The 70,735-nt window shown below is 41.3% G+C and overlaps 4 protein-coding genes and 2 long non-coding RNA genes across 20 annotated transcripts in view; 2 read left to right on the top strand and 4 right to left on the bottom strand.

The window, feature by feature from the left end:
- The window catches only part of si:dkey-159a18.1 (sortilin), a 9,595-nt gene extending 2,603 nt beyond the window's left edge, over positions 1-6,992 (bottom strand). The window contains exons 1-15 of the mRNA XM_051392439.1: positions 6,656-6,992; positions 6,047-6,109; positions 5,794-5,870; positions 5,608-5,704; positions 4,892-5,059; positions 4,609-4,682; positions 4,283-4,329; positions 3,497-3,633; positions 3,304-3,387; positions 2,468-2,528; positions 1,147-1,299; positions 971-1,068; positions 778-877; positions 405-579; positions 86-279 (exon numbers count right to left, since the gene is read on the bottom strand). Of these exons, the coding sequence (XP_051248399.1) occupies positions 86-279; positions 405-579; positions 778-877; positions 971-1,068; positions 1,147-1,299; positions 2,468-2,528; positions 3,304-3,387; positions 3,497-3,633; positions 4,283-4,329; positions 4,609-4,682; positions 4,892-5,059; positions 5,608-5,704; positions 5,794-5,870; positions 6,047-6,109; positions 6,656-6,913 (1,786 nt within the window). The 5' untranslated portion in view covers positions 6,914-6,992. The remainder of the gene's footprint in view (positions 1-85; positions 280-404; positions 580-777; positions 878-970; positions 1,069-1,146; positions 1,300-2,467; positions 2,529-3,303; positions 3,388-3,496; positions 3,634-4,282; positions 4,330-4,608; positions 4,683-4,891; positions 5,060-5,607; positions 5,705-5,793; positions 5,871-6,046; positions 6,110-6,655) is intronic.
- Positions 6,993-9,976: 2,984 nt separating this feature from the next.
- LOC127358915 (uncharacterized) lies at positions 9,977-12,217 on the bottom strand. Its single transcript, XR_007882561.1, has 2 exons — positions 11,404-12,217; positions 9,977-10,678 (listed from the first exon to the last, which is right to left on the bottom strand). It is a non-coding gene; the product is annotated as an uncharacterized LOC127358915 (long non-coding RNA).
- A 7,808-nt stretch (positions 12,218-20,025) lies between these two features.
- Positions 20,026-37,633, top strand: impdh1b (IMP (inosine 5'-monophosphate) dehydrogenase 1b). 13 transcript variants are annotated; one of them, XM_051392452.1, is made up of 16 exons: positions 20,026-20,565; positions 26,015-26,113; positions 26,271-26,348; positions 29,589-29,637; positions 31,156-31,257; positions 31,359-31,433; positions 32,010-32,216; positions 32,326-32,413; positions 32,511-32,710; positions 32,969-33,059; positions 33,267-33,362; positions 33,848-33,991; positions 34,147-34,291; positions 34,389-34,532; positions 34,631-34,714; positions 35,418-37,633. In XM_051392452.1, the coding sequence occupies exons 1-16, from the start codon at positions 20,351-20,353 to the stop codon at positions 35,437-35,439; spliced, it is 1,839 nt and encodes a 612-aa protein (XP_051248412.1). In that variant the 5' UTR covers positions 20,026-20,350; the 3' UTR covers positions 35,440-37,633. The 13 variants fall into 13 exon arrangements, with proteins under 13 accessions (XP_051248412.1, XP_051248410.1, XP_051248413.1 ...); XM_051392450.1 differs by having other exon boundaries at positions 26,268-26,348; XM_051392457.1 differs by lacking the exon at positions 20,026-20,565 and adding an exon at positions 23,742-23,898.
- LOC127358918 (uncharacterized) lies at positions 23,923-24,750 on the bottom strand. The gene is made up of 2 exons (XR_007882566.1): positions 24,579-24,750; positions 23,923-24,054 (listed from the first exon to the last, which is right to left on the bottom strand). It is a non-coding gene; the product is annotated as an uncharacterized LOC127358918 (long non-coding RNA).
- Positions 37,634-37,705: 72 nt separating the features above from the next.
- Positions 37,706-59,814, bottom strand: prrt4b (proline rich transmembrane protein 4b). Of its 3 annotated transcripts, none has more exons than XM_051392433.1 (4): positions 59,667-59,814; positions 52,648-53,741; positions 46,829-46,969; positions 37,706-40,510 (listed from the first exon to the last, which is right to left on the bottom strand). In XM_051392433.1, exons 2-4 carry the CDS (start codon positions 53,648-53,650, stop codon positions 38,433-38,435), a joined length of 3,222 nt encoding a protein of 1,073 aa, XP_051248393.1. In that variant the 5' UTR covers positions 53,651-53,741; positions 59,667-59,814; the 3' UTR covers positions 37,706-38,432. The 3 variants fall into 3 exon arrangements, with proteins under 3 accessions (XP_051248393.1, XP_051248391.1, XP_051248394.1); XM_051392431.1 differs by having other exon boundaries at positions 59,663-59,799; XM_051392434.1 differs by lacking the exon at positions 46,829-46,969 and having other exon boundaries at positions 59,663-59,801.
- An 8,128-nt stretch (positions 59,815-67,942) lies between these two features.
- The window catches only part of LOC127358910 (uncharacterized), a 3,048-nt gene continuing 255 nt past the window's right edge, over positions 67,943-70,735 (top strand). The window contains exons 1-4 of the mRNA XM_051392472.1: positions 67,943-68,073; positions 68,387-68,668; positions 69,173-69,789; positions 70,299-70,735. The exon at positions 70,299-70,735 is cut by the window's right edge and continues 255 nt beyond it. Of these exons, the coding sequence (XP_051248432.1) occupies positions 68,643-68,668; positions 69,173-69,789; positions 70,299-70,684 (1,029 nt within the window). The 5' untranslated portion in view covers positions 67,943-68,073; positions 68,387-68,642 and the 3' untranslated portion in view covers positions 70,685-70,735. The remainder of the gene's footprint in view (positions 68,074-68,386; positions 68,669-69,172; positions 69,790-70,298) is intronic.

Raw genomic sequence — 70,735 nt, 5'->3', positions numbered from 1 at the left:
GAAAACAACTTGATGCACCAGGTGGTAACATGCCACCCAAAGGCGTGGTGAGCCCGGGGACAAATAGATGATAGTTTTGACTCACACTCTCTCGTAATGAGGCTCTGGAAATCAATGGTGACGGTCACCCACATGGGCTGGCCGTCCTCCTCAGGCCGAAAGCCCCACACGCTGACGTTCATGGCCTTGGTGCCTGGCTCGGATGCCAAGCCTGCGAAGAAGAAGGGCTGATCTGTGAAGTTATAGGACTTCCAGCATTGGCCCTCATCTGTGGAGAACCTGGTGGCGAGAAATGGTAGCAGAAGTATGGTATCATTTGCAGCAATTTAGGTGCAAAGATGCTTTAAATATAGGAAAACTCTGCCCTTAGTTGCCAAATAATACAAAAAACTTCTGCTCAGTACTTGATGGTCTTGACTTGTCCTTCGCGCTGGGCCTCCACAGCCACAATGAGAGCCCCAGAGTCCAATATGCTGTAGTGGTGGGGACCCCTCAGCGTCCCCCTCCAGTTATAACCCCCGTCTGAGGAGACAAACACATCTGGGTGCTGTGACGAAGACAGAGAGTCACCCACAGTACCTGGAGAAGAGAGGAGATCATCTTTACATTAGATTTAAGACAAGGGATTACAACTTAAACACATTTATGGCAATATAAGTGAATCAGAAAACGGCTCAGAGATGTTTAGAGTTGCAAAAGGGTACCCGATATAGCTAAAGTTTGACATTATTTGTTCTTGCATTGAAAATACACATGGGTACATATGTGTTTAATTACCATGGGCGATAACCAGACCAATAGCAGTTGGCTCAGACAGGGCCAGCATGGGAACGATGCGGTTGTTGCGACTGTGCTCTCCATGGATATGAAGGTTGCACTGATGAAAACACACACACATAATATTTTATTTTGACTAACATGTAGAATATAATGTTAATGTGCAGACAGTGATCTTCTACATGTAACACACTTTTGTTACTTGCTCTCCACAGTCCACATTTTTAGGTTTGTTGAGTTGTCTCCATGTCCCTCCTCTGTTGAAGGAGATTACGGATCTTATGCGGCCATCTGCAACAAAACACATAGTTTAGTCTAAAGTATTTCATCGGCGGTTGGAAGGCATGACAGACAAGCTGGAAACCGTACCCTCGTCTAGTTTGTTGGTGAGGTAGACTCCACGCAGTGACGTTATGTTTGTGAAATCGCTCTTTCTCTGCCCATCGAACAGGTGACGCTCCAGTGATTTGGAGAATAAGATACCACGGTCATCTGACGTGTACATGGTCCCAAAGAAGGTGTCTGTGGTGAAACAGAAAGAAAGAAAAAAAGAGAATTTTTAGTGTCTCACTGCAGTAAGACACATATTTACTCTTCTAATGCCTGAGATCAAAGTTGCCTTTTACAGTAATGGAAATACATTGTTGAAAATGAATGTAAGGGAGTTCTTGCAGCCTATTTCAGGATCAAGTCGTCAGTATGATCATTGGTGGTGTCTTATTCGTCTTCGTTGCAAACCACAGTACTTCCTGGTTAAAAGAGGATGTTGTTTCTTGTGATTCACTTTCTACTAAAACTGATTTGTCTTTTTTGTCTTTTTTTTCCTCATCTGCCGGTGCCACAATAAAAGTAAATGCAAATGTTTTAGTCACCATCCGCATAGTTTTCTTACCAAAAACAAACCAAGCCACTGGCACAAGTAGTAAAATGATGAGTAGTAACGTGTATCACCTTCAGCCGCACAATAATAACCAGTCATCATCAATCATATTCTAGCTGTGTGAAGCTCACACATGTGTCAGCTAAAGCCATGAAGGACAAGCTCAGCTGAGGGAGGGTGATGGACGTGGTTTACATTTCCAGCGTCTCTGGGTGTGTGTGTGTGTGTGTGTGTGTGTGTGTGTGTGTGTGTGTGCTTGTGTTACACCCTGATCCCAAGATATGTTTGTCAGCTTTTGCAGTGTAAACTAAATCTCCTTCCCTCCAGCCAACAAAAGATAAAGCCCCTCTCCCCCATATCTCCCCTATTTATCTCAGCAGTACAAAAGTCCCATCAGCTAAGCCATGCAGCCCTAACTGGAGCACTTGCCAGGGAAAGAAGCATAATAATAACGCAAAACCAAAATCGACGTAAATGAGAGAGAGGCTGAATGAGAAGGAAACCATTAGCTGGGGGGGAGGGAGAAAGCGAGAGAAAGAAAAGGACAAAGACTGGGCAGCTGGACTTGCATGCACAAACACACACTCTGTATGATGGAATGATTTGTCAGCAGCACCAAGAACTTGAGAAACCAGTCTGGCCTTTACCGTTGAGCTTTTCCATTACAACAAAAGGGGCTGAGAGAGCTTTAAATTCTGCCACGTTGTTCTCACAACATTTGCCAATAATGTGTCATGCATGTTTTTAAGGTAGCTTTCTTTACAGTAGGTGTGTGAGAATCGTGCCTGTGTGTGTTTTTTTGTCTGTTACCTCCTGGGTTGTCCACATGCATGAAGAGCATATCTTCATCCCCATCCAGGATGGAGTAGAACTGTAAAAAAACAAAACACACACACACGTATCGAGGGAGAGAGAGAGAGAGAGAGAGAGAGAGAGAGAGAGAGAGAAAGGGAAGACATGTGGGTAAGAAAATCTGAAATTGCAATAAAAAAAACCTTTGTGATGACAAATTTAATCTGTGCCATAAACCTTGTCTAATCGCCGTGAGAGAGAATGTGTGTTTGTGCTGTAAACAACATATTGTGGGTTGAAGTGTGTGTGGATGTTTCACCAGAAAGAACATGATGAAAAAGGAAAATGATGCCATCGATGTCTGAGGCAAACCAACTTCCATATGGTACACGTGGTAATGTCCTACCAGAAAAAGCATTTGTGTGTGTGTTTGTGGGGGGGGGGGTGTTGTAACTGAAGTGGACAGGAGAGTTGAAAACTTTCCCAACTCCAAGTCTGACTCAAAGTGTGAGAGAAACATGTAAGAAGTGAGATAATTATTTCCATATGTGCCAATAAAATAGTGACTGAAAATCAGTCAGTAACTTTCTGACTATGTTTTTGTTACTCATCAATACCAAAAGTGAAGAGTTGACTGACTAAACTGACTGTTAACAGATTCATCCATGTGCCTGATATAAAGGAATTTGAACTTAAATCCAAGTTAAGAAAGCTAACCAAGCTCCGAGTTGGAGACTGGTGTCTCATTTTTGTGACCACAACCAATAGAAATGATAGACAAAATGACAAAGCTATAATAAACAAGATCTCCTTTTCATTGAACATCTCTCTGACAGTATTTTAATGTTTCTCACCTGCTCAGTGGAGGCAGAAGGGAGCAGGGCTCGACTGAAGGTGTTTCCTTGGTCTGATGAGAAATACATGACACGAGGGGATCTCTGGGAGCAAAATAACAAGGCATAGTTTTGTTAACACTCAGCGGTCTTTTATGTGATTTGACTATTATTACGAATCTGTTGTGTTACCTACACTATTCATACATCTTACCGGATCTTCCATCACAGAAAAGAAGAGAAAGGCTCCTATGTAGCCAAAGCTGTAGATGTCCTCGTGGATGGTGGTGAAGGTCTTCCCCAGGTCCTTCGTCCTCTTCAGCACTAAATCCCCCCTCTCATCAGCCTCAACTATGACGACAAGAATGACTCATCACACGGATCCATTGTTAACGAGCTTGGTGTGATAAGAGCATTTCCAAAAACAAAGATCTGGCAAGGGACTTCGGAGACAACATCACTTTCAGTTTCCCCTATCATTTTCACAGGCTGAGCAATGGGAAGTACCTTCGTACTTTTTTTGTGGAGGAGGCTTATCCTTATCTGGACAGAGGGTCTAAGAATAGATAGTGTCATATGCAATAAAGATTATAAAGCCTTCTGCGGCCAACAAGTTTGTCTTCCTTTGAGCCTATTTTGATAAACCAAGCTTTTATTAGATTTTATATTGTGTGTACAGTACAGTAAAGTCATCTATTGTTTTATTATATGTTTAGAATTTGAGCTTCCTGAGTGCAGAAAAGGATTTCCTCTCATGATGAGAGTAGATGTGATTGCCCTTTACTTTGAGTTTTTGAGTCAAAAACCTTTTTAAAATACAAAACTAAAACTAAAACTAAAACTAAAACAACAAACCAGACAACAACACAATATTACAGACAAACATTTGTATTACAGTCTGCCAGGGGATTGTGGTTTGTATTGTGAGTCATTTAGGTCAAGTCACATCTTTTTTTTTGCTCTCTGGCAAAATGAAAGTGCATTTCTTACAGCCTCTTACCTGTGTCTACTTGACTGCAGCTGAAGAACATATTATTGCCAGCCCCCCTGATGGAAAGAGGAAGTTAAAAATGTGTCACAAACACCAAAAATGTCACAACAGTTTCCATAGCTACTGTCATTACAGAATACCCTTCTTCCCCAGAACAAAACATACTGCACATTAAAAGCAATTTGCAAAATATTCAAGTAAAATTGTAAGATTGCGTCATGATGTTTTAGCATATTCGTCAATATTCCTACTTTACAAAGTATAATTAATCTAATGTGCTTTCTTTTAGGCACACTGGGATACAGTGTGAGGTTTTGTTTCCTGTTTATCCTCACCATGAGAAAGAATGCACTCCATCATGAACTTTTGTCCACTTGGCGCCAAAGTCCAGAGAGAGCCATAGACTGCCCTGCAAGTCAGGAAGAAATAGAGGAATGTTTACCTTTACTTTAAGGTGTGTGCTTGATCTGTGTTTGCGTGGACATAATGCCACACATGTTTTAGCCAAGGATATTACACACAGCAAGGGAGACCACTGTGACCTTGAGATAAAAACTAAAAAAGAAAGAGAAACAGCATTTAAAGGGCAGAAAGAAAGTGGACAGCCGTGCGACTCACTTCAATGCTGAGGGCCACGAGGTAGTCAGGGTTGAGGAAGTGGTATGTGATTGGCTGAGCCAAGTGGAAGGGCAGTTGGATGAACTTGAATGTTGCACCGGCATCCGTGGAGGTGAAGATGACCCCACCTCGGTGTTCCACCACCGGTATGTCTGCTGTCAATATCACCTGTCATTTAAAATTGATTATAAGGCGACCACAGATTAAAAGTTAAAGATAGATTATTATTAAGCAGAAGTTACCAAGAAGAAAATATATCACAATCACATTCAACGGCACGTTTTAGTCCTTTTTTTCAAATGGCAAATTGATTTTTTTTTTTCTGGATCTCTGCAGAATTCCCAACCCAAAAAACTGTATGTCAAATCTGCCCCATTCACATATATTCCTAATTTCATTGAAAATTATGTATAACAAGTTGACAAACATGAGTAAAAAGAGCTGATAATGTGTACAAAAGTGAACCTCTGGTTAGATCTGATCTGTTGCTGGTGTCAAAATGTCTACAATGCATTTCTGTGGGTGAACATGTCAGCCACAAGTCTGTGAGGACAAGTAAAGATGTGGCACGAGTTGATTAGACAGCAGAGTGTCAGATGTCTTCACACTTTTGTGAGGCAACATCACACACTCCTCCCAGCGGAAGGAACATTCCCCAACCGAAACTTAAACTACTCACGAACTTCACGCAGTAGGCGCCCCGACTGTTAACTTACAGAGCTCCCTGGTCCAACACTGACTCCAAACTCCTCCCTTATGAAGGTGTTGTTGATCCGATGGGAAATGTCATGGAAGGATTTACCATAATCCGTACTGATGAGAGAGGAGAGCTTTTACTGTATGTTGGGTGGGATGGATGTGCTGCTCTGCAAGTTCTTGTTACATATCAGATATTAACTCACCTTCGATAAAGTCGTGAGGAGCCTCCTTCAAAGAAAGAATCTATTGGGGCACTAAATGTCGACAGCACCAGGACGACCTAGGAATGCAGCAATGTTGAAACTTTGACACATTTAAACCCCAGTGATGAGGGTCTGTATTAGTTAGTAACATTTTTCTATGTTTTAAATGTGAGGAGGCTTAAGGCAGATTGTTTGAAAATGATATATTTCAATTAAAACAGTTGTGGTACTGTTGTAATACTGAGGTACTCACTCCTGTGCCATCGCCCACCCATGTGAGAATCACATGGGAGCCATCGTCACCGTTGAACCCTGTCTAGGAGAAAGAGAGAACATATACTCACACATTATGACAGTAGCCTTTAAAGTAAAAAGAAATACATTAAACTAACTAGATAAACTGCATTTATTCAAGACATTTCTATTTCCTGCAATGGTCAAATAACACGGCTTGCAAAATGGGGTTAATGGTCGGATAGATATGATGTTTAAAGGTTGAGTTCCACAGATGTAATTAGATAAGATGCACAAACATCCTTTAGAATCATATTCATGCTTAAAACTTTCTGGTGTCACAATTCCACTCGTTTCTATTACAGTTTTACTTGTTAACTGTGTGGAAAGATAGATATGCTGAAACGTTAAAAAAAAAAAAAAAAAAAAAAAAAGCCAAAAAATAGATATTATGTCCTGTCTTAGAAACAAGTTTATCTGTGTTTCAAATTAATTTTTCATGTTTAGTAAAACTCATAACTGCAAGAATGTAAAGCTCATATGACTCATATGATGGACATTGCACCTGCCTATTCAACAAACCCTTCCCAGCTCCAGAACAACGTCACTTAACTCAAACACACCTCACCTCATGTGTATTGTCATCCAGAACCGTGTGCTCGGCGGGGGTGAGGGGGGTCTTGCAGGAGGTGAAGGGAGGACCGTGAGAGGGCCTGGGGGTGCCGGAGGAGCCGCTGATGTCCCTCCTGGGGCGTGCGCGCGCTTGGCCCTGGCTCTCATCCTGCTGAGTCCGATGGAAAGTCACCGTCCTCCCCCCGCGGCTGCTGCCTTCAGCACCCAGGAGAAGGACGCAGAGCCCACTTAGGACCACAAGTCTCCAGATCATATCCGATGCGAAAATAAAGGGGACCTCACTATAAAGTGCCAGTGACCGAGATGACTGCCTCTACTGACTCGATTATTAGTGTTGCGCTGTAAAGGCAAGTGGGGGTGGGACGTGCTTGGACGGGTCATTAACATAAAAAGTGCTGTGTGAAGTGGTGCGTCCTCCGCCAGCAGGTGTTTGTACCCGCATCCAGGTGACCTGAGCTGCTGGGAGGATTTACATTTCAAGTGTATTTGATGGAAACGCACCTTGTGGCCAGTTGCAACCAATACAAGAGTTATTTTCAAAAATATTGGAATTTTGGAGAGACAGAGAAAAAATGCGTAACAGCCGGAATAGAGAAGTTCTTGCGAGTTGGAGTGGAGTGGAGGGGGCGTGAATGCAGCGTAACAGAAAGGTTTTACACCCTTTTTTTATTTGTAGTGTGCACAACTGAACGCAAGGTCTCACTCTCAGGTGCCAAAGCGCCTCATGGATTTGCGCTTTTACGCACGACAAAATGATGGCTATTCCTTCAGTGCAGTTGTAATATCTTTCAGATCAGTGTCTGAAAGTAAAACAAACAAGTAGCTACGTGTGTTTGGAGCTCACAAACACATCCCAGGACGCATAAGACAGAGCTATGAGCTGTGACAGGGATGAAGCAGAGCTGTGTTGCCGCGGGCTGATCTGGAATTCCACCTAACTTTCTGATGATGTCTTGATTATTTCTTTGTACTTCAACAGTTGTTCGGACATGTGAGCCACAATACAGTACAAGGTAGTGTAAGAGATATTAACCTATTCAAAGTCTTCATGAAAGCAGGAGGAGGTTGAAGAGGACAACACAGCAAGCAAAAGTTATATGTCTGATCCTTTAAACTGGAATAAAGTTGCTTTGTCCTCCAGCTCATGTTAATACATTACATTTTGTCTATTTTAATCTCATCCAGATGTGTAATTTAAAAAAAAATTAAAGACAAAAGTACATAATTATAGTCTTTTTGTTATATGGGTTACATGCTGGTTAGAAGAAAGGAAACGAGAAGTGGACCAAAAGGCTACTTTGTGAGTGAATACATTATGTCCAAACAAAATGGCCTTGTGACTCACCTCAGATTAGATGACTATACTGTGTGGTTGTGCCTACGTGCAGATATCACCACCACTGTAACCTCTGATCGTGATGGTAGTTTTGTTTTTCAGTAGTTTTTATTTTCATTTTAATTCAGTTTAGTTTCTGTGCAGTGGGTTTTCACATTTCTTGTTGTTTAAAATGTTCCTTTTTAGTTTAGTTTGTGTTAGTTTTAATATTAGTTTCAGTTTTTTATTATAATAATAAAAATAATAATTGGTCAAGGGCAAGATTTACGAAGTTCACATTATATATTACAATACAAACACGATAGACTCCCACTGATAACATCCCAGACTCTGGAATAAATATATGCACCAATGCCTCCTTATGCTTGTTGTGTAATTGGCAAAGTCACAAAGGCTAAAATGCCATTTCCTGTACATTTCTATTTTATTTTGAAGTTGTTATTTCTATTTCGGTTAACTAAAATGTTTTTTCACACCTAGTTTTTAGTTCAGTTTTAGTTATTCAAAATGTGGCTTTCCAAAAATAGGTAAGGAAAATCCTTGTGTGGGTCATACTGGATCTACAGATATGAAAGGCACAAGCAACACTGTCATCCTGCCAATAGGGGGCTTTAAATTGGAAAAGGCTGATGCTCTGATCTATTAGACTGGGACCAAAATGGGTCCCATTAGTTATTTCTTTAGAACAAATTTAAATGTAAAGTCAGTCGTATGGAACAGATGAGTGGAAATGTACTGCTCTTGTGTCGTAAAAACAAAGGAAATGGAACAAAAAGCACAATGCGAGGTGTGTGGGCAGAGGACGTCGGTAACAGACTGGCTGCTGCTCAGGGTGTTATGCATCAGGCACACAGAGCCCAGGTGTGTCCCTTGACTACTGCCCTGCAGCCTTGGAGACAGACAACAGAGCAACAAACGGTCAAACCAAGCAGACAGACTTTCTATAAAAGGCACTGACAAATTTACACGTTGCTTAGTTAAAGGAGACATGAAGCAACATCAGCATTCATTTGTGTCATGTTCCAGGCCGTGCGACGACAGACGGGACAATTACAAATCATTTGCTGATTTGATCTGTGCAGCCGAAAGATTCACAGCTACAATGTAGTGTCTTCAGTGATTGCTTCATCGTCCAAAGATTTGGCACACACACAACTGTAAGGAACCAGGTCAGGTTACAGTTCAGTTCAGTACACATCGGGCTTGTTTCTAGTTTAACAAGCTTTTAACAGGAAATGTCATATTGTGTATCAAGGCTGCGTTCCCAGTGGGGGGAACCGCACCACCACAACCCACGGAGTTAAGTCTGTGTCAGTGATGATTCAGATAGTTCAGCTTAAATTTGTGAAACATCTATAAAAGACACCCCACCCGGTGATCATTAGCTATGATCATATTCATTGTTCACAAGTAATCAAGTCCAGACTGTATCTAAAGGGCTCCCATTGCGCAACCAGCCATGTTGTGGTTTCTTGTCAACGAGAGAGCGCGGGCTGTGTTGAGACCCATTACTTGCGTAGTCTTGCGAATACCTTCGCAGAAAACATTGCATGTGATATCGGTTTAATCAATACAAATAAAACTTGACCCAACATGACTAGGCTACTGTGTGTTTTTCACACTTCAGTAGTGTACGTAGGGTATGAAAAGATTATCTTTACCAAGTTCTTACTTGTTTTATCTGAGCATTTGTTTGTCTTAAATTGAACATACCTTCAGGGTGAATTCAAGGGAAATCAAAGGGTTGACAGGGGGGGTTAACATATTGCAAAATATATTTGTTTTCATCCACTGTATGGGGATAGTGGCAATAATGCTAAGCTCTATTGTATCAGCCTTTAAGTTCCTAAGTAGTTGCTGAAATGGTTTCAGGGTTTTTCCATACATTTCAACATTAGATATTGTGAGTCAACCTGGGTTCCATCAGCAGTCAGCCCACAGTATGACTTCTGTTTCTTAGAAAATGCTGCAGTATACTCATTGCAACACGTAATTCATTTTATTAAAAAAACACAACAACCTCAAAATCCACATTTTTCCTGACAAAAGCCAAAACATTCCTAAGTTTTAGTGCAAATCAGTGTTCAGTAGTGCGGTTACAGTTACACGTCAGATTTGTAGTTGCCTTTAACACAAGCTAGCTGCTACAGTGTTTAACAGCAGATGGTACACAGAAGAGCAAAACAGAGACGTGCTGCAGGGATTATGCATCCATATCAACAAACTAGTCTAGGGCGAGACATAAAAAAAAAAAAAAAGGAGAAGAACACGTCCAGCAAGTTAGCCATCACCATGATGTTGATACTCGGCAGTAGAAACAGCACAATCATTCAGGTTCACTGTCCGTCAGTCCATTAGCCACACAATGTCCAGCGTGTCCATCCAGCAGCCACGCTTAGAAAAATGGGACCCACTTTCCACATGAGTTCCCCCCCCCATCTCATGAGCCGATGTTTTTAGTCACAGATGATCTCTGGTGGTCGCCTGAGGAGACTCCCCCCTTTGTCTCTGTCCGGTGGTCCAGCTCCAAAATGTAGTGAATGTCCTCCTGGACGTACATCAGACCACCAAAGGAGTCCGCTAATCCAAAGAGGACAGCAAGGACACTCAGCGCCGTGCCAATAAAGTATATCTTCAGGACTGCTGCCACCATGGCTCCTGTGGTATAAAAAGGACAAGTGGCTGTAAAAGAAAAAAGAACAATCAGTTAGAAAGATGAATGGCGAGCAGGGTATTATGTCATTATACATTGATGAGTGGTGATTTTTGGAGATATTTGTACATGCACAAATACATTTTGGACAGTTTTAAAACCCATATATCACAATATGTCAGTACACAGTGCCTGTCAGTACAGGACTTTGTGGTGAATGAAGTAGAAAGGACATGTGTATTGAGAAATCTTATCTACTAGGAAGCTACAGTTAACAGGAAGGACCGAGCAATCGGTGCATTTACAGGCAGTTGGAAATACAGCTTTTGAATGATTAGAAACCCAAAACGAACCTTACTTGACTTTTATTTTTCTTTTTAAATCAAGATGCCAGAATTGCTTTTAGTTTGCGAGGAGTAGAAAACTGTGTGTAAGTGATGCGTGCGACTTTCTCCAATCTTCATCTGGCCCTCCTCCAAAACAACCAGCCACTCCAACAACCACAGTTAGTCTTTTTCTTTTTTATTTATTTTTTTTTAAACTCAGCCAACTTCTGCATTTTTAACCGTGTTGACAAATTCGACTTAAAAAAAAATGCGAGCGCTTTAAAACAAGAAGAAGAAAAAGAAGAACTTGAAGGCACCGGATCCGAGCACATGGTGTTTGGAAACGACAGAAACACCGAAAAAAACAAAACTTGAATGTTTCATTCTTTTCACCCCAAATACTGAAACACGGCTGCGGTGGAGCTTACCAACTCGGCCGATGTGCGATGTCTCCTTTCTTGTCTTTCGCTCCAGTTATCTGCGGAGGCTGGTGGAGACGCTTCCAACCGACAGATCCTTAGGCAAATCCCAATAGGTTGTCTCGGTCACTTATTAGATTTTCCCCCCTTTCGTGTAAACTCAGTTCATCCCACTGGCTGCTGCACTCGCACTGCTGACTGCCTGCCTCTCTCTCCGGGCTGTGTGTGAGCTGCAGACTACTTTATTATGCGCAGTGACATCATTATGAGTGGCAGGCAATTTCCTGATTCTTCAAACAGTGTGTGGCCTGAAGGAGGGTTCAGGGATTTCCATTTGGTTGTTATGCTCGTTATGATTAGTATGAGGGTTTCACAGATTTATATTGGTCTTTGTTACAAATGAGGGCTTATTTTGTGCCCTTGTTTTTATTTTTCTTCCACCTAACCAACCGCCTTTCCCCCAGATGAATCAGATCAGATCTTTAAAATGATTTAATTATTATTACTCAATTGTATTTTACTTACCAAAAGCCTGTTTACAGGGCATGTTTTACTGCTATAAATATGATGGTTTAATTAGGTCTAAAAGGAGTCAATTTGAATTATATAAGGTCTAACCTGTAACATGTAGAATGTCAATACAATCCAATTTGAAGTGAAATAACCCGAAACTTGAGTACAGCCATGCCAGTCACTCTGTGAGGCTGTACAGCTGCTTTGGGCCCGTGCTAACTTGCTGCATGCTTTCACGATGATGTTTAACAAGTTGGTTTAATACCTGCCATGTTCACCATCATAGTTCAGCTTATGTTAGCAAGTTGACATTTACTAATTGGCACAGCTGAGGCTGATGGGAATGTCGTTTGTTTAGTCATAAACCACATTTTTGGTCAAATTAACATTCAGATCTGAAAACACTGGATGGAAAGTTAAAGGTTTATATTTTTTTACACATCAAAGTCTACTAATGTATATGTGGAAAATAATTATAAAAGGCTTTTGTGTTTCCTTGATAAGGTTTGCAACAGGCTTTGAGGTATATGTTCTCTCCTTTTGTGTATCAGAGGTGTTACCCAGTCAGCAGTTTCATAATCCCCACCCTATGAAAAAGCCAGTGCGCTTGCATACAAAACACCCTGTTCAAGGCCCCTGCCCCATGAACGTTTTGTATGGGCTGATCGTAATAGACGGGTCTGAAGACTACAAGTTTGAAAATTAAAAAAATCTGGAGGATGTGGAGTTAGAAAGCTTACCAGACCTCTGTACACTGCACTTCCTCTCAGCTTGAGGCCAGCAGCTCAAGACTACATTAACCACTGCTAGCACAACGCACACGGATCTCTGACAGAACTGTCTGCGGTCGATTTGCATTGTGGGTTTTGAACAAGAATGACGCATGCATGGAATAAATAAGATATCTGTGTTTGTGGTTTAACGAATAATGTAAGTAAGTACGTAAGTATAGCTTTATTTATATAGCACCTTTTTAACACAGAGGTGCTTTACAAACAACAAACATACACATGGGTATTACATATAAATATGTACATGCATAACCATACCCAATCAAACATACATAGGGAGCATGTAAATACAAACATGAGGAAGATAAAACAAGAGGGAAGGATAAATTAAAAGAGAGACGACGGAGGAGAAAACAAACAAGCGGCTCTATATAAAGGCTTGTCTGTGGAGGAGGGTTTTGAGGAGCCGCTTAAAACAGTCCACAGATTCAGTGAATCTGAGTGATTGGGGAAGACTATTCCAAAATGTTGGGGCTAAAACAGCAAAGGCACGGTCACCTTTAGTTTTGCAGTTGGAGCGGGGAATGGATAAAAGGATGAAATTTGAGGAGCGGAGTGGCCGAGAAGTGGAATGAGGAACAAGAAGATCTGAAATGTAACTGGGGGGCAAGGTCATGAAGTGCTTTATATGTGATCAGTAAGATCAGAAAATGTGGGACCGACGGCTGTTTCTGGTTAAAAGTCTGGCGGCTGCATTTTGGACAAACTGTAAACAATTTAACGAAGCTTGACTGTTACAGTAATCTAGACGGGAGAAAATGAAGCTGTGAATTAATTGTTCAAGATCACTGTAGGACAAGAAACTTTAGATTTTTGCAATATTTTTTTACATACACGAATGTCTGAGCAATGATATGTCCAATAGTTGTTAAGACATTTCAGCAAAAGTCACAAATGTCAACCTCATGCTGCGAGAGAGGAAGACGAGGATTTGTGAGAGGGTCTAGGCGGTGCTCTTGTGGGTTGGCCCTAATAGAAAATCTCGTCCCACAGGCAACCGCTCATTAAGACTGAGACGAAAGCTTACGAAACTTCCTTATTTTACATCAGGCCACGAGATAGTGATGTCCCCTGGGGTTTTAACGGTTAACAACACTTCAAGACGAGGAAAGGCTCACTGACTCACAGCAATAAGAGTGAGTGAGCATCACGGGGGGACAATGTATTCACCACACACACTTTGATGAGCTCACTCAGACCTGTGTAAACTTGTTTGAAGCCTTGTACTCATTTGTCAGGTTTTATAAACTGAAGGGATTTCTATTTCAGTCACATGCCAGAGCGGGGATTCCAGACTTTCATTATGGAAAATTCCCCATTCAGAAGGATGAGCAGGGCAAACTTGCAGCGCTGTTCCCACACAGTTTAATATCTCCTCGGGCTTGGAACAGTTTTTGAGGAAATTCCAGCACAGAAAGCCACTAGTACAGTTCACTGAAAGGATAATAGCCCAGATGTAGGGCCAGCCTCTAAACAAACATTTGATACGAGAGCTCTTGATTAATCAGCATTACATATTGCTGTGCGGTAAGATATAAGTCAAAAATGATGAACGTGTTGCTTCTTATTAACTCAGACAAGCAGGCACAGTTGGAAATGATGTTGCTAATTTCCTCTGTGTGTTGGTTGTTACTCCAACAATGTTCATTTCCAGAGAATTACGTCTGATTCGCAGATGTTAAAAAAAGCTCTGAGTTGTGTAAGCAGCTTTCAGAGAATGCACACTTTTCACAAACAGCCAGACACTTCTCCCACAGCCGCAACTGACAGGTAGCCAAAAGTTCAGATTACTCATCTACACACACACACACACACACACACACACACACACACACACACACACACACACACACACACACACACCCACATACACACATTAAATCCATTTGTTTTCTTTGGTTCACTGACCTGAGCTCCGGGAGAAACAATGGTATATTTCATTAGAATTGGCTAATTACTACTAAGTGAAAGGTTGACAGAGCCAGCAGGCAAAACAAACAGAGGAAGCATGAGACTGTGACTCAGAGGGAACTCAGAATCTATCCAGTTGTTGCAGGAGATCATTGAAAGTGAAGACATTAGCACATTCTGGAGATTTATATGACAAATGATATAACACAATACAATTAATCAGTGGTGGAATGTAACTAAATATTTTTACTCAGCTACAGCTCAACTTTTCTTACAGTTTCTAATTGTAATTGTTCTAACTATGAGACGGCTTTAGTTACAGCCTTGGCACATGGGGTGTCAGCTCTACCAGGTGAGCTACCAGGGTGCCCATATTTTTTAATAGTTTTGATGTTTGGACTGTTGGTTTGACAAAACAAGTATTGTGAAGGTGCCTCTGGGTAATTATGATGACATTTATCTCTATTTTTTAAGTTTTATAAATCAAACAATCAATCAGTTAATGGAGACAATAATCATTAAATGAAGTCCAACACAAAATAGTTAAAAATTACCCCCACCTCAACCAACTAAAACAGTTAAATACTGCTTTTACATTAGTGCATGAGAAATAATATTGTAGTTACATAATATATAATTTATATATATATAATATATATTTTATAATATAGTTTTGATACTTGAAGTAACATTTTCAATACAGCACTTTTACTTGTAACAGTAATTTTACAGTGTGGTATTAGTAAGTAGTAAAGAATCTGAATACTTCCTCCACCACTGCAATTAACGCAGTATTTCACACTTGCTATCTGAGGACCGGAGATAAATCTATTCTGCAAGAGTGGAGTTGACACATGCATGGCCGTACATCTGAGGCCAGTAAGAAAACTGCACCTAAAGAAATCCCTTACTCAGGAAATTATAATGGCGTTAGTGGCAATAAAACATTACACCCAGTAGATGTCAGTGTATGACAGCCGAGATCTCAGAACACAGTTTGACATGGCTTCAGGCTAGTCTTGCATTAGTTAGAGGTAAAGTACAACACACTAAACATGAATGCTATTTATATTGTATTTAGGCTCATGATATCATACTGTCTCATAACAGGGCTATTCTAGCAAATTTGGCATATAGGAAAAGCACAGCTGTTAACATCAATAACAGTAACAATGGCTCTGGTCTATTAAAGTGTCCCAGTATAACAAGACAGTGACCCAACAGCACACTACTAGGACCCTAAAACTAAAACAGCTAAATTAAATTAATTCTTCATTAATATTTACATTTGACTGTCATAGCAGTAAATAACATTAATAATAACATTAATAATGGCTGCATTCCCCCTATGCATATCAGTTTGAGGGTCCAGGTTTTGTGCATCCGGACACATAAATGGAACAGAGAACAACATTAAAGATATTAGTTTCACTTTTTCTTTTTCTGCTTTAACAAATTTAAATGTCCTCTCTGAAAAAGGTCACTATCTTAATAAAACATCCTGCACCCCACCCACGGCAATGCTGTCTTTTCCCCTCACTTTCACTTTTAGTTTGACCTTCTCACTCAAGTTTACATTCTGTTACATACCATTTTCATAACTGAACAACAACAACAATAACATCATTTTTTGACCGCATTTATAGATGTAGCATGCATGTTTAAAATGTGACTACACCTTTCAGTTCTACTAGCTTTAGGCAGCGTGGCCTCGAAACCAACCAGTGACTGATTGACAGACTGACCACAGCGGTGTAGCAGAAACAGCTGCTGGTAATCAGAGCTAATGAGCAGCTCCACAGTCACTCGAAGCACATTGACAACCATTTGTAAAAGTGTGTGTGGTGCCTGTTTGTGTTGTAGCTAAGCTAGCGGCTCAGAGAGGCTAACTGTCTGGCATGTGTTTGTGTCTGTGGGGAGACTGTTGGGTGTGTGGGATCAAGGTAAACACTGCAGTCTGTTGGTGCTTCTACAGCCGTCTAAAGCACAACTCCGAACCACTGCACCAAAATAGAAAAGTACTAAGTATAGGGTTTGCAAAAAATGACATAAACGCCTGTGAATGATGTGTCTCTATCAGTATACAGTGAAATAATAAGCGCAGACTCTCATCATTTTGGTAATAATGCCATTTTTAACAACAGCATTGATGTGTTTCATCACTGTTTGATTGTTGAATTCAGTTTACAGATCAAAAACAGAAAACTTTCTTTCCTTTGCGTAACTGTGCTGCTGGTGTGTTCTGGAACATCTGGCTTCCACCATGTAAAAGCCTGACATGCACAATACTAGGACCATGAAACTGAAGCAGCTAAATGGAATTCAGCCATCAGTAATTCCATCATACACCTGTCACCTGCTTGGGAAGAGAGTGTTTTTGTTTGCGTATTTTTCAGGTAATTTTGCAAGTTTAGTTTAGACTTTCAGCATAGTTGATATCGAGTTACAACCTCCCTGGATAGAGTTAATTTAGTTTTGTTTCATCTATCGTGTGTATGTTTAAATGGTTTGGTCAGCCAGTATGTATGTATGCCCCCCCTTGGTTGTCATTCAATTAGGTAAAAATAGTCTTTGTTGAGGTCAGTTTAAGCTGCTGTGTTTGGACTTTGAGTTGCACTTTGAGTTTAGTTCTATTTTGCTGACCTCTTTTGAGCTCAGTTTAGTTAGTAATCACTTTTCTTTGTATTTTTTCACCTTCTGGGCAAATAAAAACCTACATTTTAAACATGCTTCTTTTGTCTTGTTGTTGGTTCCTATCACATGCACTGACGCACATTTATATCAACTCTGATGTTTTTTGCACATTGCAACATATATATATATTTTAATTCTTTCTTAAAATGATGAACCTTTATCTATTTCACAGGGTACTCCAGCAGACACTCCCTGTTGCATTAGAATCGAACACTGGATCCTAATGCAACTGGACGGCGTTGCTTCATTACATTCTCCTCTCCTGTTAAACACTCAGGTCTTTTCAAAGTCCTCATCCCCGGTTTGTAACCAAGGCTGGAATACCAACCAGGCAAAGTGGGCTCAGCTTCACTGCATGTCACTGGGCTATGGTAATTTGATTAATTGCCCTGCTGAGGAAAATAGCAACAAAGATAACGCCTGTATTGCTAATTGCGTCAATAGGCTCAAAATCTAGTTTCGAGAAATGTATGATTTTAGTTTAGGTATATTGAGTTGAATCAAATTACCACAAGCACTGGGGTTCCGGTTGGTCTCTGGGAACGTAATGAAGCTGCCATGTATAGTTTGTAGTGTGTAATGGTGAATGGGTTTACACAGCGCACAGGGGGTTGGTAGGTGGTGGTCCAAATCTTTGTTTGTTTCTTTGATTTGAACACATCATCCAACTTTTTTCACAAGCTGTGTAGAACTTGGTTACTAAATTTAATCTAGATGTGTTAAATAGGTGGTGTCTTACTTAAATATTGTTACTGTTTCTCCATATACTGTAAAATTGGAAGACGCCGTATGTTGTTGTGTATTGTAAAGTCCTTTGAATATAAAAATGAGTGAAAATGACTTGAATCATCACTTTTTCCCTTTATGAAAATAATATTTTTAAAAGTATATATTTCTAAAAGCAGCAGGCACTTATCTTTTATTTTAAAAAGACTGCAGCAATTACAGTAAAATAAAATTGAAAAATAACAGCTGAACACAATTTCACATTCACTTTAGAAAGTGAAATTGTGATTACTTACAGAGTATAATGAGAGAAAAGGAGACACATTCACTTTAGTCCCTTAGTTGCACTTCTAGTGTATTGCTTAATAAGAGGCCTGTGTATCAAAGTAGTGTGACATGAAATTAATTACAAGTTCATTCGATAGATGATATCTTCAGTGGCCAGTCATTTACACACACACACACACACACACACACACACACACAAGGAGTACCCGTTTGTTGCGAAGGTTACCCTTGTGTTAAACCTTATGACTCTGATTTGTCTCAGCCAGTCAATGAGTATCCACACTGTGCACATGACGTTCATTATGGTAAATGTAATTGAATGAGAGGAAGGACTGTGCACGACCTGAGGACATGCGCATGTGAAATTAAGAATTTTTGCATGAGACACTAACCACATAATGCCATAGATACTTGATTTTTACGGTATTACAGCAGCAGAGGTCTACACTCATCTTGCCAGTCCATTCAGACTACAAATGTGTATTTTCAAAATGTATCCTAGGCACTAAAAGACCATTTGTTTTATCTTTGTTGTGTGGGTGAGGGGTTTTCTGTTACCATGTGTTAACGATGAGTTGTAAGTGGGGAACTTACTAGAGCCCCGGAGGACCAGCTAAGAGGATTTTCCATCTTAACGTCTCACCAACTGTCACAAACAGTCAGTCACCTGGAGGTGATCCCTTTGAGGAGAGTAACGGCCCACATGGGTGTATGTGTGGAGGGGAAATCCTTTCCACTGATTTATACTGTTTCACACAAAAACAAAATTCAGTACTTTGCATACACTGTACCTACATACGTCCCCCGAAAGGCATGAGTTTGCACGCTGGTGCCATAAAGGACCAATCTGAAAGGGGTGGTGTAAAAACATGCTTGCAGACCACAGGGCATTCTTTTGAAATATTCTTTCACTTAGAGCGATTATGTAACATTCTTGACACTTTGGTGCAAGCTTCACTGATCAGTGTCAAGGTACAAGCAGATGTTGTGTTAGACTGTGGGTTTAACCTTAGCCTCTGACTTTTTTAGGAAGTGCAGAGGTCAGACCTTTGCTTTTGTTAAAAGGGAATTGCTTTGTTTGGCCCCAGTTTTGCTCAATTATGGTCTGCATACTTTACTTTTCAGAAATGCTATGTTTGCTGTATGTATTTTGTTTTAGTACATGCCCCACTGAGACCAATAAAAAATAACTCACCATAGTGATGATCTTGCTGTAAAAATGGGCTGCTCTCTTTGCAGAGCTCATCTCTAGTGCTGTTCATTCTAATTCTGAAATCCTCTTTGTGAAAGCACCGTGGTGCCACTGATGGAGGGCAGGATTAACCCATACATAAAGGGGGAGCAAGACATAGGGAGCACTCAGCAGGACAGTGCCACTCACTCCATTCAACTTGTAGAGAAATGCTTAGGGCAATAACTGCTTTAGCCTACGTATAAGTACAGTACAGGGCTACATCTAGCCCTTCCATTACCCTCTGCCGTTCATGACAGAAAAATCTCCTTCACCATTTCGAAGGCATCAGCACAACAGCCTCTCCACAACAACGCTCTGCTGCTGGCATCATTTCCACGGCGACACCCTCTCAGTGGGAGAATCTCCTTGGTGACGCCCTCTATTGACACGCCTAGAGGTGGCTGGTGCCTTTTTGTAGGCAGGTGCATCCTGTGCAGGGGCAGACGGAGTAGCCTGACACTGGTCTCTTTTTTTTTTTTCTTCCGTTTTTCTCTCTGTGGGAACACCTATGAAGCTCCATATCTAGTCTTGAAGGCAGCTGGACACTGGAATTCAGAAACAAATTTTGAGTTGGCATTTGTTTACAAATTCGACCTCCTTAACTTTAACCAAACTTGGGTTATGAAGTTCATACAAATTCAGTGTTACGAGGAGCCTTCTGCTTTGACCCAAATGTAATCTTCAGCTGTTGAATGTTTTCACTTACTTTGGGAATTCTGTTTAAAAGCAAGCAACTGTTGAAAAGCTGCCCAGCAAGGCGAAAGGGCCACTGGATTCAGAGACTGACCTTGGGTGGACGATGGAGGGGTATGGGTATGAACACTTTTGTGCAGATGGAGCGAGGGAGAGCCAGCAGGTGGATTATCGGAGAATTGTCGGAGACACTCAGCCCCCTCGTACCAATGTTTCGCCTCGGGAAGGTGAACATTATGTCCGGCAAACCTCCCATGGACATGAAACTGCAGCCCAGAGATACAGTGCAACACGCATCCAGGCCGGTTTAGGCCCAGAGAGGTGAGTTGCTGGTAAATTAAATGGAGAATCAACCACCTTTAGGTATAACTCAAGCAGTAGTGAGGTTAAAATACGTCTGTTTGTTTTATTATCTTTACAGAATGTGTCAGAAATTGGTTTTGTAGCTATTTGTTGGTGTAGAATTAATTTCCTACCAGCAAGTGTGAGAGTCCAACAAAAAATGCATTAAAAGGTCAAACATTTTCCAGAATTAAAGATATAGGATCAGTCTTTGTCCTACAATTATACATGTTCAAGTGCAAAAGCAAGAGTAAAAATGTACTCTGCATTAATAGAAGAATGCCACAATAATTTCAAACCTCAGAGCCAATATCCAGTGTGAAATAAAATGACAATGTGTTGTCAGCCCTCTAGCTTTCACTGGCTGTGCCTTCATAAGGCCATGCATGTAAATTAGCTTCATGCCGTCGGGTCAGTTTACACTTCCACACACACACACACACACACACACACACACACACACACACACACACACACACACACACACACACACACACACACACTTGCATTTAGATCAGTTTGCAAATGCCTTTGAGGTTAAATCCCTTGCTCTGGATGATACACTTAACTTTTGAGTTGTTTGAAGGCCCTGTATATAATACTTTTGGCTTATGAGGAGATGCTAAAACAAACAAAAGAAAAAGGCTCATCTTAAGTTGTCAGGTGCTATTTTTAATGTGGCCCTCTGCCCCTTGTGTGTGCACCAACAATTCTGCGATGAAACATCAAGGCAGGAGCGAGCATGCTGCAGGGAGGATAAACAAGGCTGAATCAACTGCTCAGAATAGCTACAGTGCATAAAAGAACCACTGACCCCTATCTGCAATGACCCACATTTAATTTGAAACAAACACAGAGTGGGAAAACGGATCCCCCTGAGTCACCTTGGCAGACACATCTAGGAACCTAAGATTAATATAGAACTAGAGAGGAATGTGAAGCATATTGGGTTACAGGGAAGACCACATGATTCTCTAATGAATTCAATATCTGAACTGTAATGTAATCCCTGCAAGAAATAATTGATATACTGTACAACTCATACTACAATATGACCGGAAATGCCACCCCCCATGACTAGTACTAAGGTTACACAAAAAAAGACAAAACGCTGCAGGTTCAACTTAAACAAACATGTTCTTATGTCAAACATATGTGAATGACATATTGAAAGTGATGGTAAATCCCAACTCTGAATCATAATCCCTAACTTCTGACTGAGGGATGTGCAGTTGTTTTTATTACGCCTTGATCAACAGCCCTGTTACAAATTCAAGAGATTATGCAAGATTATTTAAGGTGATTGCACTTTTGGAAGAAGACTAATGGACTTAGTTGCCGGAAATTCAAGTAAAAATAGCTCCTAATGTGGTTAAAAGGACAAATTTGTCCCTCCTTTTTTAGCAGCATATATGACTAAACCTTTATTGGTAGTGAAAGATTGTATTCTGATCTTCTGCTCCATGAAGCTGTAAAAGAGGTGATAAAAGATCCTGACAGTCATATTTTTAGTTGAGAAAGCAATGGCGATTGTCTGTCATGACATCTGTTGGTGCCGCTGACAACTCGATGACAAGAGCAGCACAATGACATTCTGTCAAGTATTGCAAGTGTGCACGTGTGCGCTCTGCAATGCTGGAAAGAGACAGTGTCTGTGTGTGTGCGCAGTCTTATTCAGAAAGCAAAGTCAGTGTCCAATATTTATTTCCTGTAAGCATGATGGTGTAGTTTTGTATTATTCTTAAAAGACGATAAATAAAACATATTAAATTTCACGGTAACTAATGAAATAAGTTTTGAGAAGATGTGTGTAATTTTAACTGTTGTCATTCTCCTCAGTGACCCCGTGTATAGTTGGTAAAGCCTAAAATAGAGCTCTAGTTTCCTTGTAAACAAAATTAACAGTAGTAACAGTCGTTTTATCGCTATATCTACTTAAGAACAAAAAAGAGACAGTGAATTTGATCCATATCAAGATTTTATCTTACTTTAAATAACAATAATGAATGACATGTGAGAAGCTAGTATTTTCATTAAGTCACCCTGAGCTACGGTCTGTTACATGTGGCTCCGTAGTTCTTGCAATTGATCATGTGAATAGAAATGAGGTTGGTGCTGTCTTTTCAGCACACTTAATCCAGTTTGGATGATTTACATGTGACCACAATAAAGCACTGCTTAAATTCAGCACAACGTTTCTGTAAGTTAAGGAAAATTAAGGCATGTAAGTTTTGATTTTGGGTAGACAATCAATTCACTCATAGGCATTGTGTTCTGATGGTGTGATTTCATACTGCAAAGTCTTGCACATGTACTGTCACGGATAACCATTCAACCCTGTACATGCACCTAACTCTGGCAATAATGTTCAGCAAAAAACACATGAGGATGTCTTATAGTAAATAAAAATAATTTAAAAGGTTAAAATGTATCTCTCTCACACAGTATTTTACTCTAACTCTTTGTCTTTACAGTTTAAATCCAAATTTTACCAGGAACTAATGACTAAAGCACAGTGGTTAAGGAAGTGCTCAGATCCTTTACTAAAATTAGCAATACCACAGTATAAAAACTATACATTTAAAATGTTACTCAAGTCAATCTACCTAAGTATTATCAACAGAATGTACTTTAAGTATCAAAAGTAATATGGTCCCTGTCGGTGTTATACATTATAATATCAGACTATTATTGTATGTAAACAGCATTTTGGTGGACTTATTCTAACTACACATGCATGTACTGTTTCATAATGATAATAATTAAAGTTATATATGTGACAATGCATGCACCATATTTACATTTTAAATAAAGTGGAAGGATAAGGAAGCATTTAGAACCACTCAAGTACAGTACCAGAGTAAATGTACATAGTAAAGGTTTACTAAATTGACACAGCTAAAATAAATGATGAGAATCCTTTTAACTGTTAACAATCTACCCAGCTGGTGCACCACGCATGACCTATTGACAGTGGATTGCAAATGAACTGGTGGGCTCTGATAAACCGGTCTGCCAACATTTCAGCAGTGAGACTTCCACGTGAACTACTCCTGCAGCTGCACACTTAACCCTTGGTGGTTCCACCATTGATCCTGATTACACAGCAGCAGCAGCAGCAAGCAGCAACAACAACAAGAAGCGGGAGGTTAAACACGCCTCTGTGAGGAGAGGGGATGTGACGCCGCCGCTGCTAGTACATAACAGCAACACGCACTGTCTGCTGCGACAGGCAATCACTTCTCATTCACTTTACTGCTGAGCCCCTTCTTTTACATCTCCGAGCCACGGACGATCAGTGCATCCATCGAGGTAGAAGGAATTACTGTGCATCGCTTTGTTTTTTTTTTTTTTTTTCTTCCCTTAAAAATAAAAGCCTGACTGCTGTAGAGTCACAGCTGGAAAGTTGCTTCCCTTTGGTCAACGTGGGCATCAGCTCCATAAGGTAGCTAGCTAGCGTTGCTCTGTCTGGGGGAGGGAGGGAGAGAGATATGTTTTGAGTTTAAGGGTAGCTAGAAAGCTACATAGCTCAAAACACCCTGTTGTCGATTTAAGGGTGCCGTAGCTTGCGTTAAAGCGTTGCGAGCGTTTTCCGTATGTCAAGCCAAGCTGCTAATGCTAAATGCTAACGGTTGCTCCCCCACATGTCTGAACGTAGTCTGAACACAGCTCGTGTCTGGTTTGCCAACAAAGTTCAGTTTCATGTTCGCGTAGCTCTGTTTTAGAGGCTTGTTAACACGTCTGCACTCAGTCGGGGCAGTGCTGTGGTAGCGTTAATGGGGTATGTGCTCAACCTTCTTGTTTATGCCAGCATACATTTCGATGAGTTAACGCTGAATTGCATCGTGCTGTTAGCGGCATCATGCATCGTTAAGCCATCGCTATGGAGACACAAGTGACGATTTAAAACGAGGTAAAGCGTGTGAATTAGGTAATGTCTGTGCGTGAGGAAACATTGACTAGTGATTTACACAAGGTTTCACCTAACTTACCTGTTAATGTTTCGTTTAACATCACTGGATGCTTGTTAGGTTGAGTACCAGCCATATTGGCTAGCTGGTTGCTGTAACGGTAACGGTGTACAATATTCTGGCTAACGGTTTGGCAACAATACAGCTATTATTAACCGAGCCTCAAATTGTTAACGTGTTTATTTAGTTTAACTTGAACTCTACCATTGCTGTTTAACTTAATGCACATCACCTGACATCTCCGTTCCTGACAATGTTAGATACAGTCATATCAACCTGCGTGCACATGGGTGTTGTTGGCATGAAGCCCGACCCACGCCTGAGGTGACACCAAACTCGCTTTGAAACTCTGCCAAAATAGTGTTGCCTTTGTTCTCTAAAGACGTCACATGCGGTACAAAAAAAATGTCAGATCATAAAGTATATTAAAAGGAGCCACTCTAATATTCGGCATTCATTAAACACACAAAAATATAAAATCTCAACTTCTACTGCTGATTTATCCACTGTATTCCTCTAAAATACCTCGAGGTAATGGTAACCAATTCTATAAATGACATTTTATTGTCTTTCTAACTGTCCAAAACAGTGATGGTTAACCCACGGGCTCATGGGGTGAGAGATGTGAGGATGCTAACATACTAGCATGGCTAATGATCAGCAGGAAAGGATGCTGCGATGTCGCTTCACAGCAGAAACAATAAAGACGCGTCTGAAGTGGCATATTTAGTTAACTCCGAGTGTGCAGCAGTGCAAGCAAATCATGTTTGCTTGCTAGAAGCGACCTAATGTAGGTCACCGGGCCAGTAATTGGACTTTACCACTCAACGGGAGAGATGATGAGACATTTTGAGGACAGCGTATCGATGACTATTCGTTCACATTATATCGATATGTATTTATAGTTTTAAAATGGAAAGCGCGCAGCACTAGCTGTAATGGTTCAGCTAAATGTTAGTGGGTCACTCGGCCATATTCTGCTTCTCACTCGGCCGTGCGCGGACTGCTGCACTGTTGTCATATGCGGTCGGTTTGTGTTTTTAAATGCGAACTGTCTTAATATTTTAGTGCAGAGACAGAAAACCTGCTCCGTTTCTCTCTCCCAGAACAAAATCACAGGGTTTCTTACAGCTTGTGTTATCTCATGTCTATTAACGGTAGATTTACCTGCTGTAATGTCGATGCAGTGGTCGCAAAAGCAATTATTAAATGTGTGCAATATTGTTGCAAGGTTTATTATTGCATTATTAATGGATGGTTTGTGCACCTGCCGCGCAGGCGCACTGACCTGCCAGTGGGAAAATGTTGATGTTGCTATGGTTATGTCTTCCTGTGAGAAGGTCACTAAAGTGGATGTCTAGTGTGATTGCAGAGCATCATTTTGCTGCAGTAAACATCTGTATCTGTGTCTTGGGACGCACAGTTGATTGAAGTTGCCTGTCCTTGTCATTTGGCAGCATGGCGGATTACTTAATCAGCGGTGGCACAGGCTACGTCCCTGAAGATGGACTCTCAGCTCAGCAGCTCTTCTCGATTGGAGATGGCCTTACATACAAGTAAGTCACGTAATGAACTTTGATTTTCTGAAAATCTTAGTAAAGTAATGAAATTAATTCAAAGTAAGGTCTCCTAATTTTAAAACCTCACCTGCGCGCAATAATGGGTCAAGTGTACGTAGCAGTGCTTTGTAATGGACACATTTTGAATCAGCAGATCTGACCAACAGTGCGTTGTCTCCGATGGTCATACGGCTGAAGAGCTATGCTCTAAAGGAGATGGGTTGACTTACAAGTGAGTAAAACAGTCCTATTCAAACTGTTTTGAAACTGTGCTATTACGAATCCTCTGTCTCTCCAAATAGTGAATTCACGAGGGGGAAGCAAATGATTAAAGCAACTTTACTTCAGCTGAAACCAACCATGCCAAAATCTCAATCTGAAATCATGAAAGTGCAGGAGATAAACGAACGGCTTGTTGGAATGCTCAACCTGATCTTGGTCATGGGGTTCAAATTTGCTTCCAGCAGACATAACTGCATTATTTACTTCAACTAATCATCAAAGTGCACGACCTGTCCTGTGAATGCAGCATTCATTACAGAACAGCTCATGCCCTTTCTGACAAATACTTTGCTGTGATAAAATTACTAACTGACCACTAATTCCTCACCTCTTTCTTAACCTCACGCATCTCTGATAAGCATTCTGGTGACAAATGCTTCGTAATTGAACACATCATGCATTTTGACTGAAACTATTTTCTTTACTAATCCATCTAATCACTATCTTATTTTTGTAATCATAAATAACATGAAGCAAAGCTCTGTGCAACTCAGTTGCAGTGGTTGTTGGACACTGAGGAGCATGCCATTTTATCTTCTAAAACGCTCTTCTAAATTCATCTCAGTGCTTTACCTCTTTGCCTCAGGTCCTAACAACCACTAAAATCAATGCTTAAGATGCCCTCTCAGCGTTCCCTGAAAGACCATTAGTTAATGTCTATAAATGTCTGTACTGCATCATCGTCTGCATGACAAAACTACATTTCGATTGAAGCAATTCAAGCTTACTTGGAAGGTTTTATTGGCTGAAAATCCACCAATTATTTACTCTAAATATCGAACTCCTCCATAAGCTAATTGAATAGAAACCGTAATGGTGTCTGAGTGTGTCCCCGTGTGATTGAATAACCTCTCCACACTGTAATGAAGTGCATCACGACCAAAGGAAAGTTTTCCCACATGATGGGCCTGAATTGACATCATGTGAATTGCAGGAGGAGTTGGTTTGGATGAGGTTGGTTTGATGATGATAGAGTGTGCATCACTCTTGTCAAGCCCTTTGTCCTCCTTCTCAACCCCTTATTACTGAAGATAATAGTGTGAAAGTTTCAACTTTTGAAGCTAGATTTTATTAACAACTATTTCATTATTCACTCCTACCAATGCACTTGGCAGGTACTAGATCTAAAAACACAATAATTTCAGTTTCTTTTTATGTTTTAGCTGGAGGAGAAAGAAAGTAATCCACCCACTGAGAGTGAGATACAGACACGGGAAGACAGAAACACCTTTTTTTGTGAGAGAAAAACCGCTTCCTGCAGTATTGTGACCTTCAACCAGCTGCACAAATCATGCCCTGGGTGTAATTGCTAACACTCTTACTGTAATTAAATCTACTTTTTATCTCCATATTTCTGTCAACGCTCACTGCAATGTCCTAGAAAGTGAAGGTGTACAAGTGTTTTTGTCTGACTATAGACCGAGTTGGGTGAATGATAAGATTTCTTAGCTGTTAACTCCACATTATGAGGCAGTACAATATAGTGTTGAACTGTATTTCATACACAGACACTGTAAAATATCTCCAAAAGTAATCAAGGTTAAAAGCGTCCCTTGTGCCGCCTTCTCAGCAAACACAGACTGTACCATTTAATGACCATGAAACTTACCGTACCTTTTACAGGGTGAGTTACTTGGCAAACCCAAAGCCACTCCTGTTAAATAATAATTTAATGTGTACCACAGATGGCTGGAATAAGAGCGCACATTTCTGCTTGTTGTTGCCCTTACAACAGAGCTGCTGTAGCAAATAAACCCTGATGTCAACTGTAGTGTAATAATAGTCTGTCTGTGTCATTTTCCGTTCAAAATATATAAAATGACTCATTGAGATTCACCCTGTTAAACTTGCTGCTACATTTACAAAAGGCTGGGTGCCGTGCCCTCAGATGGTTTGATGTTTTTTGGGTGTGGGAATACTATGATGTACATTTTCCTTTTTTTTTTATATGCCCAAGCAAGGGCAACGATGGGCATCTGTAAAAGCAGGGGGAAGCAGTTGTGGCCTTTTGGTTGTACTTTGAAACACTCCTGCTTAGCATCATGCATTTGTCTACATTTAACATTCAAATGAAAACCATAATAAGCCATCACCAAGCCAGTGTTTTCCTTACAATTCAAAGCCAACATAATGAGCTCTGTAGTGCTGACTGTCAGTAGGTGCAGCCTGTGTGCTGCAGCTGAGGTTTGTGGCTGCTGGTAAATACTAGCAGATGTCTGCCGGGCTTCCTGCTTGTATCAACATTGATGATTGTGGGAGTTTGGAAAACAAGCAGGACTCCTCCCTTGAATTGTCCCATCCAGTGGGACTATTAAAAACTCTTCCTCCCTCCTATTTAGACTCTGTTATTCCCACCTGTGTTGCTCACCTGTTCCACACACTCTTGCGCGTTACTTTCCGCTCCGCTTTCCTCCATCCACAAGACACACAAAGGTTCCCTTATTGCTCCGTCTGTTCCCTGCCTGTTTTCACACCCATAAGCAAAAGCCACAAAATACATACAGATTCGGGTTTAAAAACAAACACACCATTCCTGTGTCTAGCTCTTGCTCGCCTGACGCCTACTTCTACCTCTTCATTGTGTTTATACAGGCCAAAAGCTGAAAGAGGTCAACTGTAGCTTTTTTATCAAGCACCGGACGCACCCAGCTGCTCTCAGTGTCTGTACTCAGCCACTATAGCACTTGGAAATATTCCGGGAAACATTAAGAGACATAAAAGAGTATCCAACAAGAGGTTGCAGGCGCTGACGTTGTCCTTTGTCGAAATGTTTAACAGAAGGAAATGAGTAGATCAGACTAGACAGGCTAAATAAATGTCTAACAAATATTTAATTAAGGTTCATTGAAGTTTTTCTGTTATTGATATGATCCCATCTGCTTTTACCCAGTTATTCTTTTAAAACACGATCTTGTTTACTAGTGCTCACGATGAATTGCCTTTTGAATTCACCCTGTTTACTTTGGGCTTTTCATAATGTAGGAAACATTTTCACTCTTCTGTTTTACTTGGAGAGAATTTATTACAAATATTGGCAATTCATGTTGGTTTAAACACTAGGAACTCTTCAGTGCCGTGTGTGTGTGTGTTTGTGTGTTTGTGTGTCTGTGTGTGTGTGTGTGTGTGTGTATGCTTTAAACCTGGCAGCTCTCCTAAGTTGCACTCTTTGCATTTTGTTTATGTTTTTCAGTGATTTCCTGATTTTACCGGGCTTCATCGACTTTACCTCAGACGAAGTGGTGAGTACTGATATGTGTGAAGGACGTACTTGAGAGTGCTAAAAGGCCACGGAAGGTCTGCTGTTGTTTCAGAGGATTGTTGCACTTAACTGTCACATCTGAGCTGAGGCATTTCTGGGTATTTTGAAGAACAAGCCAACCATTTCTTGAGTCTCTTACACACACACCCTCCCTATGATGATGATGATGTACGTACAACGTGGCAGTGTCAGCACACAGACCATTCTTGGCAGAGCCACTTCCTTAAACCATCAGCCTCATTACAGTGAAAGAAACCTCTCAGCTCCAGATTCAACCACATTTTATAATCGCAGCTTTTACAAAAGTAGCCTTGTTTTTGCCTGTTTTTAAACCCGTCTGCATCATTTCTTCTCTCCCTGCCGCTCAGCTATTTTTGCCCGATGTGGTCACCCACTGGCTGCTCCCTCACCCTTGTGTTTACATTTGTGTCTGGTCGGTCGCTCATCCACCTCCCTCAGCAGATGACGGGAGAGTTAATCTCGTGGGTTTAGGTGAAATCCCTCTCTTCTGGTCTGTCCATCTGAGAGGGTTTTAATTTAATTGATATCTCTAATCTCCGCCTGTTGCCTTCAGAGTTAAAGAGAGCCGTCGTTGCTGTGCGAGATGCTTGTCTGCCTCGCCATGTTGTCATGGGTTAGTTGTCTCCACCGAGTCTTGGTCCTTGCCCTAGTTTTTCACTGGATAGTGGGCCCATTCAAGCTTGAATAACACAAATGCTTCCACATTTGGCTTCAGTCACAACTTTGAAAGGAATAGTTCATGTGCCCACAGCGACTCAGTAGATTCGGCAGAAATTTGTAATATACTTTCGTGTGGCTGTGTGTGTGGCTGTGTGTGTGTGTGGCTGTTGTGGGAAATTCTTTGGGCTCGTGATGTTCTTGACCTTCTTTCCTAACTCTCAGTTGAATTTAGCAGGGTAGTGCAGTTGTGCTCTCCAAATGGAGAAGTGGTGTTAGTTGATTTCTCTGGCCTTCACCTTGAACCCCTGAGAAAAGCCTCTGTAGTTTTTGTCTGTCACAGATAAGGAGTAAAAGCTTGGACACCGTAGAGCTCATTTGCTGGTTTCCCATGTGCAAAGAATGTCGTTATTTTCACACACAGCTGAAGACAAAGAATTCTGTTTTGCTGGCTGTTGTGGGAAGATATGAAAGTTAAGCGTGGCTGTTTGAGTTGCAGTAGACTGGCTCATTTCCATTTTCAAGAGTGTCAGATTCCGGTCCCTGAGAGGAAGGACTGAGTTTTAAAAAAAACATATTTTATTGTACTTAAGAGCTCTTGTAACATACATAAATAAGTTTTAAAAGTCTGCTTAAACTGGCCTCATTGGCTTCCTGTAATTTGGGCTTATGCGTCAATGAAACCGAAAAAGGCATGAATCCCTATAAGACACAACTGTGCAGTGTATCGCATCTGTCAAGTTTTTGCTGCCCCCTGGTGGCTCATGTGCAAAATAGAATCAAACTCTTCTTTTTTCCCCCCCTTCTTTTTGTCTCTAAGGATCTGACATCAGCACTGACCAGGAAGATCACATTGAAGACCCCTCTCATCTCCTCCCCCATGGACACGGTCACAGAGTCATCCATGGCAATCGCTATGGCGGTAAGACACTGCTTCGTCAACACTGCTGAATTATTGAGTGATTTTTCATTTATTGCCTCATTTAACACCCACACATGATTCCCCTTTTTTGAATTTGGTAGCTAATGGGAGGCATCGGCATCATTCATCACAACTGCACACCAGAATTCCAAGCCAATGAGGTCCGCAAGGTTAAGGTAAAAAATCATCCTTCATACGAAACAATTTTCTGAATCTTCCTCGTGTTTTATGTTAAACTATGTGAGTATTTGGTGGTAAAGTCAAAAAGTCTAATCGGGTTTTGTTGTAGTGTTGTTGTTTTCATTGTCTTTTTGTTGTCATCACCATGGCACCCACGCATGCCCGTACACACCACGCATGTTACACACCAAAAGGAATAAAGTACTAGCCTTAACCAACCTAACTTAACTCTTACAACAGCTATACCCTTCACCTTTCTTGTCATCTTGTCCCTGTATAGGTCACGGTAATTGTCTTCCATCTTTGTTTTTCTGTGTGTGTTTTATTACTGCTGTTTTTTGTGCGTTTGATATTATTGTTTATATATTATTGTAGGTCTTGTGTGCGTGTGCGTGTGTGTGTGTGTGTGTTTGTTACTACAGTTTTTTTGTGTTTTGCATATTAATATTTTATTGTTGTATATCCTATGTGTGGTGTTTGGTTTGGCGCTACTTCTACTGCTTTGGACAAATAAAGGGATAAATAAATAATTAATAATAATTACAATTGCTTTGGTTTCTCTTGGTTTCCAGAGGTTTGAGCAGGGTTTTATCACAGACCCAGTTGTGATGAGTCCACGCCACACAGTCGGGGATGTGTTCGAGGCCAAAGTAAGACATGGCTTCTCTGGTATTCCTGTCACAGAGACGGGCAAAATGGGCAGCAAACTGGTGGGCATCGTCACCTCTAGAGATATCGACTTCCTTTCTGAGAAAGACCATGGCAAACATCTCGAGGAGGTGTGTATTTATTTTATTTTTTAAAGAAGCTGTATGTACATGAGTTTAAAAATGTTTGCATCACTCAGTTGATTATTTCTACATTTAAATTATGCTTGTCATCTTCAAGGCCATGACAAAGAGGGAGGAGTTGGTAGTGGCTCCAGCCGGTGTTACACTGAAAGAAGCCAATGATATCCTGCAGCGCAGTAAAAAAGGTGAATAACAGCTCCTGCTTGAAGGCACATATTTCTCGCAGGATTGTATTATCTCCATGTCATTTAATAACCACACTTTTACTTTCTCTGTAAACAGGCAAGCTTCCCATTGTAAATAATAATGACGAGCTGGTGGCCATTATAGCCAGGACAGATCTGAAGAAGAACAGGGACTATCCACTGGCCTCAAAAGACTCGCGTAAACAGCTGCTGTGTGGCGCTGCCATCGGCACAAGGGAGGACGACAAATACAGACTGGACCTGTTGGTGCAGGCTGGGGTGGATGTTGTCGTACTGGTGGGTTTTTTTTGATGGTTGAATTGTGGGTTGACGTATCGTATATTGTAAATGTGTGTGAAGTCTCGGACCGGAGGTAATTGCTTGAGCAGAGGTTGCGTGAAAGTGCATGAAACTGTTCCAATGATACAGGAAGCGCAGATTGTGTTAAATAATGGAACTATGGGTGAAATATGGTGGAAATGATCTGTTTAAGACTCCTGAATCCTCAGGGCCAACGCCATTGCACCTGAATCATGACTGTTTTTGCATCTCCAGGACTCCTCACAAGGGAACTCGGTGTATCAGATCAACATGATAAATTATATTAAACAGAAGTATCCAGACTTGCAGGTGGCTGGAGGAAATGGTGAGTTTGTTAAAAACACTTGAGTGTGCTGGTGGTGGTGTTGCTTTAATTAATATGTACATAGTATCAGTGGAAAGTGTTAGTCACAGGACTCTGTACACATAGCACTCCCTGGTTTTTTTTTTTGCAGCTTTATTATATTGTCAACAAAATATAATAGTTTGCTGGTATTTGCTGACCATTTTTATTCTTTTCCCTCACCTCCAGTGGTTACAGCAGCACAGGCCAAGAATCTGATCGATGCCGGTGTCGATGCTCTGAGGGTTGGCATGGGCTGCGGCTCCATCTGCATCACACAGGAAGGTACTGAATGTAGTTACAACACATTTTCATTATCCAGAAAACCAGACCATATAACTGCTGGCTTTTAAATATGGGGACAAATGTGTATTAATCTTAAACTGCAGCACATGAGGTACCACCTGTGCCTGCTCTTAATTTGGTCATGAGCTACAGTGAGAAGAAAAGGCTATCGGTTGCCAACAGTAACAAATGCCCTGAGACCACTCCTAGTTGTCATGGTGATCTGCCAAGGCCCCATTCTGGGTTGCCATGGGGACCAGCCTCTCATGCTCAGACTGGGTCACGTTCACCAACAAGAATAGGAGAGAGATGTTGCAGGGAAAGGACATGAGCCTAAAATGTATCTCGTTATCTCTTGTTAGAGTTACAATGGCTATTTCTGTTTGTCCCAAGGGTCTGATCTGACACATTGACTTTTTTGTTTTGTTTCATTGACCTGATCTGTTTCCATGGCAGTCAAATTAGATATGTTTTCTACCTTCTAGTCATGGCGTGCGGGCGGCCCCAGGGGACCTCTGTGTATAAGGTAGCAGAGTACGCCAGGCGCTTCGGCGTGCCAGTCATCGCCGATGGTGGCATTCAGACCGTGGGCCATGTGGTGAAGGCTCTGTCTCTTGGAGCATCGACAGGTGAGGTTTCAAAGATTGTGACCCACAGCACGTAGGTCTTAGGAATGAAGGTCTTATATAACAGTTATATTTCATGCAGCCTGTTAGATCTTAGATTGGGTAATATAAGAACACAGATAAGAACACAGATAATTCTTTCCTGTCTCCCACTCCAGTTATGATGGGCTCGTTGCTAGCGGCAACCACTGAGGCTCCGGGAGAGTACTTCTTCTCAGACGGCGTGCGGCTGAAAAAGTACCGTGGTATGGGCTCCCTGGACGCTATGGAGAAAAGCACCAGCAGCCAGAAACGCTATTTTAGGTACGTGGGAGGCTAAAAATAGTGAAAAGCCAAATTCCAAGAGCAGCTATTTACAAGGCTTTAATTCCATCTGACAAATATCGATGTCTTTCCACAGTGAGGGTGACAAGGTGAAGGTAGCCCAGGGTGTGTCAGGCTCGGTGCAGGACAAGGGCTCCATCCACAAGTTTGTACCTTACCTGATAGCTGGTATCCAGCATGGGTGCCAGGACATCGGGGCAAAGAGCCTTTCTGTCCTCCGGTAAGTTTTGTGTGTGTGAGAAATGACTGAATGATGTTATAATACAGATGTTAACTTTTACGTGTATTATATTTTTACTATGTTTCCATCTTTCTCAGTTCCATGATGTACTCTGGAGAGCTGAAGTTTGAAAAGAGGACCATGTCTGCACAGGTGGAGGGAGGAGTTCATGGACTCCACTCGTAAGTGCAAAAACACACAAACCTGCATTAAACCATGCACTTGTATACACAACAAAACATAAATATTAGACTTTACTTTGTCCTCTGTAGGAATCATGCACAAAGAATTATGATTCAAAGGTAAATTATTGTTAACAACCATATTATCAGAATGGCAGTATCCCGTCTTTTTGTTCCCTTCTTTCAGCATCTGAAAGCAAACGCAGGTTATTTAATCTGCCAGTCCCAAAAACAGGAATGGGAATGCTAAACAGTAGTTTCTTTGTTGACTCTCATAGATGACTTCATTATTACATTGCTAAGAAACATCTTGGCTCCAGTACTACTGTACTTCCTGTTAAGTGTTGACATTAGCACTGGAAAATAAACCTGGTTCATAGTTGTAAGGAAGTTGCCATAAAAAGGGAACAATACAGCAATAAATACTAGCATTTTCTATTATTAATGTTATTTGCTTGACTAGTTGCAAGAATAGAATATTAGCTCTATTTAAAGCGGACAAATGCTTTCTTTCCTGCTGCTCCAGTTCTTGCTTTTGTGGAACTGCAATTTAGCGTTTTCCTGCCAAATACTGTAGCAGGTAGATGCAATTTCTTGAATTAACGTGTGCTGTAGTTTGCGTAGTTGTGGCAGCAATACTCATTTTATATTGGAGCATTTTGCTGATTTCTTTCCAATTTTTTTTTTCTCTCTGCCTCCACAGTTACGAGAAGCGGCTTTACTGAATGGGGAGGCGGAGTGCAAATCAGCAGTGCACGTGACATACCCAATCTAACAGTGACCAAATATTCAATCGCCACTTCCGCTTAAATACGCACCACCCACTACACCCTCTCTGCCCTCCCCTGCATCGTATCCATCGTTACAATCTCTCTCACTCTTCGGGGAGGAAAGAGGCAACAGAGCGAAGTAAGAATCTTCAATCTTCAAAAGACACCCAACTCTCTCAACACCTGGGATTTTGCACTCAAGAAGCGGCGCGTCAGGGTCTTCGGGAATGACATACACACCTTTTTATCCGGAGTATGCAGCCGATCCCAATTTTGCATGCGTGTTTGATAGTAGTGCGAGAATGAGCTGTGTGGGTGTTCTGGCGAACTAAGGGTAGTATGTGTCAGAGTGTGTGATTTAAAGTTTAAAATGTGTGTTGGGACAAACGAAGTGAAGGCGCACTGTGTTCATGTGTCCTGTTGATACTAGTGAGTCTAAAACAGCCATGGTGCAGATCCCATCAACATCTTTTTGTTTTGGCTTTTTTTGCGATCGACGCTTACCAGCACGCTCCCCGACTGAAGCCTCTCACATCCTAGTTCTTAAACACACTAGTGCGTACATGCAGAAAACAAGAAAACAAAGAAACACTTGTCTCTATGTGCAGTGTGTCGGTATATCATGGCAATCTGTTTGTTTTTGCCTTTTTTAAGTCATCACAGGTATGAGCTATTTAATGAACAGTAGCGGCTTATTTTCAGTGCTTATTGTTTACTTCTCGTATTGTGGATCCAGAGGTGTGAGATATTGGCCATGGCGATCATCCTGTTGACTTTGTTTCCTCGAGTGTAACCTACAATCAGTAGACTCAGAGCCCGACCCACAATCTTCACCACTGTGGTCCTACGTTTCCCCTTAAAAGACATCTTGAGCCAAATAATCAGTGTCCCATCTCAGTGCATAGTGTTCACATTTTGGGCATGGAATGGTCCAAAAGCTGAAGATCAGGTATGTTTCAAATAAAAAAATAAAAAAAGAAACTAAAATTTATCAAACCAATCAAAAATTAGTTCTTAATGAGAAAAGATTCCGCTGCCCATTATTTGAATACTTTTAGATTAAACAAACTTTATATTAGACCTGTATAGTCTTGGGGGCGTTGAATTGAGCATGAAATGTTTTTGATATGCATGTTTGTTTTTTCACTAAGCCAAACATGGCTATATTTATATTCTGCTTTATTGTAATTGCATACATACTGCCAAGTGTATTTACACTTCTCCGACACTCTTCTTTTGTAACTTCAAAACCAAAATTCGCGCAACAAGTCGCTTGTTACCTTGTCACTTATTCATTCCTTCTCACAGTGTGGCATAGGTTCTCTTCGATAGGTTTATTTTATTTCTGAATTATTTGTTTCTTTTTACCAGAGATATGCCTTGAAATGGGTGGACGGACAAAGGCTGCACAGCTCAGTGAAACTGCATAAAGCTACACATCCTCTCGCCTCCTTTTTCTTACTTTGAAACAGGATCGCTGCGTTTGTCATCATTCAGCTTATGTAGGAGTAGGATTTCCTAACATTTTCGTATTGGATGTCCTTTTGGCCATTTTTTTTTTTTTTTTTTTTTAAATAAAATGTCCCAGATTGTAAAAGTTGAGTTGCTTTCTCTAATGTGCTAATGTACTTTACCCTGCACAGGGATCACTTGACTAACAAAATTCTTGCAATTGGGCTAAATTGCAAGAAAATGTACATGAAAATGTATGGAGAAATATATACCTATATTCAGTTGGAAATGATGGCTGCTTGTTTTCCATCTCCATCTAAAGAGAAAATTCAGGTTTATAAAATGTCTTATTTGTAAAGTACTGAGTCCTGTTGGTCCACCTAAAAAGCACAACTATAGTATTAAGTGAAATATTAGGTTTACAGTTTTTTTTTTTTTTTTTTTTAAGTGTTGCACTCTTTTTTCAGCTTTAGTATATTGTAATATTTTTCCGACCACAGTGGTAGCCTCTGCAACCAGCGACCAAATCAATAAGCAAGGGTTTTTTAGATGGACGGAAAAGACTCAGTATTCAATAAATCCATCAGGGTTTTTTGAGGAATATCACTTCAGATTATGTTTACAGTAAAACGCTCAACAGATAAAAGTTGCTTTTGCTGTTCAATATGGTAAAGAAGAATAAATAAATCAAACTGTGTATGGACTGCTGTCTTATTCAACATGTGTTGCAAAGTCACATTGCTGGATTTCACAAGTAAAAAAAGCCAGATGTTATAAAACAAACTTTATTAAACAATGTGTTGAGCAAAGTTATTTTTGAACTTAAATAAATTAGTAAGCCGGTCATAGAAGATGCTGTCAGTGTATGTAGAAGCACAATCCATTGGTGATAAATGTAGGAGGATAAAGGTAACATAGTGTGTGTTTTACCAGTAGAGGGCACTGCTGCACTATAACTGCAAGATCTGTGACATATTGATATGGAGAGTTTATAGTTTGACAAACTTAATTCTAATCCCATTTATTCAACATGAGATTTAATGACTGATATTCTGAGTATGAAAGGGTAGGACTTCAGTAGTATTTAATAAGTGCTTAATTCAGTCACAGTACTATCTATTGGAATGTTGGAATGCAATAAAAACATTTGTACAAATAAATTGCTGTTATCTCCACTCAGTAAAATCTTACTATTCTTTTGACTATATCAAACTTCACCATCCTTTATCAAACATGTAAAAGTTACAAATTACCTTTTGGCTTTTGACATTCTTGGCACTTAGACCCTCATAGACATTCACTAACGATCGCATAAGAGAGCTTCTCAAACTTCCAAAACCTTTATTTTGGCAGCTATAGGTATTTTATGGTGTACGCAGAAGCTACCATGCACTACCAAATTGGCTGTAAAAAACCTTGATGGTCAACTAGCCACACAAAGCAGACAGTCTCCTTAATAAGTCCTCAGTGAAACCCTTGTTTGACCAGACTGTCCTTTATAAATCAATAGTCTCACTGCAGATGCTCAAAGCATCGATTTGTCTGCAAACACTGATGAACTCCTCCTGCACTGATCGGTCTGCCTCGGACGACATGTCCAGGTCCAGGCTCTCCTGTGAGGCTGCGCCCAGTGTTTGATAGTGCCTCTGTGGGTCAGCATGACCCTGGTGGCCGGAGGACGGCATATGGCCCGTACCCCCTTGCTGGAGAAGCTGACGAGCGTGTCTCTCTGGGCTTGGGCAGAGGACCAGCGAGGAGCCACCAAGAGAGGCTCGGTAGAGGGAACAGGAAGAAGAGCTGCCCCGCCAACGTTCAGGAGATGAACAGCTGGTGGAAGAGGACAGGGATGGCGATGGTGGAGCACCTACAACAGTGTCAACTTGAGATTGGTTGAAAGGGGGCTGGGGTGGAGGGGCCATTTCCACGCAGGAAGAGGTCCGATAAAGGCCAGGGTCAGCTGAGAGAGGATCACAGAGGCCGTTGCTGGGTAGTGCACAGTGGTTGTTTATGGAAAGATCACTGCAGCGGATAGGCCTTGTAGGGCTAAAGAGGCTCATGGGAAAGAGGGCCTCACTAAAGAGTGCCTCGTCTATGCTGCGACGCAGGTTGATGGGCGAAGGTGGCCGCAGGTCTGTGGTGGAGTCACTGGTAAACGAGGATCCACCTGAAGGCTCTCCGCCTCCTCCATCCTCAGGTTTTTCTGAACCATGTAAATCCAAATCCAAGTCGAGGTCTCTGTATGCCAAGGCCCGGTTGCTATGGTAGAGGAGGTCCAGGCCATTCAGACTGCTGCCAAGCCTCTCATCCATCAGAGTGTAAAGAGGAAGGCTCTCTGTCTCTCCAAGCCCAATGGTATCAACGATGGCAAGCTTCTCCTGCTGGCTCAGGGACCACTGGTAGCTCCCAGGCAAGATGGGTGACTTGGACGCCAGTAATTCAGTCCAGCAGCTCCCTGCTGCTGGGAGGTGGTCAGAACAGTAGACCGGTTGTGCGACTACCAATGCTAAGGTGAGACAAACCCCGAGTTCACACAGTCTGCAGCTAAACTGAAAAGCCCACCAAGGCCAAGGGTGGAAGACCTCCTCTCCACCTGCAACGCCAATAGCATTGAGAATGGCAAATAACTGCAGTCCTGCACATGCTAAAGAAAACAATGCTGAAAGACAAACAGTTACAGCTGCACGGTCCCAGTCCCGGCTCTCAGCAAAGGGGCAGCGGTTATAGCGCTCAGCAGGCGTTGGGGATGTGTTATTCAGGTGGTAGATGTGCTTCGAATCTGCCCGTACATAGATGTAGAACACAAAATAGGCAGCAGACAGAAATGTGGCCAGTGCTACAAAGGCTCCACGGGAGATGAGTGAAAGAAAGAGGCAAAGGGGAGGTTTTTGCTGGTAAAACTTAAGTAATGTCACTGGTCCAAATGCAGCAGCAAAGTGCAGGAAAACCAGGCAGGCCAGGAAACAGGGTCTCTGGAAGGCTGAGTAGGAGAGCTGCATTCTTGAGCGCATGGAGAGGAGAAGGAAAACCAGACCAAAAGCTGCAGTCAAGCAGGGAAACGGTGCTTCGTAGAGCATCAGCGAGGCCTCTGTGGACGGTAGGCGGTCCTGGTGGCCGTAGGCATCGTACAGCAGCGAGAAAGATCTGGTACAACCAGCAGCTAGTAGAAACAGGCTGACCAGGGCAAAGTAGCCACATCCGGATGGACATCGCAGCGGCAAGCAGAGCAGATTGAGTGCTGAGGCTAGAGTTAGCATTGCGAAGGCACAACCAGCCCCGTAAACATGCGCCTCCCAGGCCAGGCCCCAAGCTGCCATGGCACTGTTCCAGTCGGTATACAGCGGCACCAACATGAGTGGAGCTGGGACCAGGAAGGGGTTGATCGATTGGTTTGTGGCAGTGGTGTTTTGTGTGGGCTTAACGTCTGAGGAGGTTGTAGAGTCCCAGGTGTCAGAGAGGTTGCAGATCCCCCCACGCTCTTTATTGCAGTCTGGTAGGAAGGTCACGTTGCTGTCTGTAAGACTGGACATCCAGTCTTCAGTGTACAGAGGAATATAAGGGGTTTCTGGAGGAACACCTGGAAAGAAAGTAGAAATTGAGTTGCATTAAATGTACTTCAAATAGCTGGCAGGATGAACAAGAGTAGCATCTGAATGACTAATTAAAAAGGAAAAGAAAGTTAAAAAAAATGGAAATGGCAATAGCTGTAAACATCCACTTTTATATCACTTAAAAGCATACTAATTGTCCAACTCATGACACAGAAGCATTTAATCAGTGTTCAAACTATCTGAGCCAGAAAACAAATTGGCTTAGGTCCAGGATGGTGAACGCATGTTTTCCTCCTAATGTGCTAATCCTGTTTAAAAGCTTGTAAGAAGGCAACTTCAAACTGAGCTGGGCCCAAAAGAAGAGGCAGTGGCGTGCGTGTGTTTGTGTGCAAGAGATCAGGCCACTCAGAACCATAGAGCTAGTTTCTCTTGCATTACATAAGCCATCTGGAGTTTCCATGCGAGTAGAGTTAATTATGATTGTGTTAGACATGTTTTAGCACTGCAAAGGAAATGGTTTTGGAAATGAAGGAGTGTACGTGTTTGTGTGAACATTACTGAGACGGCTGCAAAGCTCATCTGCACTGTACATGTTTATGTAGTTTGATTTCTAGAGGATGACTTAGGGACACAGCAAAAGTCACTTCTCACAGCATAATGTCTCACAGATGGGAAGAAAGACACACTCCACATCACTGAGCTTCACATCATGGACCTTGTTCTTTTCCACAAAACTTAACCGTCGCCACGCAAATGCTTTCTTTTCCACCACAGAAAAGAACATATTGAGTCTAATAATAACAGCATTAAAAAAAGAACCTTGGTCTTTTAAAGAAAAAGTAGCAGAATGCAGCAGAAGAGAAGCAGCTTCTAATTGCGCCTCTGTCATTTGTACACACTCATCAGTCATTCTGCTGCAAGCTTATCAGAGACAATCACTCCTCCAATAAAGAGCCAGGTGCTATAATGCACCACAGAGGATAAATGAGCAGGATACACCGACAGCACAGTAAATCACACAGCAGGCAGGTTCAGTGGAGTGTGCGTTCATAAACGTATTTTGCAGTCCTTTCTGTGTGAGATTACAGACTTGTGTTTTTTTGTGTAAAAATAATTCTAAATACAGCCAAAAGGCATTGCCATAGCTCTGGCCTAAAACAGTGAACAAAGGGGGTTTAAATATGTGACGTCTGGGGAATACATTACATCGGGTGGTAATGTTATGTGCCAGTTTAAGAACTTAAATGTGCAGACATCAGCACCGCAAAACCCTGAAATCTTTGCGTATAGATTGGAGATGTCTAATTCATTTCCTAAAAAAAACTAAAAGTAGAATGTGTGTGGTTTAACATTTTTGTTTTAAGTCTTTCTCATCTGTCTTTTAATGTACTTTATGGGTTGTATTCTTGTGTTTCCCATCCCACCCTGTCCTGGTCCCCTAATTCACTCCTTTCTTTATGATTTCCCTTCAACACCCGCCTTTATTTAAAAAGGGGAAACTCCCATAGGTGGGTTTGTTATTTTTAGTCTGGGACAGTTTTCTGCTCTCTTTGGCTGCCCTGATTTTTTACAAGTCTCTTCCCATGCTTTATGTTTACTGCGTCTGCTGCTCTCTGCTTGCTTTTTTTTATTTTTATTTTTTTTACCCCAATTGCATCGATCCAATGCATGGCAGCTGCTGCTTGCATTATGTTGACCACGTGTAAGTCTGCAGCTCTTGCTCTTTCGGGGAGAGTGAAATGGTTGGACAGTGTGTGTCTGCTTTTATTGGTCTAACATTACTGTGATGATGCTGAGATACAAACAGCCTTAAGCCCTCTCACTTGAATAAATGTTAATGTGTTTCTTGTACAATTTGTCTTTATATGCTCATACTGAGTGTCTACCAGTGAATTTGCATGTGTTTATACTGTTGACTCTTTTAATGCCACAGATCCTTAAGAGTGGCAGAGGATTTTCACAAGTGCTTTAGCATAAGCATTAGCACTGTCCTGCTTTCTGCCAGTTGTTGACAAAGTCTTTAGCATTTTTCCTCATTCATCTCCTGACCTCAGAGCTGAATCACTGTCCCAGGTTGTGATGAAAACGTCAAGCTCAAGGAAATATGACCCCGCTGTCAGCTGCTACTGCATTTTTTACTGTAGCACGACACAGCAGTTTTATTTCAGACATCCCGAGCTGTCTTTGGAACCTTAATCACGTCCTCAACAGGAGGAAAAACAAGGATCGATGAGTTTTTGAGAGACCTTGCTTTTGCACAGATGCACTGTTTTTTAATTAAACTGATGAATCTTTAATAACAAAAAGTGAAATGCTGTTAAAATGGCTCCCATATGCATCATTCTCATAATGAGCCTTCAGCGTAGTACTGGATTATATTAAGACCAAATATGGCCGGGAAGAGAACTAGGCAGATGTGTGAACATCAGTCAGTATATTCAGATATGCCAAACATTCACACATTGCTCCTGTTCTGCCAGGAAAGAACAAACAGTACAGCCATTAAGTCAGTTTAAACATCCCTTTCAATACAGACGTTTAATTTGCCAGGAAGGAATGCCTGAACTATAAACACACCTCAGGACACTGCGTCCTAAAGTGTCTGGGTGACATTTTTTAGATTTGAATTAGTCCAGAAACAATTTGTGACTAATGCAATGCGATGAATGACATTTATAAAATAAAAATACCAAACAAGGAAGTTGAAGACTAACTTGCGATAGACATTTTTTTCACTCTTCTTTGACTTGTTATGGACTAAAATTGATCAACCTAACAGAATAAATTCCACAGATACGCTAGTGACCCTGTACTGTAAGCTGAACGCTAATGCCAGTATGGAAACATAACCAGTGACAATGCTAACATATTAATGTTTACATGGATGGACTAATATTTACTATATGTATTATGATATATACTGTCCATGATTATGCTACATATATGGAGGTTTGGCAAGTCATATTGCATGGTCACCTTCTTAGCTGAGCATATTAGCATGGGGATGGCATATAGACGAATAAAGAATTGTGACCTGACACTTGATAAAAAGTTAAAAGGTCACCAAAGTGATAACTATTCATGCTGGGGGGACTAATGTACAATAAAACTTCAGGATGAACCATCCACTAGGCTTTTCCCTAAAGACCACAAATGTCAACCTCATGGAGATCACTGAAAGCATTTCGATTTGAACAAATTTCATGGTCATGGTCTGACATTTCCATCCCCATGCCATTCTGTGTAGCAAAGCTAATAATTATTAATGATAACAATAATCATTACTTGAAGCACTACACTGAAATAGTGACTGTTATAGTTACTGTTTAAACTCCATACTGAATCAGTACAAAATGCATCAAAGCCTTCTCACTGATACTCACGTCATGTTGAGGAAATATGAGGAGAGAAAAAAGAAGGAGCTATGTTTAATTTTGTCAAAAATAGGGCATTAAATATGCCAGTGCTCTAATAAACTTTCCCTGTGTGACTGCACTAACAATGTCACCCTATAAAAACAGACAGCAGCTCGGCTCTATGTGGGAACTGTGGCTGGAGTGTAAAACAAACACACAGCTGCAGGCATTTTGAACGTGGGGGCCACTGATAAAGTAGGTGGGGTTCAGTAGAGTGTTATGCCAATGACTCGTCTGTGCATTTGTTTACTTTACAGGGCGACGGTGATGATTTGGATTCCACCGAGTCAGGCCAAGTGGAAAATGTGACGTGCATTGAGTTAGTGCTATGTTTTGTTGCCTCACTCATGCTGATAAATGTCACATCTGAGCTGCCGGGCTGGCCGAGCAGCCTGGACAGGGTTTGGTATGTGGTGGCTACAGTACAAGGATGGATCAGAGCGCTACGTTCCACTGCATGCTGCTCGGTCATCTGACACATTCCTGTGGGAACAAGTCTCTCGTGTAGGACAGTAGACACATCTAGATAGACACAGTCTCAAGGCGAAGTGCCTGTGGACTGAGAGGTCGTTTTAACTAATACAAACTTCCCAAATTTGGGATTCGTGTTTGAGTTAACACTACCTGTAGGGGCGTAGCACAAAATTCTGCACCCTGTACACAGGCGTTCTCTATGGGCATGTCCCTGCATCCACAACTATTCATTCTAGTATCTTTATTGGCCCTCCTCACATGAGGGCCCTGTATACTTTGATTTTTGCTCCACAGTACTAGAGCCTCCACCAAAAAAAGGCAGACAGACACAAAGCAACTAGCTGGTGAACACAGTGGAGTATTTAGGAGCTTAAAAAACAGATATTTCCCTCAGGAGTCGTTAGAGACGTAAATGAGTCAATGTTGGACTTACTTTAGTCAAATGATTAATTCTGCTGGATGTGTTCATCATATCAACTTAAAAGGCGAATCACAGTGGCCAATCATCATCATTAAAGTCATCAGGATTCATCAGTTGGGAAGCATGAATTTCATGGTGATCCATTTGATGGTTATTGAGATATTTCAGTCCGGACCAAAGTGGTGGACTGTCAAACCCTAAGACAACAGGCTAAAAATCATATGTAAAGGTTTCATTTGATCAATATAGCCATATTCTACATCTTTCATAATGCTTGTAGCTATTAAATGACTTTTTATTTTTATTGCTGTGAATATTTGGTCAGATAGATTCAGTATAAGTCAAAAGAATTCGAGATCCTAGAGCTGTCTTAAGACAATTCAATTAATTATTAAAACAGAGCGAAAAGCACACAAAAACAGCAAACCTATATTACACGACATTCATTTCACATCATTTCTTGTGAGGCAGGTTTCATTTAGGTCTCAGAGGAAACACTATTAGTCCACAGGGGCTTTATATGCCTTAAATTCTTTGGGTTTTGCTATGGAATCTTGAAAGGTCTCTCCTAAGGTGCTTTAATTTGCAGAGCAGCTGAGGTAAAAGTGAAGGATTTGTCTGATGTGACACAGGGAACAACCCCTAGCGCACACACATATTTTAATTTTGCATCAGAAACTGAGAGCTCCATGTAGTTTTCATCTGATTGCCTCCCTTTCAATTTGGCTCACCTCAGAAAAAGCAATTAAGTTGGAGCTCATGGAGAAGTTGGAGTGTGCATACTGAGGAGGAGCTGTCGTGTGTTGGAAAATGTGAGAGTTTATTGGCTTCTTAAACAGTTTACTTCAGCAATAAGCCCCTGCTGTGGGTCCATTAAAGCAAAAGGGAGTCCTTGTATGATAACTTCTAATTTGTTTATGTACAGCCGATATTTTCAACAACAGATTTTTGCTTTAGGGAGGACACATTCAAACAGACAGTACTAACCATTACTGTTTCAATCACTCACTCATGACACACCAAGCTAGAGAGCCCCGTAGCGTCCCCTCGTCAGCAAATGGCACATTTGACAGGTCTATTTTTGAAAATCACTTGACAACATCTGCTATTCTGGGCGAGCTAATGTGGGTTACATCTGCTGCTGTGAACTGGGCCGAAAGTGAATCTTTTAATAAACATACAGCGATCAGCCATAACATTATGACCACCTGGGCACCCTGGTGGTCATAATGTTCGCTCACCACGTACATTAATAAGCCTTGGCTGCCCATGACCCTGTCTCCCTGCTTTTCCTTACTTCCTTCCTTAGGCACTGACCTCTGCAGACCAGGAACACCCCACAAGAGCTGCAGTTTTGGAGATGCTCTGACCCAGTCGTCCATCCATCACAATTTGGCCCTTGTCAAAGTCGCTGAAATCCTTTTCCTGCTTCTAACACATCAACTTGAGGACAACATGTTCTATATATAATAGGAACAATTTGACATCCTGTCGTAAAGAAGAGATTCCAAAACATAATAAATAGTTATGCTTTATTTATTGATACTGATGTGCGCAGCAAATCTTCATTTTAAAGTAATCTGCTGTCATTAGCCAACACTTCTACACCACACGGTACTACAATCAATACTTGTGTGTGTTTTCCATTTTTTAAGGCAGCTATTGTCATCTGATCAATAATTATTTATCTGAGAGACAGTACAGGGGGATATTGGTTTATAGGGTGGGCGTTGTTCCCCATCTCTTCTGTTCTCAGGAGCTCTCCTAAGTCACAGCTTGAATGAGCAGTGTTCTCCTCCCATTGGAAGCAATTAGTGGCTTCAGGCAAAGGATGCAGGGTAATTGTTTTTCCCAGTCCTCTGACAGATTTACTGATATTGAAACAGCTTTGGGGCAGCTTATGAAAGAAACAGCATGCAGTCTGTTTAGTTCTCATCCCAACAGTATGGCAGTGCAAACGCATGCTTGCAACAGAAGGGATTTTTAAGTAAGTTACAGTGTTTGTTTACATTTTAAGGGATTTGTTCGCTCACCTGTGCTTCGTGGCAGGGACTGTGTTAGCAGCTTAGCGGATGGTGTGGAAATGTCTGCCAACTCATCACCATCCCCGTCTGCAGAAGGAACCACACCTTCCTCAGCCTCTTCAGACTCCTTATCCTCTTTGCCTGGCAGCTCTGGGGAGACACATGCAGTTTAACCTCTGAGCGATGCCAAAGCGATCAGGAATACGATTTAAAGAACACAACACCGTAGCTCCAAGAAGTCTGAGAAAAACAGATTAGCAAATCTGGAGCCTGCCAAAAAGAACGTTTAACCCTCTCTGTTCTCTGCTCACAACATATCTGAGACTTCACACTACAGAAACTGGAATGACTATATTTCTTAACCCAGTTCTGTCAAATGGATCGGCCTTTTATCCACTTAGTTGTAGCCAGTCATCCATAGCGCAGTAGTCTGGCTCTCTGTAGTCTAATTGCATTGACATCCTGATGTGTGTGTGCATGGGTGTGCACATCCTGGTCCATCACAAATCCAGACCCCTTGTTCAGTCATCTGTCTTAGTGTGAGAAAGCGGAAGCAAACAAGGAAAAGCATTTCATAAAGAGCCCTGAGAGAGAAAACAGAGAGGGAAGCAAGAAACAGAGAGAATGAGAAAGTAATGAGGACACGACAGAGCCGCATCGTCCTCTTTTCCTTTTGGTACAATATATTGTCACAGTCAGCCATCTGCACAAGATTTGTGTGTTTTACACACAGTGCAGCAGTTATAAATGAATGATGGACCAGATGTGATTTGGGACAATATTTAGTGAGTGACTCTGTTGGGAGAAACTGATGAGCTGACTCTGTGATGAAGCCAGCGATAGCAGGTAGTGTTAGTTTATAGCTTGAGAATGAATATTAATAAAGTATACCGAGGCGTAAGGATAGCGGGAGGAATAATGAGTTCATAACAGCTACAAGTCGATGCGAGTTACTACAGTACAGCATAATCTAGGTCATACTCAGAGCATCTGACTTAATTATAAGTTTTAAAAGTCTCCAAAGGAGAACCTGCTCATCACTTTATTGTACAGTTGACCTCCACAGCTGGAGATCTGTTTCAGCCAAAGGAGAGGGAGAGTGATGAGTAACAGAGGCATGTGCTGCACATGATCTTATTTGGGGTAAAAGTGTCAAGTCTCGATGGAAGTCTCAAGTCCTCATAAGCAAATTCCAAGGCTAGATGGACATCATGTCTCAAGTTCTCAATTTTTATGTTTATAAGAAACCAACAATTGTAAGTTACTCAACAATCTTAGAAATATAGATTTCTTAGTTTGCCCATCTCAATTTAGGTTTGAAGAAAAGTAAGCTGAACAAAAGATTGTTGGTCAGGTGGGTTTTAGGTAGTTTTGTCTTTGGACTTTTTGACCACTAGGAGCAAAATGTTTTTACGAGTGAGTCTCAGAAAAAGAAAATGTTAGACCAAGTTAAAAAAAAATATTGGTAACTCACAAATGAATCAAGATTGTTTTCAAATCAAGTTAACAACTCTGATTTATACAACTGCTTTGAATTGGTTTGAAAAATCTTAATTAAGTTGTGTGTTACCAATTGAAGTTGGTCCACCAATTCTCTTTCTTTACTTAATTCATTCAACATGTTTGTTAGACATCAAGGAAAAGAAAACTCCACAGGGTGCCTTTAAATTGAACTTAAAACTCACAAATGTTGCCTTTAAAGTTTGGAGTTTGCACATATTAAATTCATAATTAAGTTATCTGAACAAAATAGATATTTTTCGTAGTTAAACTTGAGATACAAAAAGATTATTGTCTGCCTTTTAAACAAACGTTTTACCACTAGAATTACTGCTGTTTCCTGAGCGTGTCAAGTGAATTGGAAGGAGACTCTGTACATCGCAGCCAGATCACTGCGGCACCTTAGATCTGCAGTACCGACGTGCCTGTAGATTAAATTACAACATCTAACAAGATCTGCTACAAATGAGATATAAGGACAGTAAGTATATGCACTCACTCACTCGCACAGTTCAAACGGTGGAACTCATCTCTTAAGCGCATCACAAGCAAAATTACTGATGACCACCGGCTATTTGCAGAGACTCTGCTGACCGAGCAAAATAAAAGCAAAAAGCGATCAGAGAAAGGGAGTGGATCTCCATTTTACTTATTGAACAGCTCAACACTACATGTGCTGAATTATCATTTTACTGTCTACCTAATTAGTACATTGTTTTTGGCCTTTGTGACCTCAAAGTATGATGTTCTATCTGTTGTTTTTCAGTTGAGGAATCTTCTATGTGTCTTCACCTCAGGTAGTGAATGGGTATTTCTTCATGTGTGCACAGTATGAAGATTAGGCTTTCATCCAGACATGTAACCTAAATTCAGTTTAAAGTAGCACCCACAGTGAGCAAAATCTTTGAGGCAATCAAAGCCTTTTGGGATGGTAGTTATTTATAGTGTATATTGTTTCAGAAGCTCCTCATTATCTTCAGCTTCCAGAAATAATAAACAAAAGATGATGTTGCACTCCATTACACTCTGCTTTTATCGACATAAGCCCCGAGAGAGTTTGTGAAAGAATACAATGCGTGGTTTTGTAACAAACACACTGAGCTTACGGCGATAAGAAAGAAAAGGAATGGGTTGGATAGCAGAGCAGCGGGGAGTCCGTTGTTCACAATCAGATGCATAGAAAATGGGATAGTATGACGACGGAATACCTCATCTTGATTTTTTTTCATAATGTACTTGCACAAAATTGCATCACGTTCTTGCTAATTTGGCTCATTTTTAAGATAGTTACTAAGGGACTCATGGCATTTACTGGTGCAACTCCATTACGCTCTCTCAGTCTTTAAAGGTGAGAGATAATCCAGATCGTTCTGTAATTGCACATTTGCATTAGTGAGGGTTATTCCGCCTGAGAGCTGAGGGTCAAATCCTAAAAACAAACAGGCCTAATCCATCCAGTTTTGTAAAACTCATGGACTGTCTGGTTAAAGAAGTCATTATGAGGAGATTAACATAATATTAAAGTCACCACAGTGTTCTCTATTTTGCATTTAAGCCCCCATTCCATCTAAATTCTATACCAGGGCATCAGGTATTCATGTCACATGCTCTGCGTGTAAAACTATTTCCATAATCAATTAATCTGTCAATGGCTGCGCTTTCGCTGTTTAGTACAACGCTCAGATCACAGGGACAATATCTTGCTGGTATTAATGTAGTGTGTTGAGGGTCTAGTCTTACCGCTGCCTGTTACAGCATACAGTAATGGAAAAGGTGGGAGGAGGGGAAAGAAGGAGCAGGATAAAGGAAAGCTTTTTGGAAGAAAATGTACAGCAGTGGCTATCTGAGAAGCTTTAGAATCTCATCAGCCTCAACCCCCAGCACTCCCCCCTTTTTTTCCACTCTCTGCTCTCATAATTGCCCTTGCTGCTGGATGTTGGAGTGTCCCTTAGTAAAGGATTTGACACAGATGCAGAGCATTGCTGTTTTTTTAAAATACCTGACAGCCTCCTCAAGGGCAACGCCACACAGCAAATGCTCTCTCGATCAATGAAAATCCACCAGTTTATGTGGTGAAGATATTCCACACCTCCAGTAGGGGAATGGTTCACCCCATGCAGCTTTAAAAATAAATTCCAGCACACACATAGAATATTCACATTGGGATAATGTATGATAATACAAGGGTGCCATGCTTTCATTTTCATATTAGTCTCCTCCTGTGTCCTTTGGCAAGGTGTAATCATTCAAACACTGCAAGACTCCAGTGCGATACTACACCAAGCAGACTACTAGAAAAAGGAAAATAAAAGCACCATATTCTGTTGGCTTCCATTTCTCCATGGATGACCAGAAGCTTTTGTCATCCCCATTAAGACATTTTCACCCCCTTCAAAGCAGTAAAAAAAAAAAAAAGAAGCAGGTTTTTGTACAGAGGAAAACATTGCAAAAGGAGGAGGGGAGCATGGAGGGAGGAGACTAAATGGCAAGAGGCATGTTCAGCATCCATGAACAGCGACTGGCAAGCGGATGGTCCCACAGGAGAGGTGGTGGTTTCGCTGAGTGTGCTCTTGGAATACTGATACGGGGCCACAGCAGCCCTCCCCACCCAGGCCAAGCCCCCGTATCTTTTCTGTATGCCGCCGCACGATGAACAACTAAAAACAAGTGCAGACACAACACAGGGCGCTGCAGACAAAACATACCACCACCACTTTCAGTACAAGTGGCGTACAGCAGTGCAGGAGATATGGGATCTGGAATAGTTGCATTCCAACACTGTAGAAGAACAGTTTATTTTCCAAGAAGGAACTGTTTATGTACTTGCAGAATACATTGCTATCTGTAAGTAACCAAGAGCATGGTCAATGTTACCTTGGATACAGCAGCTGACAAAACTATTTCATCCCAAAGTCCATTTAGTAGCTGTACTTGAGCATTTGTATCGTACGAGACGTCCCTAAAGTGTTCAGAAACACAGAAATTTAAACAAATCTAAAATCCCGAAATTGTTAAATGAACAAATGTGTTAGCAAAACTAGCCTTTGGCATTAGTATGTTGAGGATGCTATAACTTGTTTTACTTTAATGTGATTTTATTTTTTATTTTTTTTACACAAAAAAGATCATGTATTTTAAAAAGGGTCATATGAATATAACATCATCTAATGTTGCTTGGATTCATTGTGTTATTATTGTTTTTCCTAATGGTTTGTGTAATTATATTTCAAAATGAAAAAACTGCATTTGTGCTGATATTAATGGACATAAGATAATCGCTACGCACAAGCAGAATATCATTATGTTCTACACATGCTTAGTGAATATTGCAGACACTACTGTGTGTATACATCCACCAAACAATCACGGTTTTATCAGATAGACACCGAACCTCCCTGTCTGAGAGTAATCGACTCATCATTTTCTGGTCCAACCTTTGACCCTACATGATAAATGTGTCTGTACCTGGAGGACGATGTTCCTCTGAAGACTCATTAGGCATACAGACACCAGACTGCCACCAGTGTTGGGGGATGGGCCATGAAGAAGGAGGTATTGCCTCAATGTCGTGTCAAAGTCTCCTGAAACCTACCGGCTACCAGTAGCTGTTTTAGCTTGTTGCCTTCCCCTTTTCACGCTCTGTGGAGGACAAAACCCCCATCGAGCAGCATTCAATCAAATACTCTTTCCTTCCACTCACTGAGGTAATGGCTTATGCAATGTTGGACTGGAATTTCTGCTTGAAAACTCATTATAGACTGTTGGAGGGATTAGTTAAGATTTTTTCGAACTGGGTGGTACAAATTACTCTCTGGTTGCGATTGTGAAATGCAAAATTAAGTTAGGGTATGGATGGTGCCAGTCAACAACACGTCACCCAACAAAAGCTTTTTAACTATCCACAACAGATTGCACAACAAATCCTGATGCGTTACTCTCCATTCCGATTTCTCTGTCATGGAATGATTTTATTGAATAGTTCAAAGTCTGTGGGAAGCAAGCATTGGAAACACAATAAAGATGTTTCATTCTTTTGTAGATGACTTTGATTACTGTATTGTGGAGCAACTCCCATTTCTAAAAGCTGTCATGTTGCTGAAATTTTCTTTTCCACAGGATCAGTAGCCTGAGGATGTCTACCCATTAAAACCACCACAGATCTGGATTTATGCTAATATTGGACCTTTGACTACTTACCATGTCAGAAACGCCAAACTGTCTGCAGCCTTTTGACAGACATCTATTGAACTCTTAAGACCTGCCTGAACATGATTGATCACATCTATTGAGTCAATCCAAGCACTATTGATTGATTTAACTTTGCTTACCTCCTGCTATTGGGAAGTTAACCCCCTGGCTCTGAGTTGTGCTTGTTATGGATTCCGGCACTAGTTTGTAATCGATCCCTATGGCAGTGACGATTACCCCTGGTTGTTCCTCCATGGGCCCTGACCTGGCTTTGGAGAAGCCCAGGTCAGCCTCACTCTCAGTGGGGTGAGTTTCTGTCATTGTGGCCACCCCAGCATGAAACGTTTCTGTGGACGTAGGGGGAGTAACAGGCCTCAAAGGATGGCTACTGGTCAGTGTGGTCTCTACCAGTCCTGGGATTGTTGTTGTGGTATGGGCTGCCGCCCATGTCAAGGCAGTGGGAACTGTAGTTTCTAGTGCTATCGTCGAAGAGATCTTTTCTGTAAAATCTTCAGCCTCCTCTTTATCAGTGAGTTCCTCTGGGAGGTGTTGTGGAGTAGCACCCATGCTGGGTCTGGCTGCTCGTGCAGTGCCCCGTGGTGGGTGGGTATGTGTTGCATTTTGTTCAGGAGCGCTTGTGCTGGTGGGACTGTTGGTGAACAGAGTGTTTCTGATAAAACTGCTTGTGGGAGAGTAGGCGCCTGAAACAGGAGTATCATTGTGGGTCTGTGCTATGCTGCTGTGTGGAGAATCTGATGTCCCCGTGGGAAGTGATTCTGTTCCTATCTTTGTCACGCTGGTTAGAAGCCCCTGAGTCAAAGTGGTGGGTTGTTCAGAGGCTTCAGAAATGCCCCCTTCCCCTGAACCCGAGTGATCAATTGGCTCTGTCAGCCATTTGGCGGTTGTGGTCAGTGCAGGAGCCTCATCGTTACTGTCCGAGCTCCCATAAAAGGGGTTCCTGAGCCGCGGTACTAAATGGAAGGGACTGTACTTTGACCACCAGGAAGAGCTTTGTTTATTTTCAGGTGGGTTTTCTCTTGATGGCGTCGGCCCCCAGAGGCCCTCTTCATCGGCCACAGCCTGCCTGTGAAGTAGCAAAAAACACCAGAAGCAGAAAGCCAAGGTCTGGAGGAGACGAAGCATGCTGTCGACAGTGGCGCACGGATCGGTCACATGTTGTTCTCCATTCTCCAGCTCCCTGAGGCGGGTTTGGCTGACTCTCCGGCAAAATGGCCTAAAAGACAAAAACACACAAGACACTGAGTGACACACTTTTCATCCATCTAAGGATAGCTAAATTTGAATGCACGAAAACTTAACAGAATTTGCATCTGTTCATTTTTCTTGTCATCGAACATTTTTGGAAGGCAGAGTTTCCGTTTCTCAGAGTGTGACCCGCTTTTCAGCTGTTTTTCCAGACTGTAAAAGTAAATCAAGTCTAGAAACTATGCCACCCATTACAAGCGACTGCTGAAGTTAGCAGGCTAAAAAAATATGTCACCCACCACAAATCACAACAAGAACTTAAGTATTATGGACACCCCACAATTAGTGGTGTCCCGTTAGATGTGGTGGTCAGTATTTATGTCATGCTGTTGCTCACATGCATGCTGTGTCGCAGTGGTTGGGAGGCTACACGGACCGACCAATTAGAGGAAGGACTTCCATCCATATGTAATCTGTTCAGTGAGGGATGGTCAAGAAATAATGTGTGTGAGTAGAGTTGGGGGAGGCTAGTGAAGAATTAGGGTCCGGGTTGCCAACATAAGAATAGAGGGGACCTCTTTTTCTTTTGTGGAGCGCAGAGTGGTTCAAAGTCACTAGCCTGTTGCCTCAGTGAAAAGACTGGAGCACCAAAGGAATTTCCCCTGTGAGAACAACAACCTGTATGCTTTAGCTGTACTTAACTCCCCACTAAACTCCCCCCACACCCCAGCTTTGGCCTTGCTCTCTTTCAATCTCAGATTTATTTGTTCTTTAAAGCAGAGGGAGAGAGATCAGTTTGTGTGGGAGTAAAAAAAAAAAACATCAATATTCACAGAAATCCGCTATCACGGTGAAGTTCTCTCCAGCTTCTCTATCACACATTCTCTTTATGAGTGTTTTTTTTTTCATTGTCAGTCTCTGTTCTTCTCTCTGACAAGTTTATTTATGACTCGCTTTTTTCCCTAATCCATGCCAGTTCTCTCTGCTCTCTCAAGTTCTTGCTATTTCCTTTCGTACGCACACACAGGATCAATCAACCGCAGCCATAAGAGAATCAGGCTTCTTCTCACTGATGAGGAGAACAGGGACTTGACCTGACATCACCCCCTCTGTTCCCACCTGGAGGGTTGAAACCAACCTGTATACGCAGTCAGATGCCGATGATATAAAGACTGACTATGATGGGGGTCAAACAAAGAGCTTCCCACACTCTCCCCAGTTTTTGCATTTTGACTGAACAGCATGAAAATCACTTTCCAATGAGGTGAGGTTGTTTTTAGATGCCTGCGCTCATGCTTGCACCAACCAACCCACACACGGTCACAATTCTTGCATGCAGAGATATGATTGTAGATGCATTTGGATCTGACTTTGCGTGTGAGTGCAATTGTGTACTTGTTCGCCCACGTGTACTGTTCCGTAGTAGGTACACACACCCACGCTTGCACACTTTGTTGGCTTCTTTAAGACTGTTTGCCAGCTATTTCCAAAGACTTAAAGAAAGGCTAATAAACTAATACTGCCTTCAAAGAGAAAGGGAGAGGTGTTAATTAGTTGTGAAACTTGGGGCAAATTATCTGCCATCATTGAGTGTCAGTTTGATGCATAACTGATCAATTATTTAGACAGTGTAGGGAAAATGTATAATTTATTTTGGCTACATTCTCAGATTTCACGTCAGTATCACTTTCGCTCAGCATCACCTAGTGTGGTAAAAGGAAACTCATGTGGGGTGCAAAACGCTTACTTCACTTCACAGTATATCTACAGCATGTTTTTAATTTTATGATTGTAGGATCACTCAATCAGAATGCTTTTTGGGTAGTATATCTCCTTATATTTTGAAACAACACCACAGGAGCAGCACTGGGCAGAACTGAATGTACTCTATCCCGTTCTTTCCACCCACGGTGGCAAGAAGAAGACTTTCCATTCTTACTTTGTTCTATTTGACTCAAGCAACGTAGCAGATGGTATTTTGTTGATGGCTGACTCAAGCTGTCATGGCACACATGCCAACACCTTTTCTTAAAGATGTTTTTTAGTCTTAGGTCCACCTCCAGAAAAGTAGTTGAAGTTAGAATTCGCTACAACTTTTATTTGATCATAGCTTTACAATGATCTACCATTTTAAAGCCCCAATTAAGGATATCTTAGTTGATCTGTCTGACAGAGTTTAGTGCTGAACATGTAGCGTACAGTTTATCAGAGCTTTTTGCTGAAACAACTGAAACACAACAACGAGAGCAGTGAGAACAAATAAAAACATTAAAGTTGTGGGCCAAAGAATTGAAAGCTGAAAGACACTAAAAGGCAGAGAGATGATAGAGCCAAGGACTACATTAATCAATCACATTATACATTATACCATACATACATACATACATACATACATACATACATACATACATACATTATACATTTGGAATTTCCCCATTGTGGGACAAATAAAGGAATATCTATCTATCTATTATTAAAACCATTTTAAACAAGCTATCAATCAAGCTAACAAATTGATTACCTAATGTACTAACCACTAATGAACTGAAAACCACACCACAGCTTTTGGTTTCCTATAATCCCAGATTGGGCCTTTAACTTTCTTGTCACCACTTGTCACCACATCAAATACATGCCTGTTAGTGAAGGCATTGTCTGGTTTGACAGGCAGCAGAGCAAGTGGAAAGGAACTATAAAAAGTGTCTGTGGGGAATTTACAAGTCCCCTCTATTATTTTGCTGGCGTTTTGTCTCGCTGCTCCTGACAAAGATGGGCCCTGCCACTGTAGTGTGCTCAGTGGAGCGGAGACAGAGAAAGAGAAGGAGAGGTAGAACAGAAGGGCAGAGAGCAAAAGACAAGGGCAATAAAAGAGAGGGGGAGAGACAAAGAAACCATATTGACGTTCATTTGTGGCATTCTTAGTCCGGGAGAGTAAACTCTGCAGCAGTCTCCCTAATGCTCATTTTAGTTTGTTGCCAGAGCCTCTTTTATTAACTCTGTAAACAGACTCCTGTCTTTCAATTTAGTCTGTCTGTGTGTGTGTGTGTGTGTGTGTGTGTGTGTGTGTGTGTGTGTGTGTGTTCCCGAGAAGCACTCACTCTCTCACTTCTCTCAGAACCATCAGCCATCTTGCTCTCAATCAGCCTTCAACCTGCTGTACCATATTTCTCTGTGGACATTTCTCCATTCTAAATTAATCTGACGGTGGTATTATGGCATTACAAGCCCCCTCTGCGATCACTGTGATCATAATAAGGCCAACGTGGTAAAGCTAACAAGAGAGAGAAAGATGAAGAGAGGACCATCTCTGAGGATGAAAATAAGAAGGAGAGGAATAGAAAAAAGAAAGCTATAAAGGGAGAGGTGGCTCAATTAGAGGTGTGTGTCGCTCCTGAGTGATTGAAATGGAGAGGCTCTACACTGAGGGGAGTCACAAATGGCGAAGAACTGACTGTGGTCAATGTCATTACTATTTAACAAACCTGCGATAAGCACGGCAAGGCTTGAGGATCAATGACACAGTCCAGGATAATGGAGTAATTTACCTCCCTGCGAAAAGCTACTGTTGTGGGTGAGAGTTGTTTCTCTCCGGTGTGTGGGTGTGCATAATTACAAACACTAGTTTTCACTCTAGTATTATTTCATGTGTGCTATATGAATGTGCCCTTGCATTTAAACGTGCATTTACATGCGAGTCCTCCCACGTGGTGTCGGGTCATGCATTTTCGATTGCAGCTCTTTAACGTCACAGGGCTCGATCTTCCATCTAAGGAGTCAACTTATGGCTTTTTCCTGTTGTCCTCTCCTGACTTTGCCGATACACAGGGATGTCAATACTACACAGATTCAATCTGACCGGTCGCTTTAAGCCAGCAGGGATTTATTCTGCATAAAGCGGCACACTGAAGGGCTTTATGAAGTGTAACAGAGTTTAACATAGCAAACAAGGGTCTGTCTATCCATCTTTCAATCTGTGTAGTTGTCATTATGGTCATGGAAAATTCTTGTGGAATGAGGGATGTACAGAATAACAAATTAAAATAAATAAAAATAAATAAAAATTTCAGGTAATTAATGTCAAAAAAACGTTCCCCTCTTTCAGACCTTATTTATTTTCTTCCATGTTCCAGAGTTCATTTTATGATTTATTTTATCATAATATGGACAGCACCGCAATATGTATGTCAATAAAGATTGATTAGTGCATACCATATCAATATTGTAATTTAAAATGAAGCGTAAGGTTATCGGTATTCTAGAGTATCGTATTTCGTGTGCCTGCATAAATATTGCATGCATTTACATACGTGTACAACAAACATATGCTGCTGTCCATTTCAGTGCACACTCATTTTGAAGGAATGGCTCCAATATTTTGGAAAGACATTCATTCACTGTGTTGCCTGGAGATAGTTCATATTTGTTCAGTAAATAAACAGCTATAGAACCGGCTGACATTAGCCAAATGATTTGAAACTAGCCTAGCCTTGCTCTGTCTTTGAGTCTCATCCAACTCTATATCAGGAAACATCCCAGAATGTCAAACTTTTAAGTGGTAAATCAAATTTTTTAAGAAGATACCCAGATTGTTTACCTGTGTATTCACTACTGTTTATGTTTCATCAATCCCTCTTTAAATTAACTGTATAATTTGACATTTGTACATCCTTTTCAACTTGATTCTCCTACATCTCATTACTGACTTGTGAGTTGTGAGGGACGGATCCACATAGAATTGGTGCAACTGGCTACAGTCAATAGTCCATGGACATTATTGACCATAATGAGAGCTGCTCACATGTCCGAGAATAGCCAAACGAGCAGCATCGCAGGCAGGACTCCAACAGGTTACGTATGTCCTGCAGGCTTTACAACCAAACAACATCCTGAGTCATGCTATTTACAAACAAGATTAATGCTTTGCTATTTTAATCTGTTGGGTTTCCTCTGGCCATCGTACAAATCCAATTTCTACATGCAGAAATCCCCTCAGAACATTAGCACTACCGTAATTAACCTCTTCTGGACTTTCATTTAACTTGTTGATTCGCCCCAAATGTCATTTTCCCTCCCTTTTTTCTCAGATTAGTTTGGTTCTCCAAACATCTTCCATGCCTCTTATACTCTTCAAAATCCCAACTTTAACCACTCATGAAACACGTTTCCCATGCTTGAGAATGACATTAATTGTGCCAGGCTAATGCTTGCGTTAGCCCTAGAGCCGATGAATGCAGTGAACCTGACGGCTATAAAGGGCGCTCTCAAACGCAGGCGTTCCACCGGCTGCCTTTGCCATGGTGACAGCTGAAGCCAAAGACGTCTCGCTAATCCCCGGGATTTGAGCACCTTTTGGACTGTTCCGCTTGTAGGAGTGTGCTGCACTCACATGCAAATGGGCACTCATACACACACACACACACAGATACACAAGCAATCCATGCTTGCAAGCATTTGGTGGCTAACACCAAAACACACACACACACACACACACACACACACACACACACACACACGCATGCATATATTGCTGTACATCCTTATTCTAAAATGGAATCGGTAAACATGGGTATCATTGCATAACCTGAGCCAGGTATTCATGAAAATGACAGATGTTAACGTCTTTATGTATCAGGTTAATCCAGATGACACACTGACAGATACACACACACACACTCATAAATGCACCTATCAACACACATTTCTTGTTTTCCTGTTGATGTACCACTAAATGATTCCCTATGATCTCCTTAATCCAAAACCCTTTTACATGTGTTACAGGAAAACAGTATGTTTGTGTGTCAGCGTGTTACAACATGCATATTGGAGTCAGACCCACACATCCCTGTTCCTAGATGCAAAGCAGCTGATTAACAGACACATGCAGAGAGAGAGAGCGAGAGAGACTCACAGCTATGTGTACAGGCAGATGAAAACATATCAGCTGCTTACCTACAGACGTATGAAATAAGATGGAGAATCCACAGCCAGCGGCGTGTGTGTATGTGTGTGTGTGTGTGTGTGCTGGAGAGAGACCGTCTTTCTGAGCCAGTGTAGGTTCGTCTGTGTGGAATTGAGTTCCAGTCTCCCTCCCTCCCACTCTCTCTCTCTCTCTCTCTCTCTCTCTCTCCATTTGTCTCTATCTCTCTCGCTCACTGCATCAGTAGTCCACTGTGTGGCTCCCATCACAATGCCTGTGGTCACACCTCACCGAGCAAATTGTTCATCAGTGGAGATCACCCAGTGCCGTGGCCACTGAGTAACAGAGTTGGGAATCAGACTACAATCCCTTATGCAAACACACATGCTGAATATTACTTGCACAGCCTTTATACAACTGAATGCAGTGGTTTTTCAAGCAGTATATTTAGACCTAATATAAGTAGTATGCTGATGTTGACTTTTTGGCTATGCAAAGAAATCATCCACCACTCTACTGGAAAAAAAATATCTTTATATTATTTCAAACTTTAAGGGTTAATTCCAATTTATTACAACTTGCATCTCATTTTTCGTAGTTTTGGCCATCATTCATTTTGCTTATTATAACACTGGACGCACCAAAGTAGTACTTCTACACAATTAAATGAAAAAAATACTACAAAAGTGTTTTCTGGTCTGACACCTATTTGCAGGATCACTGCTATGGTTACGGTATGTTTAAACACACAAACAAATTGTTTAGGGTTAGCAATGATCATGGTTGGTTTAAAAATAACTGCTTGGTTAAGGTTCTGGAACAATTGTGGTCATGGTTAAAAGACACTATTCCTTCCTATGTTAGTCATTTTGGTTGACACATCCAACCACTGCGACCTCCTCCATCTGTGGACTTTGGGGCTATATAACGACATCAAACTACTTCATCATAGGGTCACATGATCTCACAAGACGGTTTTGTCACTTGAACATTAGGATGTGTCATTTGCTACAACGATTGATGGTGCCGTTTATCATTAGAGGACAGTCGCAACAGTGTCACGGACCAACAAACGAGGAGAAGAGACTGCAGAAAGCACAGGTTAGGTGAAAGTCAAACCAGGATGTTGGTCTGTAAACTGTGATAGATGGTGACAACGGATAGTTTGGGCAATACATTTAACATTGTTTTTGCCTCTAAATGGGTAACCTGAGGGTTTTGTTTAAAATCTTTAGTCTAAAATCCATCCACCACCCCGAACTCCACACCCTTAATTTCCACCATCCTACATACTGGGAACACTACTTGCTGCGTTGGCACTGAATGTTGGTATTGGACATTAATCGTAGGGTACAGAACTTGAACTGTCCAATAAGGTCCATGTTGTTGTAAACTAAGGTTCTATGAAACATCTGTTTTATTAGTTTCCATCCCACCCTACCCAAGCACAGAACAACTCACGTCATGTTCAAACAAAGTTTACTTGAGGTTGAAGAGACTCACCTTTAACATAGTTTGAAACATTATTTCGCCAGTGGGCGTCACTGATATATCTCTGTTGTTTTCTTTGTCTAAGGAGTCCAGTCAATGAGGGTGTTACTGTTGTGCAACAACTTTGGCACAACATTCGCCTAGATCTCTGCATCTATGATCCCCAGGAATTTCCCAAATATAGAAACAATCAACGTACTCCCAGCCCAAGGAAACGTAATTTCCTGAATGGTGGCTGAGCGGTCTTGCCTGTGATGAAGCCCCCTCCTCAGCTTGGCTCAGTCCCGCCGGTGCAGACAAGATAACATATTTGGCCTTGACTCTCCTTGCTATTCTTACCACCTTTACTTTTACCCTAGTGAGATAAAAGGACTGGTTTCCTTATGACATAGCTACTTTGAATTCAGCGTATTGTTATGTTTTTATATAGAATAAATTAGTTTTAGATGGGACACATTGTCTAAAGATGTACATCCTCAACACCTGAAATACCTTCTCTTTTATTCTGACCTTCAAAAGTAGTCAAGACAGCCATATGCTAATACTGTAATGTTTAAGGGACTGACAGAATGTAGCTCCAATACTGGATGGAGACGGAGGTTTCGACATTTAACTATAAAGAATCACATTTTTTAGAGACAGAAGATATTGTTCAAGGTTTGTTTAAAGCCTGCGGTTTCATGCCATGGAAGAAATCAAATCATTTTTGTAATAACTGTAGACACAAGTGCTTCTTTCCAGCCTGCAGGCTTTGCTCAACATCAGTGAGGGATATGAAAGGTGAAATTAACTCCCATTCTGATCTCCAGACAGATTTAGTCTTGTGAAGTTATGAATTTGGGGACAAGGTAAGCTGAGCTTTAAACTGTGCCAGAGGACAACTCAAACAACAAACGAGTGTTCTAATTAAGAATCTTTAGTCAAATCCCGGCTCAGTTTCTATGTATTTATATCCTCATAATGTTCTTGTTTTTTTAATGACTTTATTTTCCCATTTTGCCTGCGTAGTAACACAAATATAAGACACGATTGAGGGCAGACAACTAAACCTCACGAAACTTGGTAGACCATACATTTAAGATAATTAAATATAATAAATATTTTAAATACATAATATATAAAGTTATCATGATCTGCACATATGCATTTCTTCACAAGTGCATCAGATTTGTCAGATCTGTCATATCTTTGGGTTTTGGTTTGTTGTTTGGACAAAACAAGACACCTGCAGACGTCACTTTGACCTCTGGGAAATTGTGATGGGAATTTTCTATCAATTGATGAAGAAAATAATCATTATTTGCAACTCTAATGGCAATAGATGATTTACTTCCACTGTCTCTGCTTTTTTCCCCTGCTGTGAAATTGGCTTCTACTCCATTTAAGATAACCTCTGTGGATCTATCATGCACTTTTACACATGGTCCTGTGTTATGAGCGTGACTAAAAGCAGTGGACTTCAGTGTGTTAAAGGTACTTTTCATGCTTTCTCAGGTCTGGCTGGCGTCTTGAGGACACTGTGAAACAGATCAGCATCCACCAGAGAATACCAAGAATTCAGTGTGAGTATGTGTGTGTGTTTGACTTCACACTGATGTCCTCTCCTGCAGTCTGCTGGCTCCAGCACACGGAAAGTGCCACACAATAGCAGATTGTGGAGGTCAAATACAGTTTCTTTGTCCTGAAAAAAACAATGGACTCTATCTATAGTTTATTGGCTCTGCCATCTAAATGGACAGCGTTTTTAAAGTCACAGCAAGGTCAAGACCCCAAATCTCCCGAAAACTTTAGTTACAAAAACAATTACTGTTCTTACAGCAACTTTTGTTTGTATGTGTGTGTCCCCCATGTGTGGTTGCAGGCCTTTGTGCCACCATACATGAGGCTGCAATTATTGATTGTTTTCATTATCGATTCATCTGTCAATCATTTTCTCGATTAATCAATTAGTTGTTTGGTCCATAGAATGTCAGAGTATGGTGAAAAATGTCAATGAGTGTTTCCCAAAGTGACGCCCTCAAATGTCGAAAGATATTCAGTTTACTCTCACAGAAAACTAAAGAAACAGGAAAATATTCACATTTTAGAAGCTGAAATCAGAGAATTTTGACAACTTTGCTTGATTTAATAATGCCTATGATAATGAACTAATTGATTAATCGACTAATTGTTGAAATTCTAACGTTAATATCTATGAATAATGATGTTTCATCTGTTAATGATGTTTCACAAGTTACATGCTACAGGCTGTAAGTCAATGAAAGTAAAAACAGACTGAGGGGTGTCATTAATCGAGGTCTTAATATATGGAACGGCAGCAATCAAGGTGTAAATATGTCCTTTGAAAAGAAATCCACGAAGACAATCTGACTGGGGGAGTAATCCAATTCACACTTAGTAAAACTCTTAACGAGCAACACAATGTCTTTGTGTGTGTTTTGACTCTGGTTTGTGTACTTCAAGCTTAATGAAGAGAGAGTGTGTGTGTGTGTGTTTTCATGAATGTGTTCTCTCAGACAGCTTTCCCTGCAGATTCGATATGGCTGATTAGGGCTGTTAGATGAGGATCAGAAATGACCTTGGTGGACGAATCATCTGCATTTTCAGATTCAGAGAGAAGTCAGGGATAAATAATCATCATCACCCTGCTATACCATACTCACAATTCTTAAGTAAGTGGCTTTTATGAAGCTTTTGTGACTATGAGTGCTATGTTTAAAAATGCATTTAGGCTTAATGTCACTTTGTAGGCTACTGACAGGCATTCAGTCTACAGTCTGCTGCAGCTGTGTGTGTCAGAACTGACCAGAAGCTCCACTTGTTGGTATGTTGGTATGTTGGTATATGGCTAATATGTTAGCAGACAATTGCACATTTACACCTCCAGCAGATTATTAACATTAATGCTTCAGGCCACTTAACATGACTCAAATATTCACTCTCTTTAAGTCTCTTTAGCTGCTATATGATCCAGCTAGTCTGCCATTTAGAGCTGGGCAGATCGTGTACAGAGGGTTCATCAGCTGCTTTTCAGCTGAAAGCTGCTGCGTCTGGAAACTCTGCTGATAAGAGTTATGAGACTGAACCAAAACAATAAAGTTTAAAGGCTTGTCATGAAGCATGTTACCATGGTTACCTGCAGTTTAATATACCTTGCATACCTTGTTTGTTTTTTGTTTTTTTACCTGATGCCTGACAGCTTATCAGAAACAAGTATAATCTGTGCCTATGGTACAGTCCAACACCTAAATGAACAAAATAGCAGACTGAACACAAAATGACACCTAGAGGTTTCAAATGGGATTCTGGTGCAGGTGTCGCAGGTGTGGGTCCAGTGAGATGCAGGCTTGTCATCAGTAATCGATGACTGTATTTTTAATACATCAGCTCTGTGCACCTACTGGGGATTGAATGTGGTTTCCATACCATTAAGGAAGATTTATGGGATAAACACCCCCACCCCCACTACCACCCCAGTCGACAGGTGTCACACATAAGCTTCAGCAGCCTCTAAGCATGTTATGAATGCCAAGCACAGGCCTCACATGGAGAAGGTTGAACGGTGGAAGGAGAAGGATGGAAGGGGGAGATTGGTAGAAACGATGGCAGCGAAATAAAGAGACGGTAGATAAACATGCCTAGTGTTGTGTCACTGCTTCCTTGTTTTTGGAAAAGTTGATATTGCATAATGTTTAAAGCTGCTGTCATCAATGTTTTTACATTAACAGATTAAGTATCTGGGTAATATTAAAGTAGTGACAACCCCACAAATATCTGTCATTAATAATGAAGCCTGACAAAGCTTTTTTTTTTAGCACCATTGTTTCCAGCAACACCATGCAACTGTTTTTCATGAGAAAGCTCTGTCCCACTGTAAATTGCATACTTGAATAAGCACAACTAAAGCACAACTCTAGACTGTTTTGCTCTTGGTTCATTATGATTAGCTATGCCTTGCCAGCATGACCAACCATAAAACTGCAGATTTCCGCATGTTTCCTGTGGTGGGTTTTGGTAAACGCTTTATTTTCCCTCCTAATGCGTAAGTTGGCGTAACAGAAAACCACCAATATTTACATATTTACATATTTGTTGTGATCATTAAGCCTCAAATGGCAAGTAAAAAAGTAAATCCGCCAGCGTTTTAACACTTCAGACGTGCTTGGTGTAAATTCATAGTATGCGTGAAGAGTTAGGGAGGCACATGATGCCAGGCGAAACTATGGGAGAGATGAGTGAGAGGACTAAAAGGGAAAGACTGGGTGAAAAAGCAGGAAGCTGCAACGGAATTTCCACACCCTGATGTGGGTGGACCCCTCCTGCCCAGAGAACAGAGAGTGCACATTCTCCCATCTCTGCCCTCCTCCCCTCTTTTTTCTTCTCTGCCTCGCCTCCCTCCCAGCTTTCTCTTTTTGCTCGGACAATAGGGGCCATGGCGAAACAATGCAGAAAGGAAAGACTGGGGGTTCGTGCGGCTGCAATGGGGGGGGGGTGTAGAAGAAATCAGCAGGGGTGAGGGGGGTTGTTTAAGAGGTTGACGTAAGATGGAGTTAAGGGATGTAGGGTGGGGAGAGGCAGAGGCAGCTAGTGTTGAGGGTAACACAAGCGCATGGCCTAGGGGCCGAGGGTTATCTTTATGTGGGACTCAAACATTTTTCTGCCTGACTGAACCTGAAAGTGATCATGCTGAGCCAGGCAAAGAAAATCTAGGCCTTTTTGCTGTTGTGCACACACACAAGTTTGCGCACAAGATAACATTGTAAGCCAAAGCATTGAATTTAAAGCTGGACTAGTGAATCTTTTTACTTTAACAACTGATTAATTGACTAAATGGAATGTGAAAGGGTTCACCTAAATCTGCAGCTGCTCTTAGCTCTACAGAGTGCCTTAGTGTCTTCCAGCTTATTGTTTTGACAAAGTTAGGGTATGACTTGTGAATTTTAAGCTACTATTTAAAGTTGAGGAGACAGTTGCACAGACAGAAGACAGAAACCTGGACATTTTTAATGCTACGGAATCCCAGTTTCTATCTGAGCACAGTGGAGGTTTCTCAAAACCAGGTTTAAAGACCTGTAGAGGTTTATTATACAGGTTTATACATGTGCGACACATAACCAGGACAACAAAATTACTGTCACTGCTGGGATATTAATGTGCATTTAAATACTTTAATTCTTCTTCTTTAATTTTAACAAACCCTAAAATAAATTCTGTATTTTATACTAGATACTTACTGCACTCATACCAAAGGTCAAACATAAAAACACTGGAAAATATAAGGTAGTGTGTGAGTATGTGTGTGGGAGAAGGTGCAAGTGACTGTGGAAAATAGATCCAGGGAGAGAGAGAGAGAGAGAGAGAGAGAGAGAGAGAGAGAGAGAGAGAGAGAGAGAGAGAGAAAAGAGGAGTAGGAGAAGATGTAATGACCTAAAACTGCCTCTGCTGTTATGTGTGTGAAAGAATGGAAAGACCCAATCACAACTCTGACAGCCATTTTACAGTCACCTACACACAAAACGCTGTCATGACAACGGCAGAGCTCACGTTTACAGCGAGCTACACAGAGATAAACTGACGGTGATGTCAGAAACGATAGTTTGGTGCTTTTAAGGCCAAGTCACATATATGTAAGTCTAATGCAAATAACACAACTGATATTGTGATTCATCTTAAACCAGTGAACCACCAATTGAACAGTGTATGAACTGGTGCTGTGCAGCCAAGCTTTATTCAAACCGACATTATTTTATCAACGTTTGTAATAATACCAAATGCCTTGGGTTGGATTATGGGGAAATGTGTATAAAATCATGCACATGACATGAATATTTTGTCTAATCTTAACTTGCTACTTAACAGTAATTCAAAGTGGAAGCCTCACGGTTAGAAACACAAGGGATAAAAGGCATAAACACTTGAAGTCGATGGTGTACCTCGCACTCCAGTGCCAGTTTGCTGGTTTGGTAGGAGATATTCTTCTTGTTCCCACTGGGTTGTCTAAATGTAGAAATGATGACACATCAGGATACATCCAGGTTAAAATTGTCCTGCTCTCTAAAACAACTGTAAACATCAGATTTTGTTGTCAGCATCTCAGGATCAAATGGCAAGTTTATCTTTCCAGTCAACATCGATAACGTGGAAATAAAACACTGAAATGGAAGAAGACAAAACAATGTAACATATACCAGTTTTATTTATGTAGCACTTTAGAATAAGACACAGTGGAAAAAGATACTAAGTTTGAACAATGACAAATAAATTAAAGGAATAAATTCTGACATGTTGTAACTGAGTACATTTACTCAAGTACTGTACTTAAATCGAATTCTGAGTTATTTGTACTTGAGTATTTTAATTTTATGCTACGTTATACTTCTGCTTTACTACATTTCAGAGGAAAATATGGTTCTTTTTACTTAACTATGGAGGATTTTAACTCATGAACCCCATGAGGCCCAAATCACTTCAGGAGACATCCAATGCTCATAACATGACCACTTTTCATAAGTAATCAATATCACTGAGTCTATACAAGCTGCAGTGAACACATCCACTAAAGCGCAAGTGACTTCTTTCTGTAGACTAACACTGACTGTGTTAGTCTCTGGCTTCATCTTGTGGCACTGGCATGTATTGCAGTTATTGGATTAGTAGGTCAGAACATTCATGACCTTTAATGTTTCCCCATTTAGATGAAGTGGCAGGTCAGGGTGACTTTATTAAAATGACTTGTTCTGACCACGAGTACGACCATAAATAGGCCCAGAGATAGCTCTTTATTGCTATGTGACGTTAGTCGTAATAGCAATAGTTATAGTATCATTGTTTTATGAGCAACTTTTTCTGCGTTATTTCAATTCAGTGGTAATTTGACGGGAGTGAGTCGCTTCGCTTGCACTGGGCGCAAAGTGCATGTTCACAGAGGACTGCAGAGGCGCTGTAAAGGGTGGTAAGAGCCGATGAAACAGTACCTAAACACATTATTTTATATTTTAAATAATAGTTTTTAAAATGATTAAACATTCCAGTAGTGTAATGTTTTAATACTAATATAAATAAAAAAACATAACTCAACTAATACATTCTGATGTAAGCAATAGAAACAAGCCAGCACTTCTAATTTTGGGAAGTAAGATTTAAATTTTTTTTTGCTTGTTTATTACTACTTTTACTGAAGTTAAAGATGTGAGCACTTCTTCTACCACTTCTTTATTTGTATTATCATTATTTTTATTATTGTTGTTTATTTGGTTATGGGGTAGATAGCTCTGGTCCGCACTACTAGGTGGCGTTAACGCACCCTAACGCTGGTTGCAACCCGCCGTAAAGCCCAGGGAGGAAGAAGAAGACGCACACGCTTGGGGGGCCGAGGGGGGGCGGGTAGTTCACCATGTCGCTGTTTGCCGACCGCCAGAAGACACCGCGAAGAAGAAGTAGTAGTCGTTACTGAGAGAAGCCGGTGCCGTGGCAGAGCAGAGCCGACCGAAGTGATTCTTCAAGCAGCCAGGAGGACCAGGAATGGGAAACCTGCCGCTCTTCTCAGGGTAACAGAATGATATGATGTTGCTGCATTATTGCCTGTGTGTGTGTGTGTGACCTGTCTGAACTTGCATGGACCATTAAAAAAGGAGGGGGGTGGGGTTGATGCTGTGCTGCATTCGCATTCTGCACCCATTTCAATGAGCATCAAGGCCAAACAGAGTCAGGGCTATAGTGCATGTTGGCTCACTGCAAAGGCTCTGCTACACTAAATGGAACAGAGCCTTTAATTTGTGTCATTAGCGCCTGTGTTTACCCTACTATTTCATGTGAAAATGGCTGCAGTGAAATGAATGCTGTACAGTTTAGTAACTTCCGATGAGCTGAAAAAGCTGCATTACTTAAAATAGCACATTATAGCATGTCATTTCTAACATTTTAAAATGGTAATGGAGTAACTTGTGCTTTGTTGTATTTACGCCTCATACTGTGGCAAACCCAATATTATCTAGTATACATTTCTTATTATAATAATCACTGATTTTGGTTTGTTTTTCATTCTTCTTCAGGACTGCAGACAGTGTCAGTGGAGGGAGATTCGTACGTCGGAGGATCAGCAGCAGCATAACTTATTATTACGCTCCGTTCTCAGAGGCAGGGGACAAGACATTATGTCCTGCCAAAGACTCTCAAACAGCCGCTGCTCTTTGCCCAGTCTCAGCCCTAAGTGACTCCTCTGTAGATCCTTCCACCTCTCCATTGCTCTCAGATTCACCTTCACACACACCTGCCTCGTCCCAAAACCAATCAGAATCTGCCTTCCCTCCCCGCCCCCTCCTTCTGTTCTTCTCCTGGCTCGGTGCCCAGCCAGGGGCAGTGGCCAAGTACAGAGACTTATACCTGGACCGTGGCATAGATGTCCTCGTAGTCCGGAGCAATGTAATGCACTTCCTGTGGCCTCGATGGGGGCTCGACTACGGGTTGGAGGTTTTGAAAGTTCTGGAGGAGCCTCAGTTCTCAGAGCGGGCGCTGCTGGTCCACGCTTCCTCTATCGGTGGCTACACTTTCACCCAGATGCTCGCCCACGTCAGCCAGGGGCCGAAAAAACACACAGTGCTGGCCCAGAGGGTGATAGGGCACATCTATGACAGCTTAGTGGCTGGCACTCTGGAGCACATGGCGATTGGTGAGTGAGAGTGATCCGGCTCAGGTTACCTTTGTGTTGGAAATGTGTGTCAGACCTTTAAATAATTCTGTAGCCAGCTGACCCACTAATCCAGTTTATCAGAAGTTCAGGAATTACTTGTTGCAGCTTGTTTCCAACCTCCCTTAGGACAGCGCCTGCAGTGTATACATTCATCATGATCATTCATATTCAGAATGAATTAAAGTTAGTTAATAGATTTGAGCTGCAACTAAGGATTTTCATTTTGTTAACCGGAACTGCTTATAGCTAATTTGGTATACTTCAAATGGTGCCAATTTGCCAAAATAACCAAATGTAGGCCAAAAGAAATAAAAAAGAGAAAAACCAGGGGCTTAAAAGTCCAGTGTGTAACATTCAGGAGGATGTATAGGCAGAAATGGAATATAATATTGTTTGTTACCCAGCCCTGTACAGTACTGTGTTGTGCATATATGTAATTGTACTCTTCATTATGAAATATTAACCCTCTGTCTCTTGTTTTTATTCAGGCCTTGGCAAGACTCTGGTGCCACGTTTCGAAGGCTTTGTCAAAAATGCCGCCATGCTTTACTTCTGGCTCTTCAAAACCCACACAGCAGATGTCTATGACAACAGCATCCAGGTTTTCAACAACACCCCAATTACTGCACCAGCCCTCTTCTTCTCCAGTGAAAACGATCCCCTGTGCAACCTAGTTGTCGTTGAGAATTGTATGGACCAATGGAGGAAGAGGGGCGTGACTGTGGAGAGCAAAAGGTGGAAGGAATCGATACATGCAGCCCACATGCGATGCCACCCGGAAGACTACCTCTTGACCTTGGATAAATTCTTGAACTCACTGCCCAATTGCTCAGGCAATGCGAAACTTTCAACTGATGCAGGAGTAAAGGTTTAGTTTGACAGTTTTAAAACTGTAAGCTGCTTTATTATTTCAAAGAGAATGCAC

Source organism: Dicentrarchus labrax, unplaced genomic scaffold, assembly GCF_905237075.1.
Source record: "Dicentrarchus labrax unplaced genomic scaffold, dlabrax2021, whole genome shotgun sequence".
NCBI classification, from domain to species: domain Eukaryota; kingdom Metazoa; phylum Chordata; class Actinopteri; family Moronidae; genus Dicentrarchus; species Dicentrarchus labrax.
The sequence above is the reverse complement of the archived record's forward strand: the minus strand, read 5'-3'. Positions and strand labels throughout refer to the sequence as shown.

Excerpts from the sequence above, each read along its gene's own strand:
- prrt4b (XM_051392433.1), bottom strand. The coding sequence starts at position 53,650 with ATGCTTCGTCTCCTCCAGACCTTGGCTTTCTGCTTCTGGTGTTTTTTG. Across the intron at positions 46,970-52,647 it reads TAACTTCCCAATAGCAGGAG|AGCTGCCAGGCAAAGAGGAT; the intron begins GTAAGCAAAGTT and ends GTGTCTCCCCAG. Across the intron at positions 40,511-46,828 it reads GTCCCTGCCACGAAGCACAG|GTGTTCCTCCAGAAACCCCT; the intron begins GTGAGCGAACAA and ends CTTTCTTTCCAG.
- impdh1b (XM_051392450.1), top strand. The coding sequence starts at position 20,351 with ATGGAGGGGTATGGGTATGAACACTTTTGTGCAGATGGAGCGAGGGAG. Across the intron at positions 34,533-34,630 it reads AAGAGCCTTTCTGTCCTCCG|TTCCATGATGTACTCTGGAG; the intron begins GTAAGTTTTGTG and ends CATCTTTCTCAG. Across the intron at positions 34,715-35,417 it reads GGAGTTCATGGACTCCACTC|TTACGAGAAGCGGCTTTACT; the intron begins GTAAGTGCAAAA and ends CTGCCTCCACAG.